At 44.1% G+C, this 72,089-nt stretch overlaps 1 protein-coding gene across 1 annotated transcript; it reads left to right on the forward strand.

The window, feature by feature from the left end:
- The first annotated feature begins 5,765 nt into the window (after nucleotides 1-5,765).
- Nucleotides 5,766-38,657, forward strand: LOC115464508 (vomeronasal type-2 receptor 26-like). The gene is made up of 4 exons (XM_030194874.1): nucleotides 5,766-6,557; nucleotides 23,557-23,784; nucleotides 27,930-28,056; nucleotides 37,753-38,657. The coding sequence occupies exons 1-4, from the start codon at nucleotides 5,787-5,789 to the stop codon at nucleotides 38,655-38,657; spliced, it is 2,031 nt and encodes a 676-aa protein (XP_030050734.1). The 5' UTR covers nucleotides 5,766-5,786.
- The last annotated feature ends 33,432 nt before the right edge of the window (nucleotides 38,658-72,089 follow it).

Raw genomic sequence — 72,089 nt, forward strand, 5'->3', positions numbered from 1 at the left:
TGGGCTTTTAGTCTAGATTTAAAGGTGGCCAAGGATGGGGCAAGACGTGGGCTCATGAAGTTTATTCCAGGCATAGAGTGCAGCGAGACAGAAGGCGCGAAGTCTGGAGTTGGCAGTAGTGGAGAAGCAAACAGATAAGAAGGATTTATCCATGGAGCGGAGTGCACGGGAAGGGGTGTAGGGAAGGACGAGTGTGGAGAGATACTGGGGAGCAGTAGAGTGAGTACATTTATAGGTTAGTAGAAGAAGTTTGAACAGGATGCAAAAACGGATAGGGAGCCAGTGAAGCGACTTGAGGAGAGGGGTAGTATGAGTAAAGCGACCCTGGGTGTGATATTTGAGGCTGGCATAGAGGCTGGAAAAAATATTTAAAAAATGTTTTTCAGGGAGGGATGGGGTTAGTGACCACTGGGGGAGTAAGGGGAGGTCATCCCCGATTCCCTCTAGTGGTCATCTGGCCATTTAGGGCACATGTTTGTGGCTTGGTCATAAGGAAAAAAGGACCAGGTAAAGTCATCCAAGTGTTCATCAGAGACACCCTTCTTTTTCCACTTTTGGTCGAGGATACCCATGTGTTAGGCATACTCCAGTCCCGCCTTTGCTACGCCTCCGACATGCCCCCGTGAACTTTGGTCGTCCATGCGATGGAAAGCAGTTGAGGACACCCAAAATTGGCTTTTGATTATGCTGATTTGGGCGGACCTGTGAGAAGGACACCCATCTTGTGATTTGTGTTAAAAGATGGGCGTCCTTCTCTTTCGAAAATAAGCCTGATAGTGGAGCAAATTGATTCTTCAGAGATATATATTTTTAAGGGATTAAACATCACCATGAGGAGAAGAATTCAACAGATAAGTGACTTTTATGTCATCCAGCACTGAATTTATGATATCAAGAGCTCATGGTGCGATGATGTTGGTATTTTGCTTTAAACTCTGCAGACCTAGCATATTTTCACTGAACATCTTTCCTAATTTATAATTATAATTTGATTGTTATAGTATATAACAGTTTTATTGAGGTAAAACAATCTCTGTGTTATTTTGATGAGATCAGAAGGGGTTTTTTTTAGTCCTAACAGTTGTTAGCACGTGTACATGCCAAACCTGCCACAGGATGCTTCAGTACAACCCACCGTGGGCATTTTTAAGCTGCAGCAAGCATGCTTTAGTCCTTACCGTAGCTTAGTAAAAGGGCCCTTTAACCAGTTAAGTGGCACCTGGATGTCCAATAAAGCATAAGAGTTAACTATAGCAAGAGAGAGTACTATTGAATATCTAGTTTATTTATATTTACCTGTTTAGAAAGATAATTATATCCTGTCAGATGGTTGAATGAAGGGTGCTGAAATACATCCATAGGGAAGCTCCACCATTACCCCCTTTCTTCTGCAAAATAATAGAGAAGTAGAAAAATAACCATCCACCATCAAGTGTGAAATGGGGATGGGTGTACCAGTTACTTACTCTAAGAAAGCCCTGCAGATTTGCAGTCCTTCAAGCTTGATATTTAGGGGTCCTTTTACTAAGGTGTGCTAACAGATTAAGGGGACCTTTTACAAAGGTGCGCTGAAAAATGGCCTACGGTAGTGTAGATGCGTGTTTTGGGCATGCACAGAATTACTTTTCAGCGCACCTACAAAAAATGCCTTTTTTGCTGAAAATGGACGTGCGGCAAAATCAAGATTGCCATGCGTCCATTTTTGGTCTGAGACCTTACTGCCAGCCATAGACCTAGCGGTAAAGAATTTGGGCGATAATGACCTACGTGCATCAGATGCCACTTGGCGTGCGTCCGCTACGTGCACCAGAAAATACAAAATATTTTTTCAGACACGCGCATCGGACGTGCGCCAAAAATGAAATTACCACAAACGCCATGCGGTAGTCGAGCGGTAACTCCAATTTGGCACATGTTGGGCGCAAGTAGGCACCTACGTGGCTTAGTAAAAGGGGCCCTTAGTGTGCGCTAATGATTAGCGAACACTAAATGATAAGATGCCCATGGGAATATAATGGGTTTCATATCATTTAGCGCACACTAAATCCATTAGCACATCTTAGTAAAAGGATCCCTTAGTTTTGGTCTGACCATCATAAGCTTGTGTCCTTCTAGCTTGGCTACACAGGTTTTCACATGTGCTGGGTATTCATGCCGGTAAAGGATGGGTAACATTCTCCCCCACTTTTCACTTTGGTAGAATTATTTCTTTACAGCAGAAAGAAGATGGGAAAAATGAGGACGGAAGGTTTCTCTCTGCCTAATGCTTTAGCATTTTCTAGGCAGGATAAAACATCTGCCCTGAACCAACTTTGCTGATTTGATTTAGCTGACTTTGACCATCCTTAGCTGACTATTCCCATTCAAAAATTGCCATGTCCTCTTGACTCCAGAGTTTTTGCACTTAGATATTAATTTGATTTTAATTTTGAATGCCATTGCAGAGTGTTCTCAAAAAATTACTATAATTACTTGGCATTTATTTCTGCTGTGGAGGAGATCAACAACAATACTGAACTCTTGCCCAACATCACCCTGGGATTCAACCTCGATGAGACTCTCAACCACCCATTTTTAATATCTTTAGATGCAATTGATATATCTTATGGCAATGGCTTCCCTAATTACAGATGTGAAACAACTGGCCTACTGACTGCTATTATTGAAGGCCTTCCATCTGGGATATCATTACAGATGTCCAATGTATTCAGTTTATACCACTTCCCACAGGTACAAGCTTCAATGCTTCACTTTCAACTATCTTTCCATTTTTAGAGGAGAGCTTCTCAACCCAGTCCTCCGAGCAGCCCTAGTCCCATTGGGGTTTCAGGACATCCACAATGAATATGCAAGAGATAGATATGAATACCAAGGAGGAAGTGCATGCAAATCTATCTAATGTGTATTCATTGTTGATATCCTGAAAACCTGATAGTACCAGGTGTGCCCTGAGTTGAGAAGCTCTGTTTTAGAATATGTTACTCCTCTACAAGACAAATATAACTAATTTTCTAAAAAGATATGCAAGTTAACATAATTATGGAATAATTAGATAAGGAAACCATTTTAAATTTACAAAGAGGTAGCCTTTCTCTGTTTTTTTCCAAGGTGTGAACATCTTGCAGAATAGTATACAATTTTTCAAAGCACTTAGACTTACAAAGTTCCATAGCACTTTGAAAATGAGCCCCAATGAGACCTGGTTACAATTAAAGCATGTTGTCATTAGCATGCGGTAATGTGGTAGTATACTTGAGTTAATCTAGTTACATATGACTGAACAATTTCAAAAGTATGACAACATAATCATCTGCTATTTTAGTAATAAGGAATGGAATCACAGGCAAGAAGAAAGGAGGGCTTAGGAATTGCTAAAAGTTAGGGATGATAGAGCTGTTCTAAAAGGGTAGGAGAAAGTAGAAGGAAATATAGGAAAAACTTAGAGAGCAAAAGGACATGAGGGAGAGGAGATAATGATGAAAGCCAAGAGAGTTTAGAAACAGGAGAAACAGATAACTGACAGAAGGACAAGCAAAAGTTAAAAGCATATCCTTGTAGAAGGAGAATAACTAATGGGACACTGTGAAATCAGATTGAAACTTATCTCACAATGATATGTAGATCAAATTGATGGATGGCAGCGTTCTACATTAAAGATGTCTTACAGTCAAATAAGATAAAATTCTGCAAGTAACAAAAAGCATTGTAGAATATTTATAAGTTGAAATTACATGTGTGATATGAGATAGTATAGCTTTGAGGGTATACTACCACCCAACAGATCAGAATAAACAGATTGAAGAAATGCCTTTTTAAATGTATTTTAAATAATTTCACAAGTTATCAAAACAAATCTTGTTACAGCAATATATAGTAGGAATAAATAAAAAAGATTATTACATATAACTCAGGTCGCATCAATCTCTTCATTTATTTTATTTTTATTTATTTATTTGCATTTGTATCCCACATTTTCCCACCTATTTGCGGGCTCAGTGTGGCTTACAATACTTTGAGAATGATGGAAGTACAATTGGTTACAGTACGATTATGGATTACATTATGATGAGTTATAGAAGACAGAGTAAATACAGGATATCAGAAGATAACAGTGGTGAGTTGAGAGGGGGACAAACAATATCGAGGGAACATAAAGGTCTAACATTCTTATTTGTGGGTAGGGTTTTAAGGGTGGTGAGGATACGGGACAAGAGACTTCAGGATAGAGTGTTTTGGTGCGTATCTATTAGTTTGTATGGACTTCATGTGTTTTGATCCTTGCCGTAGATTTTCTCAAAGAGATAGGTTTTCATTTTTTTTTCTTTTTTTTTTTCCAAGATTTTTTTTATTGATTTTAGTACAATGTAAATAGTACATAACATTAACCAAAAGAAATAAAGATGCATTATGGAGATATATAATGGATTATAGTGTGCCAAGGAATTATATAATTATAGTTATAATAGTAATTTAAGATAGGTAGTTATCATTTATGTAGTTTCATTTGTAATGGAATCAAGATAGGAAGCAATTGGAGACCATACAGTATTTGTTTTAATTATTGATCCTGTGAATGTGGCGGAAGCCAATTCTAGCAGTAGTTTGCGGAAGTCGGTCAGTTTATAGATCGTTTTCAGATTGAGTGGTAGTGTATTCCAGATTTGTGTGCTCATGTATGCGAAGGTCGATCCATGCAATGCTTTGTATTTTATTCCTTTGCACTTAGGGAAATGGAGATTGAGGAAGGTTCGGGAAGATCTTTTAGCGTTTCTGGGTGGTAGGTCTATTAAATCAGACATGTATGCAGGGGCTTCACCGTGAATGATTTTATGGACTAAGGTGCATACTTTGAAAGTGATGCGTTCCTTGACTGGTAGCCAGTGTAGTTTCTCCCGTAAGGGTTTTTTTTTACCCTTTTTAGACCACAATTTGAAAAAGGGAGCTAGTCAAAAGACTAGGATGTCATTAGATTGAAGAAATGTTAACAGGAATTTATGGTCACTAACAAATTTGGCTACACAGTAATAATGGGATATTTCAATTATCCCAAAACTGACTGGGTAAATTTCACATCAGGACATGCTAGGAAGGAAAATAGTGCAAATTAAAACCTTTAGGCAAATTTTCCTGTACCCTGAAAATATTGTGAGAAATATTTTGATGCATTATTTTTTCTTGTCAAAATCATTCCTGTTTCAAAATGCTGCAGGAGGAAAACCCCCATGACCAAAGTCTTCTCACTAGGGTTAAGACATATTCCTATTGGTGTCCCTAGCATTAGCGTGGCTTAGTAAACAGGGCCCTTAATTTTTTTTTTTTTACAGATATTTGATATTCTACTTTCTGTAAGTCAAACAACAAGGCAGATTTTATTAAAATAAAATACAAAGTAAAACATTCCCCTCACTAAAACACCTTTCAACCCTGCTCATCCCAAATGGCCCTAAAAAAAACCCATCGCTTAATTCTATACAACTTAAATCACCTTCCACCATATTCTTAAAAATGTTTACAATTTTAGGGCCCTAAGATGTGCTAGCATATTTAGCATGCGCTAATGCTAGAGAAACCCATATAGTCTTATGGGTGTCTCTAGTGTTAGCATGCAATAAATTTTAGCATGCGCTAAAAACATTGGCATGCCTACAGAGAACCTTAGTAAACAGGGCCCCAGTTCTTCACCATCTTCCTAAAATGTGATTTAAAATGTAAAGTCTATCTTAACAAAGATGGAATGAATAAATTATTTGTCTCAACAGGTCAGCTATTCCTCGCAAAATCTTTTAATGAGTGATGCTGTTAAGTTTCCTTATTTCTACCGGACTGTACCCAATGAATTGAACCTCTGTGCTGGGATTGTCAGGTTACTGAAGCATTTTGGCTGGACCTGGGTTGGTATCATTGCACCTGATGATGACAGCAGCCTGAGGGCGGTCCAGATCCTGAAGAGAGGGATTGAACAGAATGGTGGCTGTATTGAATTTATAGAACTCTTCAGTCACACTAAATTTATGACAGAAGAAAAGAAAGATAACATTAATGAGAGTATTTACACATCATCTGCAAATGTGATCATCTTCTACTGTAATGAAGATACAGTAATCTACTTACTACATAAAATAAATATTCTGAGGGTACCTGGGAAAGTCTGGATCACCACAAATGAATTGTTCATTCCCTCAGCCTTTATACAAAACACTAATAGAAAGTCAAATTTTTTGGCATTCACAGTAGTGAACAAGAATATTCCAAGCTTTTTAAAATTTGTCCGTGAAGTGAATCCTCTCCTGCTTCCTCATGATCCCAACATTAAATCATGGTGGGAATCTCTGTGTGACAGCAGGTGTCCTGAGAGTATCAAAAAATCTTGCAGTATTAATGAAACATTGAATTCCTTGCCACACTGTGTCACCAGATATTTTGGGAAAAGCTATAATATATACAATGCTGTTTATGCTCTGGCACATGCATTGCATGACATGGTTATGTCTGACTTTGGAAACAACATCACATGGAGTGGAGCAAGTCAGAGATTTGGGGGTTATTTGCCATGGAAGGTAATTTTATTTCGTGGACAAATGTTATGTTCAGAAGAAAAAGCTTAAAAAGTATTAGAGATGACAAATAAGTATCTCTAGACTCCTTCCCTGTTCTTTTTGCCTTTCTGGGAAAATGTCTTATCTCCTATTTATTTGGATTTTGCTCATAACTTTTTCAGTAGTAGATCAAGGTGAGTTACATGCAGGTACACTGAGTATTTTCCTCTCCCTGGAGGACTCACAATCTGAGTTGATACTTGAGGCAATGGAGGGTTAAGTGACTTGCCCAACATAACAAGGAGCAGCAGTGGGATTTGAACTGGCTACCTCTGGATTGTAAGACCAGTGTTCTAACCACCAGGTCACTCCTCCACAATTGCAGCTCCCTATTTTCAAAACACTATCAGCCCAATATTCAAAAACAAGTAGGGCCCTGTTTGCTAAGCCACATTATAGGCGTATTAGCATTTTTAACACGTGTTAACCATGTACGCACGTTAACAGTGTACACACCTACAATATCCCTATAGGCGCCTACATGGTTAGTGCGCACGCTAATTGCAGGTGCATTAACGCCTATGTTTACTAAGCAGCACTATGGGTGCATTAGTGTTTAATGTGCCTTAAATTTACAGGTACATTAAAAACGCTAACGCAACTTAGTAAACAGGGTCCTTAGGTAGTCAGAGATGGGTAGTAACAAAGTACTTGTTACAGTACTAAAGTACAATTGGCAGTACTTTTACTTGTAATGAGTTACAGTTAAGCTGTACTTTTGTGCTTAGTAACAAAGTGCAAATTTGGAAAGTAGTTTTGTAAAAAAAAGTATTTTCCTTCCCTCTGCTTCTCCCCCTCTACAGGCTTTCCAAGCAACGTCAAACACGGCTTGCAGCTAATTGGGCCTGAACATCTTGTCCCAAAAATAGCTGAGTTGGGAGTAGAAGTTCACGCCCAATCAGATGCAAGCCAAGGTCTGACATCACCTGGAAACCCTAGTCCCTGCCCTCTTCACCTGCCTAGAACAGCTGTTGATTGGCTTACTTTGTTGTTGTCAGACTGTTGCCTCTCCAGCCTGGACATCACCTTCACTGTGTGCAGGGCCCACTCTTTCTCTCCTCCCATCCACCATGGCCCTGCAGCACAGTCTTGCTCCCTCCTTCCCGTTGCACCTCTGCCGGGCTTGTACTAATAAACTACTATGGGAGACGTGTGGGACCCGGCTCTCAGAAGTGTTGTTAGTGCTTCCTGTGCCAAGCCTGCCTCCTCTGATGTAAACTTCCGGGACTGGTGCAGGAAGCACTAGCAGCACTGCAGAGAGCTGGAGCCTGGGTAGTTTATTAGCACGGGCCCAGTGGTGGTGCCTGGTGGGAGGGAGTGAGACTATTTTGCAGGGGCACAGTGGATAGGAGGGAGGGGAGAGAGAGAGGGAGAAATTAGGCAAGACTGGATAGGTGGGGAGCGAGATGGAGATATACTGGATAAAAGGGGGAGAGACAGAGACTATGGACTAGGGGGAGAGAGAAAATTGGGCAAGACTGGATAGGTGGGGAGGGAGGGAGAAACGAGGCAAGGCTGGATGAGAGGGGAGGGAGAGAATAAGAGAGAGAGGGAGGGAGAGAGAGATATGGGGGCAATACTGGATAAAGGGGAAGAAAGACAGAGGCTATGGGTTGGGGAGAGTGAGAGAAATTAGGCAAGACTGGATAGGTGGGGACATAGGAGTCAACTTTTCAAAATGATTGAGGATGCTAAACCCAACAGAAATTACTCCTCTCTGGACACAGTCAAAGGGTTTGCTCAATATTGGGGGGGTACTCAAGCAACCACAGCACCCACAGAATTGGAACAGATCAGTGTTGGAGCTGGTTATAGTGGAAGAGGTGAAGAAGACAGAAGAGAAAAAAATGACACATGGAAAGGAGACCCTTGGAAGAGAGTTAAAAGAAGATAGGAAAGCAGTAACCAGAGACTGGAACCAACAGAGCATCCAGAGAGCAAAGGTAGAAAAAAGAATTTCATTTTTAGGATGAAGTAATGCGGTAACCATATTAGTCCACTTTAAAAGTTAATAAATATAAATAAAAGAAAAAACAAAACAAAAAATAAGGTGACACATTTATATTGGACTATATACATTTTTGACTAACTTTCGGAGTCCAAAACCTACTTCTTCAGGTTGAGACAGTATACTGCTATAATAGTATGTTTGCCCTGACTTAAGGAAGGAGGTTAGTCCAATAAAAATGTATCTCCTTATGTTCTTTTTGTTTTATTTGTTAATATTTAATGTAGCAATTGGAATATGGAAGTTTTTAAAATGTACATCTGCTCTTTATATTTTGCATGGTACAAAGGGACATGCCACTGTTTCTCTTTGTTTGGGTTTGCATGTTTGCGGAGTATGGATTCTTAGGGGGTTCAATTTAATATTTGTCTATATATTTCTATTTTTTTAGTTTGGGTTCGCTACGGCCCTGTTTACTAAGCTGCGCTGTAGGCATGAGGACAGACTTGCTGAAATGAACATGTATACCCTGGAGGAAAGGAGAAACAGGGGAGATATGATACAGACGTTCAAATATTTGAAAGATATTAATCCACAAACGAACATTTTCCGGAGATGGGAAGGCGGTAGAATGAGAGGACATGAAATGAGATTGAAGGGGGGCAGACTCAAGAAAAATATCAGGAAGTACTTTTTCACGGAGAGAGTGGTGGATGCTTGGAATGCCCTCCCGTGGGAGGTGGTGGAGATGAAAACGGTAACGGAATTCAAAAATGCGTGGGATAAACATAAAGGAATCCTGTTCAGAAGGAAGGGATCCTCAGAAGTTTAGCAGAGATTGGGTGGCAGAGCCGGTGGTGGGAGGCAGGGCTGGTGGTTGGGAGGCGGGGCTAGTGCTGGACAGACTTCTATGTTCTGTGCTGTGAGGATGGCAAATACTAATCAAGGTCAGGTAGACACAAAAGGTACCACATATGCATTTATCTTGTTGGGCAGACTGGATGGACCGTGCAGGTCTTTCTCTGCCGTCATCTACTATGTTACTATCACGTTACTATGCTAACTTTTTAGTGAGTGCTAAAAATTAGCACACACTAATTCTAGAAACACCGTCTCTGGCATTAGCGTGTGCTAAAAAGTTAGCGTGCCTACAATGCGGCTTAGTAAACAGGGCCTTTATTCTGTACTTCATGAGGGGCTACCTCTGTTCATGTGTGAAAAAGGCAGGGTATTCTGTTAGCATCATCTGTCTTGTATCTGTACTATTCCAGCTTGTTCTAATTTCCAATAGCTGTATTAATGTTCTTCTGCTCACTGTATGCTCAGGGTGTTGTTTTATAGGAAAAACCTTGCGTGACTCCCTAGAAGTTAGCCTGTAAATATACTAGATTCCGTGGTCCAACTTGTTATGAATACTTTTTAGTTTGTAGTAAAAAAGTAATTTTAAGATCTGTAGTTTGTTACTTTTACTTGAGTATTTTTTTTAGATAAGACTTTCTACTTTTATTTCACTGCTTTTTAAAGCCACTTTTTACTTTACACTTTTTAAAAAAATAACAAACCCATCTCTGTTGGTAGCTTCCTCTATGTGGATGATGATTGAATGGGCCAATTATACATTTTCTACTGAAAACCATTGCATATAACCTCTGTGCTACCCAGATAGCACTGAGGCAGAGTGGAAAATTATCCAGATAGTGTGCCACTGCAGTAAAATGTGGCCTTAGCACACTTTTGAACAGGTCATTTCCATGCACAAAGGACATTTATACTGCAACAGTAAAATGGACACATTTCCTATTTTTTGTATCATTGGCCTTGTGCTAATTTTCCCATTAGTGCATGGCCATTAACAAAAATTAATGTGTAGGCCTTTACCGACACCTAGGGGTCCTTTTACTAAGGCACACCGAAAAATGGCCTGCGTTGGTGTAGGCGCGTGTATTGGATGTGCACAGGTCCATTTCTCAGCGTGCCTGCAAAAAAGGCCATTTTGGGGGGCCAAAAATGGATGTGCGGCAAAATAAAAATTGGTGCGTGTCCATTTTGGGCCTGAGACCTTACCATACACTGTCGATTACTGCCCGGTTAGCGCCACACAGTAGAAAAGAAAAAATATTTTCTGCCACGCGTATCGGACACGTGTAAAAATTAGAATTACCGCCCGAGGCACATGGTAGCCGAGCGGTAGTTCTAATTTGACACGCATTGCGCACATAGATGCCCAGGAGCCTTACTAAAAAGGTACCCTATTTTGTAGGCATTAAGGGCTCATTACCTAATCCCACACTAATCAGCATGCAGAGAATGTGGCTAAGTTCACTGATTAGCACAGACATGTCTGCTCTCCGCCCCTAGACCTGTCCCAAGTGGGAGGAGTGGCCTAGTGGTTAGGGTGGTGGACTTTGGTCCTGGGGAACTGAGGAACTGAGTTTGATTCCCAGCACAGGCAGCTCCTTGTGACTCTGGGCAAGCCACTTAATTCTCCATTGCCTGTCGCATTGAGCCTGCCATGAGTGGGAAAAGCGTGGGGTACAAATGTAACAAAAATAAAAATATTGACAACCTTATTGCTCATTAATGCTTCTTATCAACAGCAGAAAAAGGGGTCCTTTTGCCAAATGGCGCTAGAAGGTGGCCCATGGTGGCTTTCAGCGCATGGGATTACTGTGTTCTGAAGCCACCTTTTACAGCCGCCAGTAAAAAAAGTTTTTTCTTTAAAGGGCCAGTAAATGGCCATGCAGTATTTAAAAAATTGCGGTGTGGCTGTTTACTGCCAAAGCCCTTACCGCCTACTACAAGTGTTTTTACTAGAGCTGGAAATGGCGCGTAGGAGACCCAGAACTACTGCTGGGCTCCTGGGTGAGTCTGGCAGTAGGGCCAAATCAGTACATGCCAAGCCGGCACAACCCCTACCACCCTTTGATAAAAGGGCCCCAAAGTGAGTAATAGGACACACTACTGACCACACTGCCCCTGAAAAGCAAAACCAAAACCTAAGGGATGCATTAATGGAATTAGTGTGCGCTAAAGGGGGAGATTCCATATATGGTGCCTAAAAAATCGGCACGGAAATCAACACTGACTCAGCGTATTCTACTGTTGCAGGAATTACCACTAGTGTTAGCAGAATCTGTGGTACTTCAGGAGTCAAACAGCACACACCAGAATGAGGGAAAAATCTTCTTTATTTGCCAGCAAACAAAGTAGGACATCAGCATTAAGTCTCTTCTTCAGTTCTCTCTGGATCCTGCATCTCTTGTCTGTCCTCTCTCTCCTTCTTCTGTCTGTACCAACGTAAGCTGCCTCTGCTCCCAGTTATATACAGTTCTAACCCCCTCCTAGCCCCCCTTACTTTCCAGATGGTAAAGAATAGATTAATTACCCTGTCTGAACCAATCATCTCTATACATATATTTCCAAAATATCAGTTACATAGGTTCCAGACATTTCCTAACTGACCTATGACCTGGGGCCTCTCACGCTAGACAATGGCTCCTATCTCTTGGCATTTTATTATTATTCACATAATCCCAGTCATAGCTTAAACTGGGTTCATTTAGGGGCTAAGGGGCCAGTCTTGCTTAATGGCATACATATATGATTTGTTATTACTTTCAGGACCATTCCTACATTTACCTATAATTAATCAAGACTTTCCCTGACCTTTTTCACCTATTAGCTTCATACATTGAACTAGCTAGGACTGTGGATAATTCAAACCAGATGATGACCTTTTCAACTGCAGTCTTACTTGAAAAGTCACACTGAGTTGAACAGATATTCTACACAGAAATATTAATTACACAGAATAAAACATATTCTAAAATAAGCAGAAATCAAATTCCTTATAAGACATATTCTAAATATTTATAATGGTATCTATAATATCTAGAATATCTACACTTACACTATCTCCTTCTAAGCATTTTAAAACTAATCCTTTTAAAACTACAGTATGTCTGCAACATGCCTTGTTCATAATTGCACCCATATGTGGTAAAATAATATCTATGAACTAGCCTTAACCATCCATCACTCACAAGGGTCAAAGAAAGTTTCTCTCTCTGACCTTTCTAACCCAAACGTTAAACTTCTAAATAATCTAAACCATATGGCATTCCTCCACTTTACTTTACAGAACTGAAGAGTTAAAACAGAATTAACAATTTCTTTGCCCATGCTGTCTCACTACAAGCGGTACCTAGATTTAAGCTTGGTATATAGAATATGCTTAATTGATATCTCAGCACCTAAAAGTACGTGCCTCCATTTACAGCAGTGAAAACATAGCGTAAATCCCGGCACGCAGATTTAGGCGCACTAGGCCATATTCTATAACTTCGCACGGAAATTTTGGAACACCCATTTCCCTGCCCATAATCACGCCCGTTTTTGCCTGCACACATTAGAAGTTAGGCACACTGCATTACAGAATACGCTTAGTGAGTTGTGCGCGTAAATTTTAATTATTGCCAGTTAGTGCTCATTGGGGTCCTTTTACTAAGCCACTGCAAAACATGGCGTGCAGTAGTGTGGGCACATGTGTTTGCCACGCACCGGGCCAGTTTTTACTGCATCTGAGAAAAAGGGCTTTTTTTCAATGGGCCAGGAAAAGGGCCTGCAGTAAAACTGAAACCAGCGCATGCCTATTTACGGCCTGAGCCCTTAACGCCACCTATTGATCTAGCGGCAATGGCTCACATGCTACACGTGAGGTGACCGGTCAGCATGCATCAACTGCTAATTAACGCCAGAAACACCATGCGGTAAGAAATAAAAAAAATAATTTGTCCCAGCAGTATGGGCACACACCGAATCTGAAATTACTGCCAGGTGGGTATGCTGGCCTGGTAGTATGTGGAGGGTACTTTTTGAGATGACGTCTAAATCTGCTTTTACATGTTTTGTGGAAAATGTCCAAAATTCCATTAGTAAACATGACCATTTTCAAACCAGAAAAATATCCAACTGTTTTTTCAAAAATGACCTTTTGCTAAATATTTTTGTGCTCAATGTGTTTATCGTTTTGAATGATTTTTGAAAAACAAAAACCAAGTCAATAGCACAAAAAAGTCATTGGGATGTATGAGGGGGGGGGGGGGGCAGCATTCCTAGTACACTGGCCACACAGACATCCCAGCAGAGCAGTGGGGCAGCCTAGGGGACAATGCAGTGGATTTCATATAAAACATCCCAGTACACATCTCACCATTACCCCCTTATATTGTATGGTGAGCCCTTCAAAATCCACCAAAAACCTACTGTACCCAACTATACACTATTAATAGCCCTTATGTCTGCAGGTGTCACCTATATAGGAATGGGACTTGATATACTGCCTTTCTGTGGTTTTTGCAACTACATTCAAAGCAGTTTACACAGTATATACAGGTACTTATTTGTACCTGGGGCGATGGAGGGTTAAGCGACTTACCCAGAGTCACAAAGAGCTGCTATGGGAATCAAACCTAGATCACCAGGATCAAAGTCTGCTGCATCAACCACTGGGCTACTCCTACAGTAGGTTTTGGTGGGTTTAGGAGGGCTTACACTTTGTACCACAAGTGTACCAGTTAGAGTGGGCTGTGGGGCTGGGTCCCCTTCTCTACAGTGCACTGCACCAGCCACTAGGCTACTCCAGAGACCTGCTTGCTGCTCTAATAAGACTGGCTGTAATATCTGAAGCTGTCATAGAGGCTATGTACTGTTTCTTTCACATCTTTGGGGGGTAGGAGGGGATCAGTGACCACTGGGGGAGTAAATGGGATCATGCCTTAATCAATCCAGTAGTCATCTGGTCATTTAGGGCACCTTTTTGTGACTTAGTCGTGATTGAAATAGGTCTAGACCAAAACATCTAACTTTTAGCCCTAGACATTTTTACTTTGTTCCAATATGGCAGAAAAACACCCAAGTTTTGGGAACACCCAAATCCTGCCCCCAATACTTCCTCTTGTGATTTGGATGTAGAGCATATGAACTACATAGAAAACCATCATAAAAAGGTCCTTCACCACCAGAGATGCAGTTCTTCAAGATGCTGCCTCTGGCACCGAACAGGCTCTTCCTCTTCTGCTCCCGGGGGGGGGGGGGGGGGGGGGGTTTAACCATTTCTACCCACCTGGAGCTCCATTCACAGGTAATGCTTTTGTTAGCAGAAACTCCCTCTTTGTTCAGCCTTAGGTTATTGGGACTGATCATGATAGTCCCTCTCCTCACGGGTCCTGGTGGAGGTGAAGGCAGCCAAAGACCATGTGCTTACTAAAGCTAAAACTTTTATAATCTTCCAACTCCACCACAACTGTGACACCCATTGTCAGTTATTCTCTCCTACACCTCCCTCTGGGTTGGGCTCTTCCAGGGCCGGTCCTAGGGTCTCTGGCGCCCCCCTGCAGACTATCAGTTGGGGGCTCCCCCATCTCCTTTCTCTCTTCTCCCACCCTGCCCCTGTCCAGCGATTCTCCTTTGCCCCATCCCCCTCCCATTTATAGCCACCTGCCCGCCCTCCTCTCCCCCCCAACATCCCCCTTTTTCTTCTTGCCACCCTGCGTGGTTTAAGTCTTTTTAAAAATTTACCTCAGTCCCAGTGGCCGTGTCATTTCAAAGCCCTGCTTGTCTCTAGCCTTCCCTCCCTTCGTGAGTTCGTTCCCACAGAGTCCCGCCCTCGAGGAAATGACATCAGAAGGCGGGACTCTGCGGGAACAAACTCATGAAGGGAGGGAAGGCTAGAGACGGGCAGGGCTTTGAAATGACGCGGATGCTGAGACGGAGGTAAATAAAAGATTTAAACCCCCAAGGGTGACGTGGTATGCGGCGCAGTGCCGTCCTTGAAGGCAGGCGCCCCCCTGCGGTGCTTACCCCACTTACTGGGTTTGACTGGCCCTTGGCTCTTCACCCTCCTACTCATGCTGTTATCCCCCCTCCACTCCCCCCCCCCACAGCAGGGGCGTAGGCAGACCTGCTATTTTGAGTGGGCCCAGAGTTAACCTGGGTGGGCCCTTCTCACCCTCAATGCTACCCCTGTACATACATACAATATAGTATTTTTTTAATGACCAGTCTGCCCGTTTCTCTCTGAACCCCCTCCCCTGGTTCTACCTCAGAGCCGTTGTCCGTCGCAATTCCTATAGGCATCCTGCGTCAGCCCAGCAGGCTTCTCTCTACCACATTCCCACCAAAAAAACAAGAAGTGACATCATTGAGGGTGGGACATGATAGAGAGAAGCCTGCAGGGCCAGTGCAGGATGCCACCGACAGTAGCTCTGAGGTAGAATGGGAGGGGAGTAGAGAGACGGGCAGATGCCTGGCCACAAGTGAAGAGGGAGAGAGAGTAGTAAGGTGCTGCCACTGAAGAGTTTTGGGGGCCTTATGGGCTGCTGACTGGGTGGGCCTGAGGCGAGAATGGGTGGGCCTGTGCCCACCCAGGCCCACCCTTAGCTACACCACTGCCCCACAGTGAATCTGGAGAGTTCTATACCAGTTCTAGTAAACCCTAGGGGAAATTCTCAAACTCAGTCTACCAGGAGTTTACATCTAAAATAAGGGAATCCAAAATTAAGTGAAGACCAGAAAATCCACAACTAGCGGAAATAGGATAAATTAACTTTGCACTAAATGTGGGTGAAGCAGTAAAAACAGTTTGTATTTCTTCTGAGTGTCTCTAGATATATATAGGCACATGAATACTTTGATTCCCATAAATAATTTCTCTCTAGATCTGAAATACAACTTAAGCAAATAATCTCTATCAACACTTGTCAATAGTGTCACCACCAAAGTAGCTTTCAAGCTACCAAGCTGCCAAAAGTACATAAGTACTTAAGTATTGCCATACTGGGAAAGACCAAAGGTCCATCAAGCCCAGCATCCTGTTTCCAACAGTAGCCAATCCCAGTGGCGTCGCGAGGGCAGCTGACACCCGGGGTGGGTCGCCGCTGCGCACCCCCCCGGGTGCAGCACGACGTACCCCCCCTCCGTAGCGCAACACCCCCCCACCCGCGAGAACATACACCTGGAAGGCGGTGAGGGGCGGGTGGGAGGGCCAATCCGCCGAGAGCACGCCGCTGGGGGGGGGGGGGGTGTCGGCGCCTCGCTGGTTCCTTGCTCGCTCTGCCCCGGAACAGGAAGTAACCTGTTCTGGGGCAGAGAGAGCAAGGAACCAGCGAGGCACCGACACCCCCCAGCGGCGTGCACCCGGGGCGGACCGCCCCCCCTTCCTACGCCACTGGCCAATCCAGGTCACAAATACCTGGCAAGATCCCAAAAAAGTACAAAACATTCTATACCGCTTATCCTAGAAATAGTGGATTTTCCCCAGGTCCATTTAATAATGGTCTATGGACTTCTCCTTTAGGAAGCCGTCCAAACCTTTTTAAAACTCTGCTAAGCTAACTGCCTTTACCACATTCTCTGACAACAAATTCCAGAGTTTAATTACACGTTGAGTGTAGAAAAAGTTTCTCAGATTCATTTTAAATTTACTACATTGTAGCTTTATTGCATGTCCCCTAGTCCTAGTATTTTTGGAAAGCATAAACAGATGCTTCACATCTACCCGTTCCACTCCACTCATTATTTTATAGATCTCTATCATATCTCCTCTCAGCCGCCTTTTCTCCAAGCTGAAGAGCCCTAGCCACTTTAGCCTTTCCTCATAGGGAAGTCGTCCCATCCCCTTTATCATTTTCGTCGCCCTTCTCTGTACCTTTTCTAATTCCACTATATCTTTTTTGAGATGCGGCGACCAGAATTGAACACAATATTCGAGGTGCGATCGCACCATGGAGTGATACAAAAGCATTATAACATCCTCATTGCACCTGAAGACACATTTTCACAACAAAGGAAATCCCAACAGACTGTAATACAGTTTTAAACAAAAGAACACTTATTTTACCCCACAGGATGGACAAAACAACAAGCTGGACAACTACACAGAAAGCTTCAGACATAGGGTAAAATCACAACTTTCCAGCAAACAAAAGAGAATTCTGTACAATCTTATTCCACAAGAAAGAGCGGCCATAAGAACTCTACAAACTAACCCACACATTATCATCAAACCCGCAGACAAAGGAGACTCAGTGGTGATTATGGACACAGAAAAATACATTGAAGAAGGGCACGGACAGCTCTCACACAATACATACTACAGGAAACTAACTGAGGATCCCACACAGGATTATATAAAGCAGCTGAAAGACCTGATCAGAACATTTCCTAAACAAGTACAGTCACATCTGAAGAAACTCATACCAAACCAGCCTTCTGTGGGCACATTCTATATACTACCCAAAATCCACAAACCTGGAAACCCTGGCAGACCAATCATATCGGGTATTGGCACACTCACGGAGGAAATATCTGGACTCATAGAGGGAATTCTGAAACTTCTCGTGCACAAAACAAACAGCTTCATACAAGACACCACAAACTTTCTGAATAAATTGAAAAATATCACGCAATTACCATCAAGCACCCTTCTGGTCACGATGGATGTAGCTGCATGTGAGAAACTCCTAAAAACATCCACACTGGACCATCAATACTCACCAGAAACCATTACAAAACTAATCAAATTTATTTTAACTCACAACTATTTCCGCTTTAACAATGATATCTATCTACAAGTTATGGGCACTGCGATGGGCACCAGGACAGCACGCCAATATGCCAACCTCTTTATGGCTGAGCTGGAAGAGACATTTCAGAATACATACCAGACTAAACCCCTAAAATACTATCGGTACATCGATGACATTTTTATGATTTGGACTGAGGGGGAAGAAACTCTGAAACAATTCCTTCAATACATACCATCCTACAATCAGATTCAAAATTGACTACTCCCCAGAAAAAGTCAATTTTTTGGACACCAGAGTCTCAATCAGTGATGGATATATACAAACATCCATATACAAGAAACCCACAGATAAATGCAGCTACCTCCACAACTCCAGCTTCCACCCTTCACATACAAAAAGATCCATTATTTACAGCCAAGCCATAAGATACCACCGTATCTGCCCTGACCGAGGGGACAGAGACAGACACCTTGAAACCCTGACTGCATCCTTCGAACAGAAAGGCTACAACCCCCAAATAATCTCCAAGAATATTGCCTCCTCCCTCAAAACACCCAGGGAAAATCTGCTACAGTACAAAGAAAAAAAAGCCACAGACAGAATCCCCCTTATAGTGACATACAACCCAGAGCTGGAAAATTTAAGAAAAATCATAAAACATCTGCAGCCCCTACTCCAGGAGGATGAATTACTGAAAGAGATATTCCCATCCCCACCAGTGCTGGCCTTCCGACAGCCACCCAACTTAAAACACAAGCTAATCAGAAGTAATGTCCCAACACAGACTCAAAAAGAAAAGAATGGCACACATCCTTGCAATATATCCAGCTGCAAACTATGCCAAAAAATTTCGCAGGACCCCACGGTCATTCACAAAGGAAATATATTCAACATTAAGGAATCTTTCACATGCTCATCTTCCAATGTGGTATATATCATTTAGTGTAAAAAATGCAACGAAGGCTGCTACATTGGAGAAACCAGTCAGATGCTAAAGAAGAGATTTAATTTACACAGACACTATATGAAAAATGCCAGTTCTAATAAAGATGTCACGCCTGTGAGGCAGCACTTTACAAAACCAGAACACTGTACCAGTGACTTCATGGTAAGAATCTTAAAAGGGAACTTTAAAACAATACAGGAACGTAAGACCTTTGAAGTCAGAATGATTAAATATTTTGACACCCACCAGAAAGGACTTAACAAGGATCTTTAGCCCATTATAAACCATAAAATTGTACTGCTTTGTCACCCTCCTGTCTCCATGCATATCTCCCTCTCCCTCTTCCTGTCTCTCACCTATCCACCCCCATCCTGTTAGACTGTCACTGGAATGCTTTGATGTTTCACTTATATATACAGTCATCTACCAACATTTGCTTATTTCCGATCTGACGAAGAAGGGCAACCTTTGAAAGCTAATCAAGAAATGTATCAAGTTATGTCCAATAACAAAGGTATCATCTTATTTTCTTTTCCATGTTTTATTTTGTTTTATTTCTATTGATAAATATGTTAAAAAGCAGCGGTCCCAGCACCCCAGACCCCTGGGGAGCCCCACTAACTATTCTTCTCCTTTGAGAATACTGACCATTTAACCCTACTCTCTGTTTTCTATCTTTTAACCAGTTTTTAATCCACAATAGAACACTACCTCCTATCCCATGACTCTCCAATTTTCTCTGGAGTCTTTCATGAGGTACTTTATCAAACGCCTTCTGAATATCCAGATACACAATATCAACCGGCACACCTTTATCCACATGTTTGTTCACCCCTTCAAAGAAATGTAGTAGATTGGTGAGGCAAGGTTCCCCTTCACTAAATCCATGTTGACTTTGTCTCATTAATCCATGCTTTTGAATATACTCTGTAATTTTATTCTTTATAATAGTCTCTACCATTTTGCCCGGCACCGACGTCAGACTCACTAGTCTATAATTTCCCGGATCTCCTCTAGAACCTTTTTTAAAAATCGGCGTTACATTGGCCACCCTCCAATCTTCTGGTACCGCGTTCGATTTTAAGGATAAATTACATATTGCTAACAATAGCTCTGTTATGTTGCCCAGTTTGTTTGTTTTCCTAATTTCCTTTAACATTTCAGCATCCGTCTGTTCATCCTGGCCAGGTGGACGGTAGTACACTCCTATCACTATCCTTTTCCCCATTACACATGGAATTTCAATCCACAGTGATTCCAAGAAGTGTTTCATGCAGAATTTTCAATCTATTTGATTCAAGGCTCTCGTTAATATACAATGCTACCCCTCCACCAATTCGATCCACCCTATCACTACGATATAATTTGTACCCCGGTATGACAGTGTCCCACTGGTTATCCTGCTTCCACCAGATCTCAGAGATGCCTATTATATCTAATTTTTCATTTAGTGCAATATATTCTAACTCTCCCATCTTATTTCTTAGGCTCCTGGCATTCGCATATAGACAATTCAAACTATGTTTGTTGTTCCTATTTATATCATGCTTAGTACTTACAGTATTACTTTGCAATCTTTTGTCTGATTTTTATTTAAGGATCTACTACAGTCTCTTTTGCAACCTCAGTATCAGGATACCCTATGTTCCCTGTTTTGGTGATATCTTTGAAAGATACCTTATCCCGAACCATGCGCTTTTGAGCGACTGTCGGCCTTCCCCCCGTTTCTAGTTTAAAAGCTGCTCTATCTCCTTTTTAAATGCCGATGCCAGCAGCCTGGTCCCACCCTGGTTAAGATGGAGCCCATCCTTTCGGAATAGGCTCCCCCTTCCCCAGAATGTTGCCCAGTTCCTAACAAATCTAAAACCCTCCTCCCTGCACCATCATCTCATCCACGCATTGAGACTCCAGCGCTCAGCCTGTCTCTTGGGCCCTGTGCATGGAATGGTAGCATTTAAGAAAATGCTACCCTGGCGGTTCTGGATTTGAGCTTTCTACCTAAGAGCCTAAATTTGACTTCCAGAACCTCTCTCCCACATTTTCCTATGTCATTGGTACCAACATGTACCAAGATAGCCGGCTCCTCCCCAGCAGTATCTAAAATCCTATCTAGGTGGCGCGTGAGGTCCGCCACCTTCACACCAGGCATCCTCACATCCACCAGCCACCCAGCTATCTATATGCCTAATGATCGAATCACCAACTACAACAGCTGTCCTAACCTTTCCCTTCTGGGCAGCACTTGGAGACATATCCTTGGTGCGAGAGGATAACCTGCTAGATTCTATCTTGTTTAATGCTGTGGTACAAAGTTTTTTTAAACTAAGGGGAAAAGACTATGGAGATTAGTTGATAAAATTTGCTTTTTATATGTTTATTTTGCCTATCACTAACCTACAATTTGTCCTTTAAACCCCAATCTTTAAGTTCCCAAAGCACAAAGCAAAATAGTGTTCACTTACCAGAGAAATGTCCTCTTCTCTCTAATTTCCTCAGTTTTCAATGAATCAGTTGTAAGTGTACTATTTTCCATTTGCCCTCCCCACTTCCAGGTCAGCAAATAGTAGACATATAGAGGGGATTTTCGATATAACGTCTAAATCCGACTTTGGACGTTTTGCTGCAAATGTCTAAAAATCAAGAAGTGAAAATGACCATTTTTAAACCAGGAAAATGTCTCTTTTTTCTTTGAAAATGGCCATTTCCTAGATGTTGTTGCACTTAGTACATCTATCTTTTTGGAAAAATTTCCATAAAAAAAACAACCCCCCCCCCCCCCAAACGACCTAGTTAAAAATGCACAAAATCAAACCATTGGGACGTAAGAGGAGCCAACTTTCCTAACAGACTGGCCACACAGACATTCCAGCAGAGCAGTGGAGCTCCCTAGGGAGTACTGCAGTGGAGTTCACATAAAAAGTCCTAGGTACATTTTTCACTATTACCCCCTTATATTTTATTGCGAGCCCGCCAAAACCTACCAAAAATGTACTGTACCCAACTATACACCACTACAATAGCCCTTATGGCTGCAGGTGTCACTATTGGGTACAGTAGGTTTGGGGGTTTTTTGAGGGGGGGGGGGGGACTGACACTTTCTACCACAAGTATAATAGAGTGGATTATGGGCCTGGGTTCCTTTCTCTATGGTGCACTGCACCGACCACTAGGCTACCCCAGGAACCTGCTTGCTGCTCTAATAGGACTGAACATAACTGAAGCTGTCATAAAGGCTGTTATATACCATTTCATTTATATCTTTGTAGGGTGGAAGGGGGGGGGGGGGTCAGTGACCACTGAAGGAGTAAGGGGGTAGTCATCTGGTCATTTAGGCCACTGTTTTGTGGCTTATTCAAATTTGATCGCGTTTTACTTGGTGCAAATCCTGATGTCTAAATTAGGCACAGAACAGGTATATTCTATAATGAAACATACACCCTGCCCATGGCCATGCTCCCTTTTCATCTATGCAACTTAGAAATAAGGAGCACAACATTACAGAATACTCTAGTTGTGTGCGTAAATCTCAATTAATGCCAATTAGTCCTGATAATTGCTTAACATCCAATTCATGGTTCTGATTAGCTATTTAACCACTTAAGGACCCTGTTAACTAAGCCGACTATAGTCTTGTTAGCGTTTTTAGCGTCTTGCTAATGCTAGAGACACCCATAGTAAAATATAACCATCTCTAGCATTTAGTGCGCACTAATTTTTGTACACACTAAAAATGCTAGCACACATTAGTAAGCAGGGCACTAAGTTATACGCATTGTTGTAGAATACGCTTCGGTTTCCGCATGGATTTTAAGGCGTCATATATAGAATCTGGGGGATAATTTTCATCTGCAGGCAAAGTGGAGAGAAAACTGGCACATATGCATCTCAAAATGACACGTTCAGGTGTGATGTTTCTCTTCCAATCTAAATATTTCACCTGAAATTCATCTTCATAGTTCAGCCAGATGCATGTGCTCTATGAAAACTCATGTGGAGGCGTATTTTCAAAGAACTTAGATTTACGTGAGTTGCATAGTAACCTATGGAACTTTGTAGGTCTGAGGACTTCATTTTACAAAGCTGTGCTAACATTTCCCATGTGGCAAATAAGAGGAAGCCCACAGGAATTGAATGGGCTTCCTCTCATTTGCTGTGTAGCACTCGCTAGCGAGGCTACCTAAAAGTGCTTTGAAAATGAGCTCCATATTGTTTGTGCTGAACTAATGGGGAAATTTTCAATCAAATGTTTCTCCATTATGCTTCATTTTGGGATTCTTTTTTCCATTGTCTCTGTTTTCATAGATGCTATCGGGTATATATTTGAACCCTATAAATTACTGATATTATCCTTCTATAATCCTTGTACTCAACTTTCTATATCAGAAAAGGGAAAATTGGTTTGATTTTATATTTGCTTGAAATTATGTGTGCATTTCCCCATTTTGAACCACCACTCAAATGTACTATTTCATTTTTTAGCTCCATCATTATCTGAAGAATGTCCGCTTTAAGAACAGTCTGGGTGAAGAACTTTTTTTTGACAAGAATGGCGACCTTGTAAATGGATATAATGTTTTAAACATAGTCTCTCTACCCAATAGGACGCTGAGTGTTGAATTTGTGGCAAGTTATAACCCTTATGCTCCCCTAGGGCAGGATTTTACCATAAACGAGAAGGCAATCGTGTGGGACAGTTCATTCACACAGGTCAGAATTAAGTGGTAGAACATGTTTATTTATTAATTTATTTAAAATTTGGAATCCACTCCATCCCCAACCTTAGGCACTGTACAGGTTTGCATACATAATATTTATCAAACAAAAGAAACAGGACAACACAATCATGCTAAAAACAAACATAGGGACTCTTTTATCTACCTGCGCTAGTGGTACCCAGTGCAGTAATGCTGACAAAGTCTAAACACTTTGAATGGGCTTCTTTAGCATTGCCATAAAGGAACTGCTAGCGTGGCTTGATAAGAGACCCTCAGTTTTCCATCATTGGTAGTAATAAAAATGCTGCACAACCAATGCTGTGACTGTTCAGGAGGAAAAACTAACGGTTTCGCGTGTGCTGTGTAGCGTACACTAAATCCTAAGAAGCCCATAGGAATTAACATTTAGCACATCTTAGTAAAAAGAGCCCATAGTTAGTTGAATACCTAAGAATAAAGAACTGCAATAATCTAGCTGAGCCAGTATCAGTGCCTGAAGAACTATCCTAAAATCAGATCGGATTAAAATTGGTTTCAATTGTATGCATAATGGTAATCTATAATATAATGACATGGGAAACTAAAAACAAACCAACTGATAACTAAAAACAAACCCCCCTGGTATTCAGCACTATTTAACCAGCCAGGAACAGCTCCTGGCTAGTTAAATAGTTTTAAGCCAGCTAAGTCTACTACTACTACAACTACTACTACTACTTAACATTTCTAGAGTGCTACTAGGGTTATGCAGCGCTGTACAGTTTAACAAAAAAGGACAGTCCCTGCTCAAAAGAGCTTACAATCTAAAGGACGAAATGTCAAGTTGGAGCAGTCTAGATTTCCTGAATAGTGGTTAGGTGCCGAAGGCGACATTGAAGAGGTGGGCTTTGAGCAAGGCTTTGAAGATGGGCAGGGAGGGGGCCTGGCGTATGGGCTCAGGGAGATTATTCCAGGCATGGGGTGAGGCGAGGCAGAAAGGGCGGAGCCTGGAGTTGGCAGTGGTGGAGAAGGGTACTGAAAGGAGGGATTTGTCTTGAGACCGGAGGTTACGGGAAGGAACGTAAGGGGAGATGAGGGTAGAGAGGTAAGGAGGGGCTGCAGATCGAGTGCATTTGTAGGTTAATAAGAGAAGCTTGAACTGTATGCGGTACCTGATCGGAAGCCAGTGAAGTGACTTGAGGAGAGGAGTGATATGAGTATATAGGTCCAGGCGGAAGATAAGGCGTGGAGCCGGATGCCTTATAAGCCACAGGGAACAAGCAGGCATTAGGTCTTGCTTTGTCTTGTTGATTGCTGGAGGAAGAAAAGAATTATGCAGCTTTAACAGAAAAGAATTATGCAGCCTTAACCCTTGTCCCTGAGGAAAGTGATTGAAACCTGCGGAGTCGGGCGGTTTCAGGGGAAGGTGATTGATGAACTTTTCAGCGAGGCACGATAAGTGCACAGTTTTCACCAAGTATATATTTTTATGCAAGTAGCGATTTTATAGCACAAAGGTGACTGGGAAGCATGAAAAAATGACCGAGTGATGCTCCCTAAAATATTCTGTCAGAGTTACCCGATGAAAGAAATGCTATGCCACTCTGTAGCAGCATTATTGACTGCAGTAATAGTGGAAAATATCTGAGGGTACTCTACATACAAAAAAATATTTCTTTATATGATACTGGTGTGAACTGTTATAAGCACTTTTATTGAGTTGGTGGCTATTAGTCCTGGTTTGTATTATTTGCGATTAGATGTTACCAGAGACATTGATATTGTAAAATCGCTTTCTGTTGGGCTATGCATTAGCCATTCTTGGGGTGCCTTGGTGAGGCTTTTGGCATTGGGCTTGGTCTTATGCCGTGAATGGTGATTTTGTCCTGTGTCAGCCCTCATTTTCCTTCTTCAGATGGATCGGGTGCACTCATTGTGTGCGCGCACCCCTCCCCTTTTGTCCCAGTGTCATGGGTTTGCTGTGCTGTCTTCCCATTCTCCAGTGTAACTGGGACCTGATGATGCTTCCAGGGTGGATGGCACTGTGATTGCGAGACTTTGCTGTTGCTGGAGTAGCCGGCTTTTGGGCTGGAGCACGGGCACACTGAGGGCATGAGATGTGGAGGCAGCAGTCAATGCGGCACTTTGGGGATGGTGGGGGGACATTTGCGTCACTTTCGCTGGTCGTACATACTCCTGAACAACATGGGAGTGGTGGCATCGGGTGGAGGCCGATGGTGGTGTGGCTCCAGTGCGGATTGAGGCCCCCCTCTGTTTATGCAGTTTATGGTGGGCAGGAGAGCCCCACAGATTCTAGGGGTGGCAGTATTGTGGTTCACCTTTGGCCTTGGGCACAGTCCGACTTCCCCATCTCTAGAGAAGCATTTTCAGCGCAGAAGTGGCCTGGAGTCTAGTGTGGTGGGTTGAGCATCATGGAAAACTCGGTTCAGCTCCCATTGTACTTTCATCTGATTTTGGGCAAGTCGTTTAGGGGTCCTTCTACCACAAGGGGAGTGGCTGTTGAGAATATGACATCCAGAACTGCCAGATATGAGTGATAATGCAACTTAAGTGAAGTATTACTATAGAACAAGGATTGGCAACATGTGTCTGCTATCATGGAGGTGCAGGACTCTGTGGTATTGTGCCATCTTGTTCTGGCAGGATGGTCCATGGCACATGCATGTTTGACGCATGCATCAACAGCTTCTTGGGAGGGGCTGGGGCCCAATTGTGGGCATCTGTGAGAGCCATTCGTGGCCTGTGGTCGGTCTATGCTGCTGATGTAGCCAGCAGCCACTGGGAATATGGCTGTGGAAAGATACAGCATGCAGCCATGTTGGGTGGGTCTGTTAGCCCGGTTTCATACTGCTAGGTTCAACCAGGCATCTAGCGTGCATTGGCGGCCTTCTCACATGTGTGAGCAGCTACCTCACGTGCTTATTGGAATACCTCTGTGTTTCACTTATATATTCTGATATTTGTCAATATTTGCTTATTTCTGATCTGAAGAGTAAGGGTTACCTTCGAAAGCTAATCAAAAGATTTATTGTTAGTCCAATAAAAAAGGTATCATCTTATTTTCTTTTCTCTGTTTTAATTTATTTCTATGTATTACCTTTAAAAGTAGACTAACACAGCAACTACACCACTTTACTCTAGAATACATCTACAAAGAAGTGCACGTAAATTCCAATTATGCCCAATTAGTATTGATAATTGATCATTATTGGCCAATTATCAAGACTAATTGGATTGTTACTTAATTTAGTAGTGCATGTAAATTGGCTGTGTGTATAAATTTACGTGTGCTACTCAGCGCGCTATATATAGAATCCGGGGGATAGTGGTTAACCGGCTATACTGCATGATTAAGCTTGCTAGTTGCGAATATTCAGCACATCTCTGGCTAAGTTTGGTGGCCAAATCGGACCAACCAAATTGCAGCTGGTATAAACTTTAGCTGGTTTAACCTAAACATTAGCTTGGCTGATACCAGCGAACAATAAACTGGATATTCAATGCCGGTCAGCAGAAACAGCCTGGCATTGAATATATGGGCTCACTCCCAACTGTGGGAATTAGCTGGGCTGCCTTCTGTGGTCTGAATATCAGCCTCTATGTGCACAAAGGTATACCTTCTTCAAGGCAGGTGTAAATTTGTGCATTGGTCTTTATGCACTATTGTGGTTGAATTTGGAAGCCAAATTTATAAAGTATCATAGATGACTATTGTTGCATTTACAATATAAACTTTAAAATAGAAACCCTTTTGGACTTCTCTAATATTGGTCTTATTTATTTATTTGCTGCATTTGTATCCCACATTTTCCCACCTCTTCGCAGGCTCAATGTGGCTTACATTATGCCGCAATGACAATCGCCATTAACGGAACAGAGTATTGTTGTAATTAAGGTACATAAGATATCAAGAAAATTAGCAGGAAAGAAAATAATTAATACATATCAGATATGCAAAATGTAGGGTAAGATATAATGTACATAATAACAGTATGGTTAAAGTAACTAAATTAAGGAAGATATAAAATCAAACCCTAAAAATGCCCCATGTTCAGGGACAGAAGGAAGACATTACTTTTCAAAATTAGAAGATATTGTTATACATACTTAACACAGTTTTTTTCTTACAATATTTAGAAACCTCCACAGTCTAAATGCAGCAAGAGCTGTCCTCCAGGCTTCAGGAAATTAACCAGAAAATTTGAAGTTGTCTGTTGCTATGACTGTATCCAGTGTCCCGAGGGAGAAGTTTCCAACCAAACTGGTAGGTGATGCCATAGAAGTTGCCATAGAAGTCTGTAGTTGTAACTACAGAGCACTCACTTTGGCCACTTCTCTGTGAAATGTAGAAATATTAAGAGGTGTGGATTCTGTAAATCATGACCAACAATTCCTTAGGCTGTGTAATGGGCCATGTGGAGGGGCATTTTTGAAAGGGACGTCCAAGTTTCGATTTGGACGTCCTTGCAAAACGTCCCGATCCAGGAGCGGGAAACCCGTATTTTCAAAACAAGATGGACGTCCATCTTTCGTTTCAAAAATATCGTCATGGATGTCCAAATCCTTAAATTTCACTGTCCCTAGATTTGGACGTCCTTAGACAAGGACGTTTCTGATTTTCGGAGATTTTTGAAACCAAAGACGTCCATGTCAGAAACAACCAAATGCAAGCCATTTGGTCATGGGAGGAGCCAGCATTTCTAGTGCACTGGTCCCCCTGAAATGTCAGGACACCAACCGGGCACCCTAGGGGGCACTGCAGTGGACTTCATAAATTGTTCCTAGGAACATAGCTCCATTACCTTGTGTGCTGAGCCCCCCCAACCCCCCAACTCCCTAACCACAACTGTACACCACTAACATAGCCCTTACGGGTGAAGGGGGCACCTAGATGTGGGTACAGTGGGTTTCTAGTGAGCTTTAGAGGGCTCGCTGTTTCCTCCACAAACATAAGAGGTGGGGGGGATGGGGCTGGATCCGCCTGTCTGAAGTGCACTGCACCCACTAAAACTGCTCCAGGGACTTGCATACTGTGTAATGGACCTGAGTATGACATCTGAGACTGGCACAAAGACTGGCAATCAATGTTTTTTTGAGGGTGGGAGGGGGTTAGTGACCACTGGGGGAGTAAGGGGAGGTCATCCCCGATTCCCTCTAGTGGTCATCTGGTCATTTCGGGCACATTTTTGTGCCTTAGTCGTAAGAAAAACATGACCAGGTGAAAACGTCCAAGTGTTCATCAGGGACGTTCTTGTTTTTTTCGATTATGGATCAAGGAAGTCCAAGTGTTAGGCATGGCCAAGTCCCGCCTTTGCTATGCCTCCAACACGCCCCCTTGAACTTTGGCCTTCCCTGCAATGGAATGCAGTTGGGGACGTCCAAAATCGGCTTTCGATTATACCGATTTGGACATTTCTGTGAGAATGATGTCCATCTTCTGATTTATGTCAAAAGGTGGGCATCCTTCTCTTTTGAAAATGAGCCTGATAGAGTGCAATACAATACAATAAAAGACTTGTATACTGCTACCACCCATCAATCTGTTTTGTGCAGTTCACAATACAAGAAGCTAGTATAATACTAGGAGATTTTGCAACTTTGGGATGAAATTTAAATGTTATGAAGGAAGCAAACTAATAGTCTTGAAATCCTAAAAAGCAGTGGTTCCCAAACCTAGTCCTGGAGCAGTGGCGTAGCCAAGGGTGGGCCCAGGCCCACCCACTTTAGGCTCAGGCCCACCCAGTAGCAGCACACCTATGATGTGGCTGGCAGGGATCCCCAAGCCCCACCAGCCGAAAACTCCCAACAGCTGTCTCTCCTGCATACCTTGTAAATAGCAGATCTTCACCTGCAGCGAGCAGAAACTGACACATACTGCTCACACCAACCCCATGGCCTTCTCTCTGATGTAGTCCCACCTACACAGAAACAGGAAGTTGCATCAGAGGGAAGGCTGTGGGGCTAACATGAGCAGTGTGTATTAGCTGCTGCTCGCTGCCGATGAAAATCTGCTTTTTAGAAGGTATATGAAGGAGGGGGGATGTTTGAGAGACCATATGGCATGCAGGTGGGAGAGGGAGAGACCAAATCACTTGTGGGACAAGGCAGAGTTCTTCTGCCCACTCACCTTGGGCCCAGGCCCACCCAAAATTGGGTGTCTGGCTACGCCTCTGTCCTGGAGACACCCCAGTCAGTCTTGTTTTCATGATATCCACAATGAGTATTCATGAGAGATGTGCATCATATAAACGATTGATAATTTAAAAGAAATGTGAATTTTACTCTAATCAAATAGGGGACAATTAATTAGATGTTCAAAAATTATTTTATCTGGTAGACAATATTTTTAATATCACTAATTTGACATCCAATAATGATATTATATCTCCTTCTGCAACCACACTAGCTTGAGGACAAGGTGGCTACCATTAGTAGACAATTGAATGCTAACATTTCAGAGGTGCCCATGTTAATGGAGTGGTTTTTCTCTCATGACTCCTGCTGAAGTTAAATAGTTGCTAACCTGGTAAGCCTTTTCTTGGTTGAGAGGTGCCCAGCTCTCCCACCGGTTGCCTTCTCAGGTGCCGTGGAGGACTTGCAGCTCATCTGCATATCCTCGGAGCCTTCGCCGGAGTGACTCCCAGGTCCGTTCCGATCCACTCGGGGCCTCTGCTCAAGGTGCCGCGCGCCGTTAGGCACGCGAAAGCTTTCCTTCTAATAAGTTCTGGGAGAAGAGGATATTTCTCTGGTAAGTGAACAAATTTTGCTTGTGCTTTCGGAACTTGAAGATTGGGGTTTAAAGGAGGAACTGTAAGTTAGTGATAGGCTGATATCCTTAATACTTTAGCAAGTTTTAAATTACGGAAAAACTCAAAAAACACTAAGATGGAGTCAGCAGTCCAGCAGCGAGAGGGGTGCTATCCAGTCTTTTGCATTGAGTGTCACATGTATGATTATCTCCCAATTGGTGAGGTGTCATATGTGTGTGCCCGATGCAAAGAGCTCCTAGCTCTCAGAGAACGTGTCCGTTCTCTTGAGGCTAGAGTAGCAGACTTGATGGAGCTGAGGGAGACAGAGAGGTACATAGAGGAGACCTACAGGGATGTTGTAGAGAAGTCCCACCTCCAGTCAGGTAGCCCCTGTGCTACCTTGGAGGATGGAGGTCTCCTAGAAGGAGAGCATCACCCTGGTGAAGTAGGAAGTACTCCTGTAGCCAGGACCTGCCCACCAGGGGATGTATTATCCTTTCGCACCGAGGATATATCTCCAAATGTTGCCCGGGAGGGAAAGGTTAGGACAGCTGTTGTACTTGGTGATTCGATCATTAGGCATATAGATAGCTGGGTGGCTGGTGGACGTGAGGATCGCCTGGTGACTTGCCTGCCTGGTGCGAAGGTGGCGGACCTCACGCGTCACCTAGATAAGATTTTATATAGTGCTGGGGAGGAGACGGCTGTCTTGGTACATGTGGGTACTAATGACATAGGAAAATGTGGGAGAGAGGTTCTGGAAGCATAATTTAGGCTCTTAGGTAGAAAGCTGAAATCCAGATCCTCCAGGGTAGCATTTTCTGAAATGCTACCTGTGCCACGCGCAGGGCCCAAGAGACAGGCAGAGCTCCAGAGTCTCAATGCGTGGATGAGACGATGGTGCAGGGAGGAGGGCTTTAGATTTGTTAGGAACTGGGCAACATTCTGGGGAAGGGGGAGCCTATTCCGAAAGGATGGGCTCCATCTTAACCAGAGTGGGACCAGGCTGCTGGCATTGGCGTTTAAGAAGGAGATAGAGCAGCTTTTAAACTAGAAATGGGGGGAAGGCCGACAGTCGCTCAAAAGAGCATGGTTCGGGATAAGGTATCTTTCAAAGATATCACCATAACAGGGAAGATAGAGTATCCTGATAGTGAGGTTGCAAAAGAGATTGTAGTAGATCGGGTATCTTTAAATAACAATAAAAATCAGACAAAAGATTGCCAATTAATACTGTCAAGTACTAAGCATGATGTACTTAGGAACAACAAACATAGTTTGAAATGTCTATATGCGAATGCCAGGAGCCTAAGAAATAAGATGGGGGAGTTGGAATATATTGCACTAAATGAAAAATTAGATATAACAGGCATCTCTGAGACCTGGTGGAAGGAGGATAACCAGTGGGACACTGTCATACCGGGGTACAAATTATATCGTAGTGATAGGGTGAATCGGATTGGTGGAGGGGTAGCATTGTATATTAACGAGAGCCTTGAATCAAATAGATTGAAAATTCTGCAGGAAACAAAACACTCCTTGGAATCACTGTGGATTGAAATTCCATGTGCAAAGGGGAAAAGGATAGTGATAGGAGTGTACTACCGTCCGCCTGGCCAGGACGAACAGACGGATGCGGAAATGTTAAAGGAAATCAGGGACGCAAACAAACTGGGCAACACAATAATAATGGGGGATTTCAATTACCCGCATATAGACTGGGTTAATGTAACATCTGTACACGCAAGGGACATAAGATTTCTTGATGAAATCAAGGACAGCTTCATGGAACAGCTAGTTCAGGAGCCGACAAGAGAAGGAAAAATACTAGACTTAGTCCTTAGTGGTGCTCATGATCTAGTGCAGGGGGTAACGATACGAGGGCCGCTTGATAACAGTGATCATAATATGATCGGTTTTGATATTGGCATTGAAGGAAGTGAAACTAGGAAATCAAGTACGCTAGTGTTTAACTATAGAAAAGGTGATTACGACAAAATGAGAAAAATGGTGAAAAAAAGACTGAAAGGAGCAGCTCGCAGAGTAAAAAACTTGCATCAGGCGTGGATGCTGTTTAAAAACACCATCCTGGAGGTTCAGGACAAATATATTCCACGTATTAGAAAAAAGGGAAAAAAGACTAAACGTCAGCCGGCGTGGCTAAACAGTAAGATAAAGGAAATCATTAGAGCCAAAAAACAATCCTTCAGAAAGTGGAGAAGAGAACCAACTGAAAGTAACAGGATAGATCATAAGGAATGCCAAGCCAAATGCAAAACGGAGATAAGGAGGGCAAAAAAGGACTTTGAGAAGAAATTAGCGTTGGAAGCAAAAATACATAGTAAAAAATTTTTTTAGATACATTAAAAGCAGGAAACCGGCCAAAGAGTCGGTTGGGCCGCTGGACGAAAATGGTGTTAAAGGGGCGATCAAGGAGGACAAAGCCGTAGCGGAGAAATTAAATGAATTCTTTGCTTCGGTCTTCACCGAGGAGGATTTGGGGGGGACACCGGTGCCGGAAAGAATATTTGAAGCGGGGGAGTTGGAGAAACTAAACAAATTCTCTGTAACCTTGGAGGATGTAATGGGTCAGTTCAGCAAGCTGAAGAGTAGTAAATCACCGGGACCTGATGGTATTCATCCCAGAGTATTAATAGAACTAAAAAATGAACTTGCGGAGCTACTGTTAGAAATATGCAATCTGTCCCTAAAATCGAGTGTAGTACCGGAAGACTGGAGGGTAGCCAATGTTACTCCGATTTTTAAGAAGGGTTCCAGAGGAGATCCGGGAAATTATAGACCGGTGAGTCTGACGTCGGTGCCGGGCAAGATGGTGGAGGCTATTATTAAGAATAAAATTGCAGAGCATATACAAAAACATGGACTGATGAGACAAAGTCAGCACGGATTTAGTGAAGGGAAGTCTTGCCTCACCAATCTAATGCATTTTTTTGAGGGGGTAAGCAAACATGTGGACAATGGGGAGCCGGTTGATATTGTATATCTGGATTTTCAGAAGGCGTTTGACAAAGTGCCGCACGAAAGACTCCTGAAGAAATTGCAGAGTCATGGAATCAGAGGTAGGGTATTATTATGGATTAAGAACTGGTTGAAAGATAGGAAGCAGAGAGTAGGATTGCGTGGCCAGTATTCTCAGTGGAGGAGGGTAGTTAGTGGGGTCCCGCAGGGGTCTGTGCTGGGTCCGTTGCTTTTTAATGTATTTATAAATGACCTAGAGATGGGAATAACTAGTGAGGTAATTAAATTCGCCGATGACACAAAATTATTCAGGGTCGTCAAGTCGCAGGAGGAATGTGAACGATTACAGGAGGACCTTGCGAGACTGGGAGAATGGGCGTGCAAGTGGCAGATGAAGTTCAATGTTGACAAGTGCAAAATGATGCATGTGGGTAAGAGGAACCCGAATTATAGCTACGTCTTGCAAGGTTCCGCGTTAGGAGTTACGGATCAAGAAAGGGATCTGGGTGTCGTCGTCGATGATACGCTGAAACCTTCTGCTCAGTGTGCTGCTGCGGCTAGGAAAGCGAATAGAATGTTGGGTGTTATTAGGAAGGGTATGGAGTCCAGGTGTGCGGATGTTATAATGCCGTTGTATCGCTCCATGGTGCGACCGCACCTGGAGTATTGTGTTCAGTACTGGTCTCCGTATCTCAAAAAAGATATAGTAGAATTGGAAAAGGTACAGCGAAGGGCGACGAAAATGATAGTGGGGATGGGACGACTTTCCTACGAAAAGAGGCTGAGAAGGCTAGGGCTTTTCAGCTTGGAGAAGAGACGGCTGAGGGGAGATATGATAGAAGTGTATAAAATAATGAGTGGAATGGATCGGGTGGATGTGAAGCGACTGTTCACGCTATCCAAAAATACTAGGACTAGAGGGCATGAGTTGAAGCTACAGTGTGGTAAATTTAAAACGAATCGGAGAAAATTTTTCTTCACCCAACGTGTAATTAGACTCTGGAATTCGTTGCCGGAGAACGTGGTACGGGCGGTTAGCTTGACGGAGTTTAAAAAGGGGTTAGATAGATTCCTAAAGGACAAGTCCATAGACCGCTATTAAATGGACTTGGAAAAATTCCGCATTTTTAGGTATAACTTGTCTGGAATGTTTTTACGTTTGGGGAGCGTGCCAGGTGCCCTTGACCTGGATTGGCCACTGTCGGTGACAGGATGCTGGGCTAGATGGACCTTTGGTCTTTCCCAGTATGGCACTACTTATGTACTTATGTACTTATGTACCAGATTTGGTAGTTTAGATCCATGCCCAGGATACTTATTGATGGGTTTCTGACCATATTAACAAATTGGTTTAATCAGTGTCTGTCAGATGGTATGTTCCCAGATAATGACAGCAAAATTGTTCTAACGCCCATTCCGAAGAATTCAAATGGAAATTTTGCCTTACCAAGTAATTACCGTCCAGTGCCTTCTATTCCGTTATTCACCAAGGTCATGGAGGGTTTTGTTTTGAAACAACTGGATGACTATCCAGGTTATTTTCGAAAGAGAAAGATGCCCATGTTTCGACCCAAATCGGGAGATGGGCGTCTTTCTCTCATGGGCGCCCAAATCGGTATAATCGAAAGCCGATTTTGGGTGTCTTCAACTGCAATCTGTCGCGGAAACGACCAAAGTTGACAGGGGCGTGGTTATCGTCCGAGGAGAGATGGGCATCCTCAGCTGATAATCGAAAAAAGAATGGCGTTTTTAGCACGAATTTGGGTCACTTTTTTGGACCCTTTTTTTCACGAACAAGTCCCAAAAAAGTGCCCTAAATGACCAGATGACCACTGGAGGGAATCAGGGATGACCACTACTACTACTATGACTACTATTTAACATTTCTAAAGCGCTACCAGGGTTACGCAGCACTGTACAATCTAACAAAGAAGGACAGTCCCTGCTCAAAGGAGCTTACAATCTAAAGGACCACCCCTGACTCCCCCAGTGGTCACTAACCCCCTCCCACCGAAAAAAAACAACTTAAAAACTTTTTTTTCCAGCCTGTATGCCAGCCTCAAATGTCATACCCAGCTCCATCACAGCAGTATGCAGGTCCCTGGAGCAGTTGTTACTGGGTGCAGTGGACTTCAGGCAGGTGGACCCAGGCCCATCCCCCGCTACCTGTTACACTTGTGGTGGTAAATGGGAGCCCTCCAAACCGCCTCCGAAACCCACTGTACCCACATGTAGGTGCCCCCCTTCATCCCTAAGTGCTATGGTAATGGTGTAGAGTTGTGGGGAGTGGGTTTTGGGGGGATTTGGAGGGCTCAGCATCCAAAGGAAGGGGGCTATGGACTTCAAAGGTCGTTAACATTTTTTTGTTTAATTGTTACAAGTGCCCCCTAGGGTGCCCGGTTGGTGTCCTGGCATGTGAGGGGGACCAGTGCACTATGAAACCTGGCCCCTCCCACGACCCAATGCCTTGGATTTGTTCGTTTTTGAGCTGGGCGCCTTCGGTTTCCATTATCGCTGAAAAACGAAACCGCCCAGCTCAAATCCGCACAAATCCGATGCATTTGGCTGGCACAAACCATATTATCGGAAAAAAGATGGACGCCCATTTTTTTCGAAAATACGGTTTGTCTCGCCCCTTCATGTACCCGTTCTCGGAGATAGATGCCCATGGAGATGGGCATTCGCGTGATTATGCCCCTCCACATATCAGATAAAAACACATTGCATTCTTCTCAGTCGGGGTTTCAAAAGAACCACAGCACAGAGACTGTGCTAGCTTCCATTATCACTTATGATAAAGCTTTACTGAGTCAAGAGCATAAGGCAATAGTGATTCAATTTGATTTATCATGTGCTTTTCACTTGGTTGACCATAAAATTCTATTGACTAGGATGAATGATATTGGAATGAGTGCTAGGGTGATAGATTGGTTTGATGGATTTCTATCTACTCGTAGTTATATAATTCATAAAGATGGAGATTTTTTCTGCTAGTTGGATTCCTGGTTGTGGAGTTTCACAGGGTTGACCCTTGTCTCCATCTTTATTTAATATTTTGCTTCAGCCTTTAGGAGTTCTTTTTGAAAAATTTGAAGTTTCATGTTATATATATGTAGATGATATCACAATGTTATTTCTAATCCTAGGAGATTGATCGACCACTCTACATAGCACCACTTCTTGTATACAAACAATTGAAAACTGGATTGCAAGGAATTGATTGAAATTGAATCCTGAGAAAACTAAATTTTTATGGTTGGGTCCAGCAGACTCGGGCTCATTTTTGAAAGAGAAGGATGTCCATCTTTCAACATAAATTGGAAGATGGACGTCCTTCTCTCAGAAACGTCCAAATCGGTATAATTGAAACCCCATTTTGGACATCTTCAACTGCACTGCTTTACAGGGATGGCCAAATTTCAATGGGGCGTGTCAGAGGCATAGTGAAGGCGGGACTTGGGAGTGCCTAACACTTGGACGTCCTTGACTCATAATCAAAAAAAGAAAGGATGTCCCTGATGAACACCTGGATGTTTTCACCCGGACGTGTGTTTCTTATGACCAAGGCACAAAAAGGTCCCTGAAATGACCAGATGGCCACTGGAGGGAATCGGGGATGACCTCCTCTTACTTCCTGAGTGGTCACTAACCTCCTCCCACCTTCAAAAAACATCATTAAAAATATGTTGTGCCAGCCTCAGATGTCATACTCAGGTCCATCACAGCAGTATGTAAGTCCCTGGAGCAGTTTTAGTGGGTGCAGTGCACTTTGGACAGTTGGACCCAGCCCCATCCCCCCTACCTGTTACGTTTGTGGAGGAAACAGTGAGCCCTCTAAAACCCACCACAAACTCACTGTACCCACATTTCGATTATGTTTTTTTCGGTTATGGGTGAAGGACGTCCAAGTGTTAGACACGCCCCAGTCCCACCTTCACTACGCCTCCAACATGCCCCCTTGAACTTTGGCCATCCTTACGACGGAGTGCAGTTGAAGACGTCCTAAATCAAGTTTTGATTATACCGATTTGGATGTTTCTGTGAAAAGGACGTCCATCTTCCAATTTATGTCGGAAGATGGGCGTCCTTCTCTTTCGAAAATAAGCTCCATAGTGTTTGCATTGATCAGGATAATGCTAAAAACATTATAGTATCTTTAAATATTTTAGCATCACACCTGGTTTTCTAAAATAATCAAGGTAACATACTAAGGACATACCCTTCCTTTGCAGATATGGACAGCTGTACAAGGTGCCCGGAGGATCAATGGCCAAATAAGAAAAGAAATTCCTGCATTCCAAAAGTCAGAAATTACTTGTCCTATGAAGAACCTTTGGGAATAGCTTTGACCCTCATCAGTATGATTGTCTTCATAATCATTGTTGTCATTCTTGGAATCTTTATTTATTACCGAGATACTCCCATAGTGAGAGCCAACAACAGGGACCTCAGTTATATCATTCTCATCTCCCTCATGCTCTCTTGCCTCTGTTCATTGTTATTTATTGGCCAGCCTAATAAGATAACTTGCCTTCTCCGACAGACTGCATTTGGGATCATATTTTCCATTTCTCTCTCCTCCATACTGGCAAAAACAGTGACTGTGGTTATAGCCTTCCAAGCCACCAAGCCTGGAAGCAAGCTCCGGAATTGGATGGGTTCCAGGATATCTAACTCTATAGTCCTTTCTTGTTCCCTTCTTCAAGCTGTTTTTTGCCTTGTCTGGTTGGTAACTTCTCCTCCATCCCCACACCTTAACCTGCAATCAGAAATTGGAACAATACTTATTGAATGTAAGGAAGGATTGATAATTGCTTTTTACTTTGTTCTGGGTTACCTGGGATTTTTATCTGGTATCAGCTTCATTGTAGCTTTCCTAGCAAGAAATCTACCTGACAGTTTCAATGAAGCCAAGTACATCACCTTCAGCATGCTGGTGTTCTGCAGTGTCTGGGTGTCTTTTATCCCAACATACTTGAGCACTAGGGGCAAGTACATGGTGGCAGTGGAGATATTTGCTATCCTGGCCTCCAGCACTGGACTGTTGGGCTGTATCTTTATCCCTAAGTGTTATATTATTCTGATTAGACCTGAAAGAAACAGCAGAAAGTACTTAACAAAAAACTGGAATGATTAATATATGTGAAAGTTACAGTTAATTTAATATTGTAATACTCTAAAATGTTACTGGGTTTTGGTACCAGAAACAAAAAGGATAAAAAATAAAATAAGAATGGGAAAAATATCTTTTACTATCCTGAATCTCTTGCTGGTACTGCTGTGTGGCCTTCTCCTGTCTTGTCACTCTTTTCATATCATTGTGTTATTTTGATATTTATGCTATTGTTGCTTCTGTTTCATCTCTTGCTTCGTACCTCGGAGTATTCATACCAATGTAAGTACATAACATAAGAACATAAGTATTGCCATACTAGGACAGACCGGGGCTCCATCATGCCCAATATCCTGTTTTTATCCGTGGAAAATCCAAGTCACAGGTACCTGGCAAGATCCCAAAACAGTACAACAGATTTTACTCTACTTTTCCTAGAAATAAACAGTGGATTTTCCCAAGTCCACATTAATAATAGCTTATGGACTTTTTCTTTAAAAACATATAGTAACATAGAGGGGTATTTTCGAAAGGTCGTCCAAATCAGAATTTGGACGTCCTCACGAAGTCGTCCAAAATCAGGTAGGTATAATCAAAAAATAGTATGGACGTCCTTAGACATTTGATTATCACAGTGCGAAACGTCCAAATCAGGGATGTCCAAAGTATAGTAAAAAAGCAGATAGTATATATGAGAGAAACATCAAAGCATTACGTTGACAGTCTGACAGAGTGGGAAATAAGAATGATTGAATATTTTGACACCCAACAAACAGGACTTAATAAGGATCTGGGTTTTCTAACTCATTATAAAACATAAAGCTGTATTTCTCTGTTTATTACCCTCCTCTCACCTACCAACACCCATTCTGTTAGAATATCAACGAAATGCTTTGATGTCCCCATGCATACCCCTACCCTCCCACTCTGTCAGACTGTCAAAGTAATGCTTTGATGTTTCTCTCATATATACTATCTGCTACCACATTTGCTTATTTCCGATCTGAGGAAGAAGGGCAACCTTCGAAAGCTAATCAAGAAATGTATTAAGTTATGTCCAATAAAAAAAGTATCATCTTATTTTCTTTTCCATGTTTTATTTTGTTTGATTTCTATTGATAACCTTTAAGAGTGGACTAACACGGCTACCACACCTCTCTTCTTGTTTTCCTAATAATTCCTAACATTCTGTTTGCTTTCTTAGCCACCTCTGCACATTGAGCAGAGGATTTCAACGTATCCAATGATGACACCTAGATCGTTTCCCTGGATGGTGATTCTCAATGTGGAATCTTGCATCATGTAACTATGGTTTGGGTTCCTCTTTCCTACATACATCAGTTTGCACTTGTTCACATTAAATATCAGTTCTTGAGGCCCATCATGCTTTTCTCCTATATCAGCCAAACACCAAATGTTGAATTTGTAAGACTACTAATCTGCATCTTCCTGAACTGGCTTTCAGGGGTGCAAGGATTGGTAGAGTAAATAACTAGAAAACCTATTCCCATACTGTACGCAATGGTGGGTGACTGTCCTCTACCCCTCTATCATTTTGGGGAAGAGAGGGGGTAGTGGTGGAGCTTATGGCATTTCCTACTGATGTCTGTCTTTCAAGCAGAAGGGATGGATGATAAACGGAAAATTTTAGCACCTTTCATTCAATTTTTAACTTTAGCTTGTTACAAGAATTGTAATATATGTAAATGCATAATCACAGAGAGGGTGGTGGATATGTGGAATGCTCTCCCGTGGGAGGTGGTGGAGATGAAAACAGTAATGGAATTCAAACATGCGTGGGATAAACACAAAGGAATCCTGTTTAGAAGGAATGGATCCATGAAATCTTAGCGGAGATTGGGTGGTGCCGCTGGTATTTGGGAAGCAAAACTGGTGCTGGGCAGACTTCTATGGTCTACGCCCTGATTATGACTGAATAGATATGGATGGGCTCGAGTGTAAATTTTAAGGGGCTTCGGTGTTAGCTTCACAACTTTTAGTACAAGAAGAGTGCTGGGCAGACTTATACAGTCTGTGCCCTGAAAATTGCAAGGCAAATCGGGTACATATATAAAGTATTGCATATCAAGTAAAATGAGTTTATCTTGTTAGGCAGACTGGATGGACTGTACAGGTCTTTATCTGCCGTCACTTACTATTTCACTATCCAGCTCATTTTCGAAGGAGAAGGGCGCCCATCTTTTGACACAAATCAGGAGATGGGCGCCCTTCTTGCAAGGCTGCCCAAATCGGCATAATCGAAAGCCGATTTCTTGACACCCTCGACGGCTTTCCGTCATGGGGACGGCCAAAGTTCAAGGGGGCGTGTCAGCAGGGTAGCGAAGGCGGGACTGGGGCAGGACTGGGGCGTAATTAGGAGATGGGCGTCCTCGGACGATAATGGAAAAAAGAAGGGCGCCCCTGACGAGCACTTGGCCGACTTGGTCCATTTTTTTTATGACCAAGCCATGAAAAGATGCCTGAACTGAGCAGATGACCACCGGAGGGAATTGGGGATGACCTCCCCTTACTCCCCCAGTGGTCACTAACCCCCTCCCACCATAAAAAACAGGTTAAAAATACTTTTTTGCCAGCCTCTATGCCAGCCTCAAATGCCATATTCAGGTCCATCACAGCAGTATACAGGTCCCTAGAGCCGTTGTAGTGGGTGCAGTGTACTTCAGGCAGGCGGACCTGGGGGGGAGGGGTTGGGGGGCTCAGCACCCAAGGTAAGGGAGTTATGCACCTGGGAGCAATTTCTGAAGTCCACTGCAGTGCCCCCTAGGGTGCCCAGTTAGTGTCCTGGCATGTGAGGGGGACCAGTGCACTACAAATGCAGGCTCCTCCCACGACCAAATGGCTTGGATTTGGCGGTTTTTGAGATGGCCATCCTCGGTTTCCATTATCGGCAAAAACCAAGGTCAGCCATGTCTAAGGGCGGCCATCTCTAAGGTCGACCCAAATGTTGAGATTTGGCCGTACCCGACCGTATTATCGAAACGAAAGATGAACGCCCATCTTGTTTCGATAATACAGTCGGGGATGCCCCTTTATGGGGCCATCCTTAGAGATGGGCGCCCCCGTTCAATTATGCCCCTCTATGTTACTATGCATATGTACCTGTCCTATCTCCTTAAGCTATGCAATGATAAGTGAACAATAACTCACTCTGAAATGAATTGGTATGTACCAAATTTGGAAAGAATCTCAATGAAAGAATTAATGGTACAGGAACTAAGTGATAAATCATCCAGATCCTTATTAGATAATTATCGAATATCATATGGCAGCTTAAAAATGTAGCATATAGTAGCCAAGCTGTGTGGCTGATGGTGTTGAACATATGATGCTTATTTAGGTTCAATTTAAAACACGGTGGCTTGAAAATAAAAACCAAAGGTGAATTTCAAAGAACCAGCCAGGCTTGCATCACATCCAGGCCTAAATCTGTCTAGCTACTTATTTTTGAATAATTTCAAAAGTATGAATGCATAAACATCTGCTCTTTTAGTCATTAGGAATGGAATCAAAGGGAAAAAAAATACAAGAGGGCTTAGAGACATAAAGTCTGGGGATGAACTGGAAAAACAGAATGGAGAGGGAGGTGATCTGAAAAATGGCAGGAAATATAGGGGTCCTTTTACTAAGGTGCGCTGAAAAATGGCTTGCAGTAGTGTAGGCACAGGTTTTGGGTGCGCGCCGATCCATTTTTTAGCGCGCCTGTAAAAAAAGGCCTTTTTTGCCGAAAATGGAGGTGCGGCAAAATCAAAATTGTGTGCGTCCATTTTGGGTCTCAGACCTTACCACCAGCTATTGACCTAGCGGTAAAGACTCATGTGGTAACTGGGTGGTAATGACCTATGTGCGCCAAATGAAACTTGGTGCGCGTCCGTTATGTGCGCCCAAAAATAAAAAGTATTTTTCAGACGTGCGTATCAGACACGCGCCAAAAATGAAATTACCACAAGAGCCACATGGTAGTCGGGCGGTAACTCCATTTTGGCGTGTTGGGCATGTGTAGATGCTTTTGCGGCTTAGTAAAAGGGCCCCATGGGGAAGACTAACAAGGAGAAAGGCCACATGGGGAAGGAGATCATGGTGAAAGCCAAGAGAATTTAGAAATAAGAAAAATAGTCAAATGACTGAAGAGTTCAAGAAATGGATGAAGGAAAAATATGCAAGCAAGACGCTCCAGAGTTTCAGTGGGTGGATGAAAAATGGTGCAGAGCTTTAAATTTGTTTGGAATTGGGCAACATTTTAGAGGAGGATGAGAGCAGTTTCTGATTAACCACAACCCCTCTCCTCCAAATCTCCTGCCAAGGATAACCCCACAAATATATCTCATGCCTATTCTATTGCAGTTATCCTAAAAATCTGACTGTCCAGGTTGTCCCAAAGAGCCACTTAACCATATCTCCTAAGATGTGTTAGACATCTGATTCAACTCTACTTTGACAGAAGCTGAAGCAAGTTTTGTTTCTCTTGGATTCCCAGGCATGCAATTCCAGTTTCTCTAAGAAAACTAGGAATGCCAGTCTATCTATGCAATGAGACATAACTAGGACTGACTCAGGGGCCAATGTTCAAAACTACCACCAGCATTAACATGCAGTTAATACCTGGTTTGCACACCCGTCATTGTATGCCAAATGCTCGGAGGGTTTGTGTATCGGTGTTAACTAACGCAGTAAAGATGGCTGCAAATTGTATCGAAATGTATTAAAATGGATGGTAATAGTGACGTCACGAGACGAGATGGCTGCCTAGGAAGCTCCTGCATTTCCATGCACTAGCAAGACACTATCTAAAGCCATCCGCAGCCCTATTGTGGATTTTTTTGTAGCAGCTAAGTCAGCACACGTTACTGATCGAAATGAGTAAAGCGACAGGGTCGCAACATCGAGAGGGAGAGCGCCATTCTTCAAGGCAGATGGCGAAAGGCCTGTCACGCCATGCGTCTCCGGAGCAAAGACGTTCGTCTGATTCAGACACGGCATCCTCCCATGCGGATCAGCGCGCCTCGGTCCCCAAAAAGAAAAATGCTCCTAAAGACCTTGCAAAGTGCTTGGAGGCAATCCGCAAGGAAATCAAGGCTTCCCGAGTAGAGATTTTGGAACACGTGGACGCCATCAGCCTTGACTTGCGCGAGCTGGGGGGCCGAGTGGAGGCGCTGGAGGAGAAGGCCGACGAACAGGCAGAGACTAATGACGCAATAGAAACGCAACTATCTAAACTGTCCGACCTAGCAGAGGATTTACAATACAAAATGGATGACCTCGAAAATAGGGGTCGAAGGCATAATTTGAGAATTCGGGGTGTACCAGAATCCGGCGGAGGAGAGGATGTCCCTACTATCGTGCGAGCGTTGTGTGCTACGATCCTGGGCGAAGGCACTGCTTCAGACGCTGTGGAGATAGATCGTGCACATCGAGCATTGGGTAAAACAATGGCTAATCGACCCAGAGACATAATAGTGCGCTTTACATCATACGCATTCAAAGAACGGGTATGGCAGAAGGCCTGTCAATTCCCCACATTGGAATACAATGATGCACGAGTCTCTGTCTTTCAAGATTTATCTGCATACACGCTGGCGCAGAGAAGGGCCATGAAGCCGGTACTGGAGGTTCTGCTCAAAGAAAAGATCGCCTATCGTTGGAACTTTCCTTTTGCAGTAAGCTTTGCATTAAATGGCAAACAACTCAGGTTTCGTAAGGTTCCAGAAGCATGGAAAAGCTTACATGAAGCAGGTCTGACCATCACACCGGTGCCACCTGCAGGGATTGCGCCAGCGACGAAAGCCAGAATTCAGAAGTGGAAGCGAGTTGGACAGAGCACCCAGAAGACAGGGACCAAAACTGGTTAGAGCAACAACTCAGACTATGTTTGATTCTGAGAGGTAAAGGATCAACGATGAATATTGTTGTATATCGGCTGGACAGATGCATAGCTGTAATGTATATTAATTGCAGTTGAGGGGCTGTGAATGAGTGATATAATGTGAATGAGTGTTATATTGAGATCAACATATGAACAGATGTGGATGTGTGGAGTGCATGGGATGGGGGAGGGGTGGTGTTCTCGGGTTGTGGGTTGCTTCTTCTGACAAACCCAATCAGTGCCAGTAGCACTGTTTGGTGAAACGGTAGGGAGGGGGGATAAGTTAGGGGGGGGAAGAGAAATGGGGAATATGTCCATCGGTAAGATACAAAAGAGGGAGGAGGGTGGGATGTGGACAAGGGAAGGGATGCAGGGAAGAGGTAGATGAGGGAGGACCAGGGGTTGCGAAGGGGTAGTTAGACTAGAAAATACAATACAATTTGTTGAAAAGTTGTCCCTGCAAAAAGAAAATGCGTGCTTAAACTCAGCCCAGTAATAATTGCAGAATTGAAAATATTATCATATAATGTTAAGGGATTAAACATGCCCCAAAAGAGACAGAAGCTCTATAAGGAACTACAGCAGTTGAAACCACATATTGTTCTTTTACAAGAGACACACTTACGCCGAAAGTTTGAACGATTTCTCTCCTGCTCGGGATACCCGGGGGTGTACTGTGCTTCATCTGAGGCAGCTAAGAAAAGTGGAGTTGCAGTGCTGATACATAGCAAGGTTGGGGCCAAGGTACTGCAGGTTAAAAAGGACCCAGGAGGGCGTTTTATATTCCTCCATATTCAAATAGACCAGGTTAATTTAACGATTGCATCAGTATATGCCCCAAATAGCGGGCAGGAACAGTTTTACGCGAAAGTGAAGCATGCTTTAACATCATTTGCACAGGGATCTATAATATTGGAGGGAGACTTTAATGCAGTCATGAACCCGAGCATAGACAGAATAGGAGCCACTAAAACAGAAGGGAAAAGAGAAGCCGTAGCGCTGGAGTCATTGGCCCGTTCTCTGGGAACTCTAGATCTGTGGAGATTGACACATTTGATGGATCGAGACTACACATTCCACTCTCGGGTACATAATTCCTATTCTCGCATTGACTATTTGTTTATAGATGCCACATTGGTGGAGCGGGGACCGCAAGCTGGAATAGGTAATGTGACAATCTCAGATCATGCCCCAGTGTGGGTCACCCTTCCAAATATTAGAACAGAAACCAAAGATAAGAGATGGACACTAAACACAGGCCTTTTACAGGAGAAGGAGGTGGAGGAGGGATACAGGAAAATGTTGAAAGAGTATTTGGAGTTCAATCAAAATTCAGGGCCCACAATGGCAGTAGTGTGGGATGCCATGAAGGCTGTCTCTAGAGGCTATTTTCTACAGCTTGCTAGTAAGCGATCCAGGGCACGCAAGATGCAAATAGCGAAGTGTCTGGAAAGAATACATGTACTGGAGGGCCAACATAAGGTAACTAGGTCACCTCAGGTGTGGAATCAATTATGTGGAGAAAGGCTGATATTGGACTCTATATACTCGGAACAGTTAAGTCTGGGTCGGGAAAGATTCAGGGCAGGAACATACGAGTTTGCCAACAAGGCAGGGCGCCTTCTAGCAGTTAAGCTTCGGCAACAAAAAGTAGACCGTATGGTGAAACAAATTCGAGACGGAAAGGGTTTGATACTATACACTTCAGATCAGATACGTAAACGTTTTGGGGACTACTACCAAAGTTTGTATGCTCAAGAGATTGCCCCACCCATAGAGTCAATCGACAATTATTTGGCTAATAGTGAGCTAAGTACTCTGGCTCCTTCCCATAGGGAAAAATTGGAGCAACCAGTAACTCCAATCGAGGTCCAAGAGGCCATCCGTAGTTTGCCCTCCGGTAAGTCGCCAGGTTTGGATGGACTACCAAATGAGTTTTATAAGAAATTTGCACCAGAGTTAGCCCCCATCCTGGCAGACTTGTTTAACAAGGTGGGAGAAGGGGAGGCATTACCCTTGACCATGATGGAGGCCTGGATAGCGGTGCTGCCTAAGCCAAATAAGGACCCGACAGAGTGTGGCTCATATAGGCCTATATCGGTACTGAATGCCGATGTTAAAATACTAGCGAAGGTGTTGGCAAGTAGACTAGCACCTTTGATGCCGACTCTAATACATCCAGACCAAGTAGGTTTTGTGCTGCACCGAAAAGCAATGGACAACATTAGACGCACTCTGGATCTTGTGTTTCTAGCAGGGAGGCATCAGAGGCCTCTATGTCTTCTGAGTTTAGATGCAGAAAAGGCCTTTGATAGGGTCCACTGGCCATTTAAGTACAAGGTGCTGGAGGCTATGGGATTTGGAGCTCAATTTAGGAGATGGATTCAGGCATTCTACGTAGTCCCCAAAGCATGTGTCCGAGTGAACGGGAGTAATTCTGAACTATTTACTCTGCACAGGGGAACTAGACAGGGGTGCCCGTTATCCCCATTATTATTTGCCATGGTAATGGAACCATTTGCATCTAAAATCCGTTTAGAACCAGAAATTTCAGGGGCACGAGTGGCAGATAGAATACATAAAATGGCCCTCTTTGCAGATGATATCCTGTTATATGTTACTCGACCTTTATCTACTTTCCCAAATCTTATACGCCTTATTGATGAATACTCCACACTATCTGGTTTCAAAGTCAACATGACAAAATCGGAGGCCCTGAATATAACACTCCCAGAGGATACAGTGGAATCCCTGGAGGCGTCCTTTTCGTTTAGATGGGCTAAAAAACAAATTAAATACCTGGGGGTGAACATAACACCAAAACTATCTGATCTATATGTGGCCAATTACAAAGGACTAAGTAGTGGCATTAAGAAAGATCTGGAGAGATGGGGGGATCTAGAGGTTTCCTGGTTTGGAAGGGTAGCAATTGTCAAGATGAATGTGCTTCCCCGACTGCTATACTTATTTCAAGCGCTGCCTGTAATGCTGCCCAGGCGACTCTTGTCATCACTTCAAGATTCAATAGTGCGTTTCGTCTGGGCAGGAAAGAGACCGCGACTAGCGCGTAAGCTCCTCTATCAAGATGGTAGACAAGGCGGCTTGGGTGTCCCAAATCTCATATGGTATTATAGGGCAGTGCAGGCGAAGGCGGCAGTAGAGTGGTACCAAGACTATCCGGATAGACAATGGGTGCATATTGAACAACACTCTCATGGGTCATCCCCGTTGGGGGCAGTAATGTGGCTTCCCAAATCATTTAGAGCCTTGGGTGAGGGAGCATGTCCATCCATAGGTGTCGCTCTCCACTATTGGGATAATTTGTTTCCAGGGGGGAGGTGTACACTTACACGCATGACACCAATAGCGTTTAACCCACTGTTCCTGCCCGGGAAAGACACTGGGGTATTTACCAGGTGGTATAAAAAAGGCTTGAGAACCTGGGGCCAGTTGTTTGAGGGGGAAACTTTGCTTCCCTTCGGGGCCTTGAAGAGTGTGGGTTACGTGGGGGAGGATGATGAGTTTGCATATCATCAATTGGCTCACTTTCTTAAAACCGAAGCTGTAAAAGCAGTACTGCAACGGAAAAAATTAGGCCTGGAGGAGGTTTGTGAAAATTACGCCTCTTCAAGGGGCTTGATTAGTCGTTTATATCGTGAATTACGAGTACAATCTCCCAAATACACCCTACATAGGAAAAGTTGGTCAAGAGAGCTGGGAGTGGCCCTGGGGGAGACCGAGTGGGAGAGAATAGAACGGACAGTGCGGAGTGTTTCTACTCATGTACCGCTTAAGGAAAATGCTGTGAAAGTACTTTTTAGATGGTACCTCACGCCAGATCGCCTTAAGCGAATATATCCTAGCTCCTCGGGACTATGCTGGAGGGGGTGTGGTAACAAAGGGACCATGGGGCATATATGGTGGCATTGTGTAAAGGCCCAAGCATTTTGGAAATCAGTTAGAAGTAAAATACAGAAATGGACTGGAAGTTTAATCCCTTGGTCACCTGAGTTTTTTCTCTTCTCAGCAAAACCACCTGGTTTAAAGAAATGCCAGCAGGACCTGGTGTGGCATGCTGTGGGGGTGGCACGGGTGGTTATTGCCTCACAGTGGAAAAATGTAGGGGTTCCATCGATTGTTAAATGGCACAATAAGTTGAGCTATGTGTGTGAGATGGAGAGGCTTCTGGCTGAACGCAAGCACCAAATAGGCAAATGGCACTCAATATGGAAAAATTTCACATAACTGTATTATGCTAGTAACAAGTAAAAGTGATTAGGAAGAGGTTTGTAGGGTACGACAATCAGAGGTTGCACTGGGGGGGGGGAGGGGGGATTCTTTGCACTATAAAATTGTTAAAAAACAAATAAAAAATTTTTGAAGTTACATGTGGTTTAAAAAATAGAAAATATTGACGAGGAGAGATGAAGAGAGGGGAGTTATCATATGCAAATGTATTGTTAAGACCTTATGCTATACTCTCACTGTAATGGAAACATTAATGTATTGTTCAATTGTTCAATAAAGACTTTATGCAAATAAAAAAAAAATGGATGGTAATGAGGTCAATAAGTATTCCTTTCAATGAACAAATGAAAGTACTGCAATGCACAGAAGGAAATGATGGCCCATAACGCTGCAAATGTATTGCCAGGTCAGGGACAGCATAGATGGATCTAAGGAGAGGATTTGCTGTCAGATTTTCACATTGAACTGTGGGTTCTGTCTTCTTTTACAAGTGGAAGGAGGCTCCTGCTTGTTTTAATGCCAGATCGGAAGGAACAAACATGTGCACATGTCAGAGCAAAACCAAAAGTAAAAGTGCACATCCGCCTAAATACGAGCCTTGCAAAAATTCCACATGCTAGTAATGGAGTGGCCTAGTGGTTAGGGTGGTGGACTTTGGTCCTGAGGAACTGAGTTCAATTTTCACTTCAGGCACAGGCAGCTCCTTGTGACTCTGGGCAAGTCACTTAACCCTCCATTGCCCCATGTAAGCCACATTGAGCCTGACATGAGTGGGAAAGCGCAGGGTACAAATGTAACAAAAAATATATATATATTTGTGAGACTCATACTTAGGTGCTGAAGAAAAACCTCCATATGTGCTGCTACTTGTTTTTTTCTGGGCAAGCGCACGAGAGCCATGCTTACTGTAAAACCTTTGTGCATATGTGTCAAGTCCATTCCTCTCTCCACTTCCTGTTTAATAGCGCCACTTAACCACTCATAAATTTAAAATGATTACTTTGAGCATCGCTGAATTAGTGTTTTGTGTTACTTTTCTGTTGTGGGCCCATCTGAGCATGGCTTCAGCACATAGCTTTGAACGTCAGACTCTCAACTTGCCAGGGCTGAGCTGAATTATGTGACAACTGTAAGCCCCCCTCCTTCTCTGAGAACATGTCCCCTCAATTAGTTTAAAAGTTTGTGTGCCTTACCCTTTTAGCCTCATTCAAGGCCAGATGATCAAAACTCTGGCACTGTACAGAATGGCAACAGAAAATAGCACCGGAACAGCGCTGAAAAAAAACGTTCTAATGATCAGCGCTAATTGTATGCAAACCATCTGAGCACTGTTAGCGTTGAGGATTAAGAAGTTAAAGGGGAGGATTGTGCCTGAGGTATGCGCACAAGAGCTGCACAATAAGCAAAGCTCTCCTGCTCATGCACAAAGTGGGGAGAATGGAGTCCTGTATGGCCAGGGGGAAGAGGCAGTGCAGTAGACAATAATTAATCTAATCAGAGAAGCTCAGCATTATTTGATGAAAAAACCTAATTAAGACATCAAAAAAATTTGTCTTGCATTCTCTTAGGCACCCTTTTACTAAGCAGAATAGGTGCCCATGTGTGCCCAATGCACATCCATTTGGAATTACCGCCCGGCTACTGCATGGCCCAGGTGGTAATTTCATTTTTTACATGCGTCCACTACATGTGCCGAAAAATAATTTTATTTTCCCGTGTGCGGGTGTTAATTGGCATTTGAACGCGTGTTGACCATTACCGCCCAGTTAACATGTGAGACCTCACCGCTAACTGAATGGGTGGCGGTAAGGTCTCAGACCCAAAATGGACATGCGCCAATTTTCATTTTGCAGCACGTCCATTTTTAGCTCAAAAAGAGGGCATTTTTACAGGTGCGCTGAGAAATGGATCTGTGCGCATCCAACACACACGCCTACACTAGCGCAGGCCACTTTTCAGCACACCTTAATAAAAGGACCCCTTAATTGAATAATGGGGGGGGGGGGGGTGACCAGATGGAATTTGGGAAGGGAGGGAATCAAATATAATAAGTTTAAAAATTAAGCTGTGTTGTACATTTTAAAACTGGTTCAAGCCTTAAAATGCTTCTCCACCTCTTTAGACACCCTTACACCAGCTCCAAGCTGGCGTAAGGTTTACAGCGATAAGGGTACCCTTGTTCACAGTGTTCTGTTCTCTGTATCAGAGGGAATAGGAAATGACCTTATTTACATCCTTTTGACTGTATTAGAATGCTATTTGCCCTGATCTTTGCCATGCTCATTGTTTCCCATGCTAGGGGCCTCTGAGCACTGTGCACTGGTTAATGGGGGCTCTAGTTTGGCACTAATGACCTCTAGCATCGGGCTATCAATAGGGTCAGTTTTCAACCAGGCCTGTGTATCTTGGTTAATGATGTTGAAAATTGTCTTTTGTCTTTACCTAACTGCAACTTGAACATTCTTTTAATATAAGTCACCACACAGGCTCTGTATGTGAGAGTGTGTCATGTGTGTGTAATGCTGCAGGTGGAAACTAGTAGACAAGCAACAAAGACAGCGATTGACCCCGGGCCAAGTGACTGTCCTAACTCGGCCTGGAGCTGCAGAGAACAAGTCACAACGGGAAAAGAAAAGGGAAAACAAAACAAAACATCAGGTGTGCTGAGGCAGAAAAAAAAGATATTAATTAGTTCTCACTCTCTGGACCTTGCTCTGCTTTAATTACACAGCATACTGATTATACCCTTTGTCAGTTATTATTGATTTGCAGTCAAAATAATCCTTCTGACAATATGCAGGCTGGAGTTTCATGCTGACTATCAAGCAACTTTATTTTTGGCTTTTCCGGGTCACCCTGAATTCCACTGTGTTTTCCTGCTTCAGATTTGTTTTTAATGAATTAAACAAACAGATCTTGCTTTTCCTCTTCTGCATATTTCTCCGGAATTGTCCTATACCTCTGGTTATTGCCCCAGTTTGTTCCTTGCCTGCCCCCTCCCTCTTCAGAATTTCCTTCATGTTAATTGCCTCAGTAATTCCACCTGGTTACTTTGAGGCAGGTTTTGACAGTAAATTCACATAATCTTGCCAGAAAATGTTTGTCTGATGTTAACTGGTTCTACCACAGTGGCTAAATAAAACTTTAGAACCATTCAAAAATTGCCTTTGGAATATTAAGCAAAACAATGACTTCCTTGTCCGTCTAATATCTGCCAGCTCTCTTTTAGTGCGGCTACAGAGACACACATTCTTTCCCCAGTGCAAGCAGCTGGAAAATTGTGAATGTTTACAGCCAGCAGTGATCATATTATTTGAAACACCAGTATTTCAAAAAACACCCGGCCAATATTCAGCCTGCAGGAGGCAGGCTGGCTAAATCCCGCAATTGGCGCTGAACCCGGGTATTCAATGCCGGACTCTTTCCGGTGACTGGCAGGGCATATTCATTTTTTTTGGCTGGTTTAAACTTAACCGGTCAGGTTAATATCCAGTACTGGCCAGTTAAGCTTATAGTAGCCAAAGACAGGACTGTTATTTAGGCAATCCACTTTGGCCATTAACAATAGCCGACGAAGCGCTGAATATTCATGGCTAGCCGGTTATATTGCGTGATATATTGCGTGATATAGCTGGTTAGCCAGTATCCCCAGATTCTATATAGCACAACTTAAGTTGTACACGCATGAAGTGGAGGAGTGGCCTAGTGGTTAGGGTGGTGGACTTTGGTCCTGGGGAACTGAGGAACTGTGTTCGATTCCCACTTCAGGCACAGGCAGCTTCTTGTGACTCTGGGCAAGTCACTTAACCCTCCATTGCCCCATGTAAGCCGCATTGAGCCTGCCATGAGTGGGAAAGCGTGGGATACAAATGTAACAAAAAAAAAATCCAGTCGTATTCCAGATTTGCATATGCAACTTAATTAGTTAACAAGTCAATCAGTGCTGATAATTGCCACTTTACAAGTAATTATTGACACTAATTGGCATTAATTAGAATTTACACACACAATTGATTAAGGGGCTGTTTTACTAAGGTGTGCTGAAAAATGGGCTGCGCTAGTGTAGGTGCTTGTTTTGGGCATACACACCTACACTAGCACCAGCACACCTGTAAAAAAGGCCTTTTTTAATTTTTGCCAAAAATGGATGTGTGGCAAAATAAAAACTAGTGCGCGTCAATTTTGGATCTGAGACCTTACCGCCAGCCATTGACTTAGCGGTAAGGTCTCACATGTTAACCATGCGGTAATCGTCTACGCGCATAGAATGATGATTACCGTCCGGTTTCTGCTGTGTGCCAGAAAATAAAAATTATTTTCTGGCACACGTAGCGGACGCACGTCAAAATGAAATTACCGCAAGGGCCAAGCGGTAGCCGGGTGGTAATTCCAAATTGACGTGCATTGGGTGCACATAGGCGCCTATGTGGCTTAGTAAAAGGGCCCCTTAGTGTATTCTGTAATGTGATGCTTGTAAATTCTAAGGCACATAGTTGAAAAGGGAGCATGGTCATGGGTGTGGAATAGGTGTGTCATGCGCATGTCTAAAATCTATGTGCATTGTTATAAAATATACACAATATGTGCCTAATTTAGGCGTCGGGAGTTAAACCAAATTTTACTTAGCATAACTGCCTGTGACTAAATGTAATTGCACAGAGAGGTGCTCAGCGTACTCTATAATCCATGTGGAAATTTAGGCTTATTCTAAAAAGAACGCCTAAATGAACTTTATAGAAGATGCCTAGACATATTTTTTTCAGCGGTGATTTTTCATGCGCCATATATAGAATCTAGTCCTATGCGTTAAGCACTAATATGCAGTGCAGATAAACTGGTTAAGTGCTATTTAATTGGCCAGGAGCCTTTCCTGGCCAGTTAAATTGTGCTGAATATCGACTGGATATGTTTAGTGCTGCTATACAACTATGAACTGACTTTGAATATGAGTGAAATGCATTCACCACTGGTGGCTATACGTACATAGTAACAGAGAGGGGCATAATCGAACGGGGGCGCCCATCTCTAAGGGCGCCACGGCGAAGGGTTCCTTAGAGATGGCCGACCTAAATGTTGAGATCGCCAACCTTAGAGATGGGCAGCGAGATGGCCGGCCTCGGTTTTCGCCGATAATGGAAACCGAGAACGGACATCTCGAAAACGACCGAATCCAAGCCATTTGGTCGTGGGAGGAGCCAGCATTTGTAGTGCACTGATCCCCCCTTACATGCCAGGACACCAAGCGGGCACCCTAGGGGGCACTGCAGTGGACTTCAGAAATTGCTCCCAGGTGCATAGCTCCCTTACCTTGGGTGCTGAGCCCCCCAACCCCCCCCCCCAAAACCCACTACCCACAACTGTACAACACTACCATAGCCCTTAAAGGGTAAAGGGGGGCACAGTGGGTTTGTGGTGGGTTTTGGAGGGCTTCCAGTTTACCACCACAAGTGTAACAGGTAGGGGGGGGATGGGCCTTGGTCCGCCTGCCTGCCTGAAGTGCACTGCAGTACCCACTAAAAACTGCTCCAGGGACCTGCATACTGCTGTCATGGAGCTGGGTAAGACATTTGAGGCTGGCATAGAGGCTGGAAAAAATGTTATTTAATTTGGGTTTTTTTTTGGGTGGGAGGGGGTTGGTGACCACTGGGGGAGTAAGGGTAGGCGATCCCGATTCCTTCCGGTGGTCATCTGGTCAGTTCGGGCACCTTTTCGAGGCTTGGAATTGAAAAAATATTGGACCAAGTGAAGACGGCTAAATGCTCGTCAGGGACGCTCTTCTTTTTTCCATTATCGGCCGAGGACGCCCATCTCTTAACCACACCCCAGTCCCGCCTTCGGTACACTGCCGACATGTCCCCGGGAACTTTGGTCATCCCCACGACGGAAAGCAGTTGAGGAAGGGCCAAGTCGGCTTTCGATTATGTCGATTTGGCCGATCTTGCGAGAAGGGCGCCCATCTCCCGATTTGTGTCGGAAGATGGGCGCTCTTCTCTTTCGAAAATAAGCAGGATAGTAACATAGTAGATGATGGCAGATAAAGACCTGAACGGTCCAACCAGTCTACCCAACAGTCACACTCATTATCAAGTCATCATTAAACCAACAATGAATGTGATTTAAAATACTTGATCATTGTCTCTCTTTGACATTTCTGGGACATAGACCGTAGACGTCTGCCCAACATGGTCCTTAGGTTCCAATTACTGAAGTTGTCATCAAAGCCCACTCCAGCCTATCCAAATCTGTCTGCCTGGCACTGTTTTCACATTCCATAACATAGGCAGGCTGCAGTCCCTCTCGCTCCCGCCCTCGCTTTTCCCCTTGCGCACTCACAGACCAAACATGAGACAGGTTTTGGGAATAAATGGCCACAGCTTTTATTGAAAAGACATTAAACAATCCCTATGAAGCACCCGAGCCTTGGGTTTGCCGTTGCGGATGCTTACGCTCTCCGCCATAGCTTATTCAGCTAGAGAGCAAGCATCCCAGCCCATGCTGCGACCAGCCTTACTCTGCCCCCAGCGTGGCCCAGCCTCCATCTGCCTGGGGCAGCCCCCCATAGACCAAAGCCCCACCTGCCATGCCTGAACCAGCGATGTGATTGGTCTGCGAGCAGTGCGAGCCAGCCCTTTGCCTGAATCGGGCGATCTTCCTTTCGGCTATTGTTCCAACACATCCCAGAGTTCCCAGGCTCGGGTGCCTCCGTCAGCTGTGACAAAATGCATAATGTAGTGTCATGCCCTGGTACATAGTTGGACACTGAAAGAAAACATATGACAGAATCAGTAACTATTGGTATTACAGTGCAGCAAAACGAAAGAATAGTACATAAAATAGCTAAACAAGGCACAATAACAAGTTGAAATGCCATGGTTCAATAGTCAAGCAGCAAAAGAGAAACCATAATCAGTGAGCTTAACGGGAAGGATCACAAGGTAAGGGCAGCATTGGCTGCTGGTGGGAGGAAACATCAGTACGGGCAAAACATCATGCTTCTGAAACATGACCCCCATTATTATACATGTCTAGCTCCCCCGGTGCGGCGCGGGAAAGGGAAGGGGGGAGGGAAACTCCCGCGTCGCTTGCTGTCAACAAGAGGCTCCCTAGCCCTCGTTGGCAGCTTTTATGCGTTCCCCTGTAGCCCTGCTCCTTCTGGCTTCCCAACCAACAGCAAGCGGGTCTCCAGCCGCGTCATCTCGATCGCCGATGTGGAAGCCGTAAAGGAAGGGCTGCTCAGACTCAGGAGCTGCCAGGCAGCAGCCACCATGTTATGTGCGGCTGCTCGGCATGCCCCTCGCTGGCCTACCTAATTACTGAAGTTTCCATCAAAGCCCTCTAACCCATCCTAAACTCGATTGCCATATACGGGACCCAGACCACATAAGCTTGCCCAGCACCGGCCATGGTTCTTCTCAGCCACTGTCACCACCTAAGCACCACTCGACATGCAAACACACATGCAACCATTTAAGTTTTTTTTTTAATATACCATTCATTTTCTAATTAGAGATCTGTGTTTATTCCACACCTTTTTGAATTCTGTCACTGTTTTTTTTCTCCACCACCTCCCTCATGCACTCATGATCAAAAGCAAACGCTGGCACTAGAGGCTGTTAGCGCCATACTAGCACCGGTGTTTGCTACCGCCCCATGATTAGAGCCCTCGAGCGCGTGAAACAACGTGCTCTAGGGCTCTTTGTGCAAGTAGCATGCAAATGCATGCTAAACAGGGCTAAGTACATTCATCCCCAATGATCAGCGGCCAGCGCGCCAAAATTTGGGTCGCTGGCCGCGGCAAACCCTATGCCAGCTCCGAGCTGGAGTTAGGGTTTGACGATCATTGGGGAGGAATGGTGAGCCCAGTCCAGCATGCAGTTGCATGCTGGCAGGTCCCCGTTCTCCCCCAAAGCAAACACCAACAGGGTGCTGGAGGTCCGGTGGACCTACGGTCCCCCCGACAATCCCACCCCCCCAGGTTCAGGGAGGGCTGGAGATCTGGTGGGTCACCAGCCCCCCCAACCCCCCCCCCAACCCCCCCCCCCGAAAAAATAGTCCCTGGTGGTCTAGTGGCCGCCGGCCAAACCCCCTCCCACCCTCCCTCCTTGAACACTGTTCGCCGACGTCTAGCTCTATCCCCAGAAAGGTAATTACTTGCTCCGGGCCTAGTGTCTTATCTGCTGCTAATGGGATGCTGAACTTCCCTGCTACTTGCATGAAAACCTGCATTATGGCAGCGCATTCTTGCGCATCTCTGCCGCAAAACAGGAAATCATCCAAGTAATGTATCACTGATCCCGCCGTGGCTATCTGCTCTACCACCCAGTGGATAAAGGAGCTGAACTGTTCAAAGTACACGCACGATATTGCGCAACCCATCGGGATGCATTTATTGAAATAGAAGTGATCTTTGAAAGTAAATCCCAGCAAATGAAAAGACTGCGGGTGCACCGGCAGTAATCGAAAAGCAGACTCTATATCAGCTTTTGCGAGATGCGCTCGCATTCCATGCTGGCGCACTATTTGAATGGCCTTATCTACCGACGCGTATTGTACTGTACAGCTATCCGGGTCGAGAAAGTCATTGACTGAGGCGCCTAAAGGATAAGAGAGGTTATGGATAAGACGGAACTTTCCCGGTTCTTTTTTCGGTATTATCCCTATCGGAGATACCATCATGGGCGAGAATGGTGGGTCCTTAAAGGGGCCCGCTATTCTACCTAGCGACAGCTCTTTGCGTATCTTAACCTCTGCTATCTGGCAATGCGTGTTAATCGAGGCTGCGTTCCTCGGACATTTAATGACCATGGGTATGGGACCTTTGTAAGCAATGATATAACCTGAGTGGAAACCTGAGGTTATGGCTTCCGCTCCGGCCCTATCCGGGTAGTGCGATAACCACCACCTCATGGCCTCAAGCTTGATGGGTGTTGGTGCTATTTGCTTCGGACCCGTGTCCTGACTGGAAATTCTATTGCCTCCTATTCCTTGCGCTCTTGCAGTGTGCTGCGGCGTGGCCTCCCCCACAACTTGCACAGGCATGCCTGAACTTACAGGGATGCCACGTACATGTCCCACTGTTAAACTGCCTACATGTTCTTTTTCCAACCTGCCAGCCCTGTTGTCGCTGCCCTGATGGAAACGCCTGAAAGGACTGCCCCTGCCGATGCCCTACAGCATCCTGCATATTGGAACCCCTGTCATGCACGAATGGCCTATTGACTGACTTCTCATCCAATCCAACCACAAGTCTAGCACCCTGTGGTTCCATGAGATAGTAGGGTTGTCAGCCATACTTTTACGAAATTTGATGTCGTAGTTGAGCCATGCCCATCCCCCATAACGCTTATGCGCTCTGCTAATGGAATCCATGTATCATACTAAATACGGTCCCATTTCTGGCTCCTTTTCCATTATAACCGTCATAAATATATTAAAAGCCGATAACCAATTGTTAATGGATTTGTAAATTTTTGGTTTTCTATCCCGCTCCCATGGCGGAATAAGGTTGTCTTTCACCTGGCTATTTTCCTCCTCAATATCCCTTAGCAATAGAGAAAAGATGCCTATGAACTCATTCTTCCATATTTTCTCTTTCATTGCTTTGGGAACGCAAGTGGAGAGGGTAAAAACCCCACACAGAGCGTCACCTCTCGGACTGAATACATTTTCTACCCCTGTGGGCGTAGACGCTGGCCGCACCTCAGACTCTGTAGCGCTCGGCGTGCCACTCGCCACTGCTTGATCAGTCTGCCACGCCGCAGATTCTGGGGCGCCGGGCATGCTACCCCCCACTGTTTGTCCACTCTGCACTGAAGCCGCAGGAACGACTAGTGCTGCCTCATAATCATGTAGTGCATTTCTAATAACATGTAAGAAGGCAGAGTGCTGACTCAGTGCCGTGTGCAATGTGGTGCTGTCATGTGACTTACCCCCGGAGGGTGTCAATGGCGCATTCTGGATCGCCAAAGCCTGCAACCATGGCTGCTCCAGCAGTTGCTGAGACATTCTTAAGTCCTGCAGCTGCGACATCGGTGCTGCATCAGCTTCCGCCTCATTCGGCACCTGAGCTCCTATGGACCGCAACTGCTGTGTAACCGTGGACACACCATGTTGCTCAATCTGCTTCCTGAGCTTGATCATCAAATTGTCCAGATCTGTTGGCGATTGTTCTTGCGATGTCTCTGTTTGCTGTGCATTTCCTGTGCGACCGCGCCGCTGTTGCGCCGCTCCGCTCGCCTCTCCTGTCCTCCCTGCCCGCTGAGTGGCAGCATTATTCTTCTTTGTCGATGCTGCCATCTTGGACCCCTTCCTTGCAGCCCTTGCTTCTTTGTGCGCTGTGACAGCATATCTGTACTGAAAAGACTAAATAAAAGTAAACAACACATTTTTTTTTTGGGCATAAATCCTGCTGCTATGTATCCCCAACTGCTTTCCTTTGCATGCCCACTGTCTCCATTTGTAATGCAGTGCTGGCCTCTAGTGGTAATCTTGCCACATCCCTTGAATATAAATTTTTAAAAACTTGCAGTGGCCCGCGTGTAGCTGTGCGCCCCTGCACTAACGGCTATAAATGGCCACTCCCTAATTTTTTTTTAAACACTGCCATGCTTGCTCCCATGTTTGTTGCCCGCTACTCCCACAGCCATCTCGAGCCCCTTCTCTGTCCTACAATGGTAGCTGTACTTCACCCATGAACCTGCGCCGCACCCGCGCCACATCTCTGATCCCCCTCCCTCCAAATTATTTAGAGCCGCCGCAGCTTGCCGCGCAGGTGGCGTCTGTAGCACGACGTGGTCGATAGCGTCCTGCGCTTGGCACCAAGGACCTCTTCCACCCTAACTCACCGATTTGCTCGGCTGAAGCACTCACAGCCCTTTGCGTATCCAGAGCTGTTAATTGGGTGTTACGATCGCCTGCACATTGGGGGAGGCGGATGGCCAAAAAAATATCTTGCCCTAACCCCATCCATTACTTGGCGTACTCACGAGGTCGCGACTCAACGTTTGTCTCGCAAACTCCCTTGTCCCACGCTGCTAGCTGCCCTTTGACCAGGAAATTGCGCCACACATGTCAGGCCCCCCTCCCCTTAAAATCTGGGGAGTGGCCGCGGCCTGTAGCGCAAGGCGGCGACCGTAATACAACGCGATCAATCGCATCCCTTGCATGGCGCCAATCATCATCATCTCCCTGATTTGCCTGGCCGAAGCTCACTCCCATGCCTTCTCTCGCCTCGGGGGACGCATGGCGCTACAGCCATATGCGCGGATTAGTGACTATGCCATGGACTCATTATGCGTTAAATCAAAAGCGCAGCCGGGGAGGCGGATGGGATTCAAAACTAAGCCGTGCCCTAGCACCTTCCTCCTGTGTCGCGCGTGCGCCCCATCTGACCCCGCCATCGGAACTCTTCCGTGCTAACGTTCATCCCGAGCCGTAGTACCCTTTTTTTTTTAATTGCCGCAGCTTGCGCATGCAGCTTCACATGAGACAACTAACGGCTAGACACCACAAAAACGCTGCTACGTATCCCCTGCTGCTGCTTTGCTCAGCGCAATCTGCTGTACCCCCGAATCCCATGGGTCTTAGACGTGCCACTGCATACACTAGCCTCTGCTCTTCCCCATAACTATATATGTATATGTAACAGCTACCCAAACCTTTTTAAACTTGCTAAGCTAATGGATTTTACAACATTCTCTAGCAATGAATTCCAGAGTTTAATTACACGTTGAGTGAAGAAACATTTTCTCAGATTCGTTTTAAATTTACATAAGTATTGCCATACTGGGAAAGACCAAAGGTCCATAGAGCCCAGCATCCTGTTTCCAACAGTGGCCAATCCAGGTCACAAATACCCGGCAAGAACCCAAATATGTACAAAACATTTTATACTGCTTATTCCAGAAATAGTGGATTTTCCCCAAGTCCATTTAATAACGGTCTATGGACTTTTCCTGTAGGAAACCATCCAAACCTTTTTTAAACTCCGCTAAGCTAACCACCTTTACCACATTCTCTGGCAATGAATTCCAGAGCTTAATTACACGTTGAATGAAGAAAGATTTTCTTTGATTCGTTTTAAATTTACAACATTGTAGCTTTATCGCATGCCCCCCTAGTCCTAGTATTTTTGGAAAGCGTGAACAGACGCTTCACATCTACCCGTTCAGCTCCACTCATTATTTTATAGACCTCTATCATATCTCCCTTCAGCCATCTTTTCTCCAGTCTGAAGAGCCCAAGCCATTTCAGTTTTTCATCATAGGGAAGTCATCCCATCCCCTTTATAATTTGTGTTGCCCTTCTCTTCTCTGTACCTTTTCTAATTCCTCCATATCTTTTTTGAGATGCGGTGACCAGAATTGCACACAGTGTTCAAGGTGCGGTTGTACCATGGAGCAATACAAAGGCATTATATCATCCTTGTTTTTATTTGCCATTCTTTTCCTAATAATACCTAACATTCTATTTGCTTTGTTTGCTGCCGCAGCACACTGAGCAGAGGGTTTCAACGCATCATCAACGATGACTCCTAGATCCTTTTCCTGGTCAGTGAATCCTAACATGGCAGTGACAAGAAAGTGCATACTTTTACACAGTGTAGATGTGGATATGTTTGAGAGACTAAGGGCCCTTTTTACTAAAGTGCACTAAAATTGGGGCTCAACACATTGTAATGCAAGTTTTTACCTCATACTAAGTCCAGATTTAACACAGCAATTCTTGGGGGTGTTCTCTTGATTTTTGACTGCAGGTCATGTGTTAATGTATCCATTAATGTGTGGTATCTGCAGAACGTTAACATAGGACCACTTAGCGCCTCCTGTGCTCCTGTGTTAACTCAGCATTAGCCAGTTGGTGGGCTCTAAGTATAACACACTAGCTGGTCAACTGCCATGCCCAATCACTGCCTTTACCAAGCCTTCCCAGACAAAAATTCAGAAAAATACAATAATATGCAGTTTAATACGTTGGAACAGGCAAACTATTACACAACCCCTTAGCAAGTTTGCTAACCACACATTAAGAGGTAGATTCAAGAAAGGGCACCAAACGTTAGGTGAAAAAATTGAGCGTTAAGCAAATATTCTAGAATGGCAAAGTTGGGCACTGAAGCCATTATAAAATATTAGCGTAAGTTGATATTTGCATGCCTAACTTTAGGAGCAAGAATTTAGGCCATATCAAAGGCTGGTGTAAGTTCTCACACCTAAATACTTTTAGTTGTGCGCATAACTGACGGTACTCTATAAACTTTGTATGTAAGTGCCTGACATGCCTCTGGCACACCAATGGCCCCTCTCATATTAACACCCCCTTTGCAGTTACGCGCTATTGAACTAAGGAACCTTTTCCTAAGGTGTGCTGAAAAATGGGCTGGCTAGTGTTGGCGCGTGTTTGGGTTGCACGCAGATCCATTTTTCAATGCACCTGTAGAAAGGTCTTTTTAAAATTTTTGCCAAAAATGGACTTGCAGCAAAATAAAAATTAGCACGTGTCCATTTTAGGTCTGAGACCTTACTGCCACCCATTGACTTAGCGGTAAGGTCTCGTGCATTAACTGTGTGGTAATTGTCTATGCGCGTAGAATGATAATTATTGCCCAGTTTCTGCCACGTGCCAGAAAATAAAAATTATTTTCCGGCACACGTAGCAGACACGTGTCAAAAACAAATTACCGCACGGACCACGCAGTAGCCGGGTGGTATCTCCGAATTGACGCATGTTGGGCGCATGTAGGCGCCTACATGGTTTAGTAAAAGGGCCCCATAGGCACTAGCTTGCCAACATTCAGCCTCTGGTGATCAGGTTGTTTTTAAACGCTGACTGCTGCAGGCAGATTTAGCTCTGCTGGAGCTTATGCGGGTCCAGCTGAATATCAGCCAGGATCAACATAAGGTGCTCTTTGCTCCTCCAAATCCTCCTCCTTCCCTGTGCCCCAATCTCCTTCTTTCCCACCCCACACATATCTTAAGGCAGCCTGAGGCCCCCTGCCCCCTCCGTCCGAATTTTAAAAGTCATCTTGACTTACCTCGTCGGGGTTACGGCGGCCTGCAGCAGCGGTAAAATGCGTGCAGGTTCGGCCCTTTTCTCTCTCTGAGCTCTGGTCCCGTCCTAATTTCCTGTTTCCGCAAGGGCGGGACCAGAGCTGAGAGAGAGAGAAGGGCCAAGCCTACACGCTTTGTACCACTGTTGCCGGCCGCTGTAACCCTGACGAGGTAAGTTAAGATGACTTTTAAAATTCAGAGGGAGGGGGCCTGGAACTGGGAGGAAGGGAGGGAGGAAGGGAGGAACAATGACCCTGGAACTCGGGGCGAGAGGGTGGGGTCCTCCAGGTCCAGTGGCGAGGCGAGTCGGGACGGGAGGGGGAGAGGATGGGTGGTCCAACGGCGACTCGGGATGGAGTCGGTCGGGGAGGAGAGGGAGGGCGGGGGTCCGAACTCGGAGAGGAGAGGGAGGTCGGCGGGACTGCTTGCCTGCAGCTATGGGGAGTGTCCATTGGGGAGGAGGGTGGGTGAGGGGACGGGGTCCAGCGGTGACTCGGGAGGGGCGAGGGAGACAGCAGCGGGTCCAGCGGCGACTCAGGAGTGAGAGGGGACGTTGCGTTGCTTTGCCTGGCAACTATGCTGCGTCCCCTTTCCTCTCAGTGTTCCGCCCTCGACATCATTACGTTTTGATTCTTTGAATCCATTGGTGTGCTTCGTGCTGCTATCGTGTGGTTGGTCAGTGCTGCTTGTGATGAACCAGGAAGCACGCTAACGTCAGGACAGGAGATGGATACAGCGTTGCAGGCAGCACAAACCCTACAAACCATTCACTGCCACGGAGTCAGCTTCAGAACGTTGGAGGTGCTTTTTATTATAGTTGATATGAGATACAAAGCCCTGCTGCTGTTGTAGTGTTATGTTAATTTGTGTTATATATTGTACTGAATAATTTTGTAATATTGCTTTTGTTATTTATTGTTGTATTGTATTATTTTATTATGTTTTTATATTTGTACCCCACTTAGACTGTCTTAGATACAGCAGGTTAGAAAAAAATTGTATTATTATTATTAATTTGCACATGCAATTTTGCGCACTAGTCAAAAAACTGTGCGCCCAAATTTATAGAATTAGGGGTAAATACTTAACGCAAGAAGCGTAGCCAGGTTTTGATGTCGAGGGGAGCAGACCTTTTGTAATATAGGCACCAGTGTGAGGTTGATGGTCTGAGCTGCATAGGTGCCTTTTCATCCAAAATCCATTTGGGGGAGTGGCCGCTTCCCACGCGCCTCACTTAGCTATGCCTCTGCTTAACATTGTATTTTTGTGCATGTCTCTTTAGACAGAATCATTATGACCCCAAAGTCTATTATATCCTTAATCTCATACAGTTTTCTTGCTTGTTCTCTTTCTCTCTTTGTCTTTCTTTTCCAATAACATCTGTCCTACCCTCTCTATATAATTATTTCAACATAACTTTCAGAAAAGCTGAGCAAAAAAACATATCTTCAGAAAAGGTGCAGGCAGGAAAGGGTAAATGAGGCAGCATGACATCATCAATGGGCTAACATTGTGACATCAGCAGAGTATCAGCAGCTTCAGCACCAAGAGTCAGGCTGTTTTTCATTGCTGACCAGAGTCTCTGGAAAGCGCCATGGGCAATTGCTGCTGCCTACGCAATGCTAAAATTGCCCCATTTGAGGGTACTAAGGGAGGTGGAGACGTCACTGCAGCTGTTCCTGATTCTCCTGCCGCAGGGGTGGCGGAGGGATGCGGCAGCTCTAGGAGGCAGGAACACCATCTTAGCTGCAGTGATCAGGATAGGACGGCAGCAGGCGTGGGCATTCTAGACAGGTGGACCTCCCTCCAGAGCCGGAAAGCAGCATTTTTGACGCTTCCGGCCCGAAGACCAGTGTTGCCTGCCGTTCCACCGCGGCCGCACTCTTGTCCTCCCTGTCTAGAAACCATCTTTGAGGAACAGGAAATGATGAAGAGCCCGGAGGTGATGGAAACCAGCATTTGAAGGAGACACCTTCGAGCTTCTTCTCAGGGTCTTCTTCTGTGCCCTGTCCCCAAGCACTGCCATTGCTAGGGGGCATTTTTTATAAGGCAATGCCACTTCCATCTCCTCCTGGCTCTCCCCATCCTTTTCTCTTTCTGAGGCTCACGCCAGAGGCAGCCTGATTATCGGCTACACCTCCAATCCCCAGCCATTCCATTGCTGGGGATAGCTGCCGGGGTGTCTCCACCTAAAAAAAAGTGAAAGCTACATAACTGCTATTTATTCTATTTGGAGCGATCTTAAACTGGGTTGGGCAGTACTTATAACCTTGTTCTCTTTCTTTAAACCACAGAGAGAATATAAAACCATTTTTCCTACCTTTGTTGTCTGGTGATTTTATTTTTCTAATCATGTTGCTCCCAGTCTCTGATTCTGCTTCACTCGTTCTGTGCTCTTAACTCTGTTTCCAGGGCCTCCTGTCCAATTACTATTTCTTTTCTTGCACAATCCAGTGATCTGCATGATGACAGATGATTTAATGCAGATGCCACTCCATTTTTTCTCCCAAAGCTGGAGAAGTTGCCTCCAATGTGCAGTTTTTAATGGCTCAAGACAAATATAATGGGTTTCTGAAGAGGAATACATTATGGTTCTGCATAGAGGTTTCTAAGTGGTAGAGTGGATTGTGACATAAGTTGGTCCTCGGCTTAAGAGAGATCATTTTCAGCATAAGAGATAAAGTGGTAGTACGTATTGTGTGGTTTTCATTAATAGCAATGAGGTTAAACAGTCAAATGGCAAGAGTTCTGTTTTGTCTATATCGTGTAAAGTCTAATTATTTTGTAACTAAGATGGATCGTTATGGTAGGCCTTCTTGAACAGTTCAGTTTTCAGTAGTCTACGGAAGGTTATGAGGTCATGAATTGTTTTTATGGTCTTTGGTAATGCGTTCCATAGTTGTGTGCATATATAGGAGAAGCTTGATGTATATGTAGTTTTATATTTTAGTCCTTTACAGCTGGGGTAGTGGAGATTGAGGAATGTGCATGCTGATCTTTTTGCATTCCTAGTAGGCAAGTCTATGAGGTCTGACATGTAGGTCGGAGCCTCCCCGTGAACAATTTTATGGACCAGGGAGCAAACTTTGAATGCAATTTGTTCTTTTAGTGGGAGCCAGTGTAGTTTTTCTCTTAGGGGTTTGGCGCTTTCGTATTTCGTTTTCCCAAATATGAGTCTGGCTGCTGTGTTTTGAGCAGTTTGAAGCTTCTTAATGACTTGTTCTTTGCATCAGGCATACATGGCATTGCAGTAATCTAGATGGCTTAGCACCATCAATTGTACCAGGCTATGGAATATTTCCCTTGGGAAGAAAGGTTTGATCCTTTTAAGTTTCCACATTGAGTAGAACATTTTCTTTGCAGTGTTTTTCGCGTGGTCTTCGAGTGTGAGATTTCGGTCAATTGTGACTCCCAGAATTTTCAGACTATCTGAGACCGGAAGGTTGTAGTCTGGGGTGTTTATGTTGGAATGCATCAACCCATGAATTCATTATTTGGAGGCTGTGTTTGATTTCATTTGTGATTTCGGTTAGATCGTGTTTGAACGGGATGTATATAGTGACATTGTCTGCATAGATGTATGGGTTGAGTCCTTGGTTGGATAGCGATTTCATAGAGCCAGTAGAGGGAGCTCCAAGGGAATATCTGGATTATACCCTGAAGGGACAGCTAAAGGGCGCTCATGTCATAGGATCAGCTTTTCCCTATGGAGGCCACCAGGTGGAGCTATTGAAGTGGGGGAGGGAAAGGTAGAGAAGGAGAGTTCTAGACTGAGACCTGACTGGAACCAAGGGGGCAGGGTCTAAAGAGGTGGGGAGGATTATTGATCACCTCATAAATTCCTTTCTCCCAGTGGAGAGAGCAAGGAGGGGAAGCCAGATGCCTAATGTTTGCTGCTTGATGGGGTATGCCTGGTGCCTGGGAGAGAAGGTCTGGAGAAGCCTCTCAAAACCAGAAAGGTACTAAATGCCCTGATGTTATAAGGCTGTTGGAGCTGATAATTGGCTAAGTGTCTTGATGCTATGCAACTAATAATCCTGGCAGGTTGCTGAAGAGTTCAAGCAGGGTCTGTGATGAAATGCTCTGATGTTACAAAGCTGTTGCAACTAATAATTGGCTAAGTAGTAGGAGCAGTGGCCTAAGAGACTAAGCACACATTAAGGACCTCTTGGAGAGGTGTTCTGGACTGTGTTAAAGGGCCAAGTGCACAATGAAGGTTAGGAATTGTGTGACTAAAGCTTAAGCTTAAAATTCTTAATTATAAGAAGCATTGGAGTTGCTGTGTGTTTGTCAATGAAACCTGTTAGTAGGAGAACAGAGGGTGATGATCATTTACAAAGAGGGTTGGAACCTGAGAGTGTTGAATGAGTGCTGGACCATGGAGTAAAGCTTTCCACCCACATGGTACTTGGAAGGAAGCTAAGCAGGGTCAGCCCCAGCCAGGCCCTGGAAGGGTGACCCAGTTACAGTATTCTCCTCCAAACAACCTTCCTGTAACCCCAGCTGGTCTTGGACTGGTCCTCAACCCAAACCCTCCATTCTCTAAAAACTCTTACATCCACAATGAAATCAACTTACTGCTCTTGTGATCTGGCTCAAACTCCCTGAAATTGGTCTATTTCTGACTCTGTTGTCTATTATCAATATTAGTCTATCCACTGGTCAATTTATATCCTATATAATAAAACGCACCTCCAACATTCTGAAGCTGACTGCATGGCTGAGGCATTCCTGCTCTCTGTATCCATCTCCTGAATTGACATCACGTACTTCCGGGTACGTCACAAGAAGTGACCAACCACACAAGGTTTCTCGGCTTCAGAATGTTGGAGGTGCATTCTATTAAATAGGATTGGTCAGTTCCTTGAAGCACAGCCAGAGCTCAGTGTCCTGCACAGTAACGCTCAGACACCAGAGAGATGGGGGGGGGGGGGGGGGGCTGACATCAGAGAGAGGGAGGGAGGGAGGGGGGGGCCTGACACCAGAGGGGGGGAGGTATCTCTGTCACACACACACTCTCTCTCTCTCTCACAGTCAATGTCTTTCTCTCTCTCACTCTCACTCTCACACAGTGTCTCTCACACACTCTATGTCTCACACTGTATCACACTCTCTATGTGTCACACAGTCACACACTCTCTTGGTCTCATACACTCAGTCTCACAGAGAGTCTGTGTCTCACACACACTCTCTCTCTCGCACACACTGTATCTGTGTGAAACACACACTCTCTCACAGTGTCTCACATACGCACTTGCACTCACTCTCGTTCTCACACATACACACTCTCTCTCACACAGACATACTCACACCTAGACTCACTCTCTCTCTCACACACACAGTCACTCTCACATACACTCTCTCTTTAACATACACACTCCGAGGAAAACCTTGCTAGCGCCCGTTTCATTTGTGTCAGAAACGAGCCTTTTTTACTAGTATATATATAGAAGATGACTATAGTCCATCCCATTTTGGAAAAAGCCAAATCTAGATCCTTCGGTTCCAGGTCACTACCGTCCAGTCTCCAACCTCTCCCACATGTCTAAAGCCCTTTGAAAGAGTCATTTTTAAACAGCTTTCTAATTTTTCTGAGAAAATACTTACACTGCACCCTCACCAATCTAAATTCAGAGCGCATTTCAGCATGGAAGCAGTTCTGGCTGCACGACTAAGTGAACTTTACTCTCACTTTGACCAACACAAAATCATCCTAGCTGTCTCCCCTTATCACTTGGCTGCCTTCAACTTTGCTCCCAAATGCTGAAACTCTAGGCTGATGCCTAATATGTCTTGTGGCAGAACAAGCTTTGTGGGACCCTTTTACTAAAGTGTGGTAAGTTTTAGGCCTCACTGTGCTTCAACAGGAAAAATTAACCCATGGTAAGTGTATGTGTGGTAAGTGTTGGGGGCGTGTCTTCTATGTCCTTTGCAGTTGCCACACTAAAATGTTCTTTACCATGCATTAGACTGTTTGCATTTTGCTTGATGCGCTTAACGCTTCCTGTTGAGGAGGCAGTAAATGCACCCGTACCATGTGCTAACTGTAGTGAGCAGTCCACAGCCATAATCCATCCAGTTTCCACCCCCTAATGCAGTTAACATGTAAATTAGCGCATGCAATTAGCACATTGCAAATAACTCTCCTCATACCCTCTGATTGGCGCTGGACCCTTATTTACTTCTAACCCTCCTAGACAACAAAGAAAAAGCCTATAGCAATCTGCATCAATTGGACCATCAACTGGACCATCCAAGGATATCAGAACCAGAAACTCTAAAATTCATACCTTCAATCCCTGAGTCAAAACTTTATTTTAACTGTATAATCAGGGCCAGATGCACTAACTCCACGGAAAAAGCCTTTCCCTTACCGATCCCTTAGCGATTTGGAAAAAAATGGGCATGCATGAAGGAAATCGCATGCAAATGAGCTGCTCGCTGTTTGCTCATTTGCACATGATTTCCTTCCTAGGGAGGGGAAGCCAGTCGGCCAGCTGATCATGTGCAGAGCAGCCAAGAGTTATGTGTGGCTGCTCTGCACATGCCAAAGACGGCTCCATACACGCAGACAAGCTGCATGTATAATAGCCATCTACAACCTCCAATAAATTGCCATCTTTGGCATTGTGCAGCAGACGTAGAGAGCGGGACCTTGGAAAGAGAGAGAGAACTAAATGATCCGATGGAGACCCAGGTCTCTCTCTCTCAGCCAATCACAGCGCGTTTAGCTGACACCAGTGACAGCTAAACGTGCTGTAATTGGCAGGCACTTCTACTTTTTTTTTAATGCAAGATGCATAACACTAAAAAGAAGTGCCTGCCAATCACAGCGCGTTTAGCTGTCACTGCTGTTAACTAAATGCGCTGTGATTGGCTGAGAGAGACCTGGGTCTCCCTCGATCTTTGCAGTTCTCCTAAACGTACTGTGATTGTCTGAGAGAGACCTGGATCTCCCTCGATCTTTGCAGTTCTCTCTTTCCAGGGTCCCGCTGTCTCTCATCTGCTGCACAATGCCAAAGATGGCTTCATACACACAGACAGGTTGCGTGTATAATAGCTGTCTGCAGCCTCCAATAAATTGCCACAGCAGCCCAGCCAGGCATTAACGAGAGGCGCAGACCTCCCGTTAGGTTTTCCATGGTAAACGTTGTATATTATGGGTACAGTTATGAAATATGAACTATGGTTAAGACCTGTAAGAGCTAAGGCTTAACAGAACATATAGGCTGATAGGCCTACGTATTTGAGTGTCTCTTAGCTGACCTTTACTGAATCAGAGCTCATGGTCTGCTAGCACCTAAGTAAACACTATAATAAACTTAGTTGTGCACCCTAGAGCAGAGTCAAAGGGCAAAGGCCATAAATTGTGAGGCCCAGGAACTTATGATCTGATAAGACATTCCTATGATGAACAGAAGCTTGTGTGATTTAGTGACGTGGAGATAGATGGAATGATCTCTCAGGAAAATTAAGTGCTGAGGTAATGTGAAACACAAGTGTATAAAAATTGTTGTCTTAGTTCTGTACTTTGGAGTGATAGATATAGAGAGCATGGGTATACAGCAGTTCTATCCTCCCATGAGAAACTAGCATTTGTATTTGTACCTTTATCTGGCTAAGAAATTAAAGAATTGCCTTTCTCATATGCTGGTCCTCAAAGTCTTTTATCTCTCTCCAAAGTGGGGGTGGTTGGTGAGTACTAATTTGGGAGGTGATACAAGCAGCCTTTCATTTTAAAAACAAGGTAGGGACTGCTTTTGTGCATGGGGTCAGAAAACAGCTGTGCATCTGCCTTGCATGCACATTATAATACTAATTAGCTCATTATAATACCTTTTTGATCATTTGCATTCCGTTTCTGTTAACTGCTACCGTGACAGGAATATGGCTTGGAGAACCCTTTTGTACATGTCTCGTTTTACTACTTGCTCGCTAGACTGGCTAGAACTGGTTTAAAAACCACATTGCTGGCTATGAATCTTTAGATTCCTTAAAACTAAAGGCAAATATCATCAATCCCCTCTAGAAAGCAATTCACATAGAAGTGCTAAGTACAGTCGTTTGTTTTCTTATGTTCCTAGAAGCCTTTGATCTCACAGGCCTGGTCTGAATTTACAACTTTAAAAAGGTCTGTTTCTTTCTGAATATTTAAAGCCTTAACCCTGCATTTGCCAACTAGTAAGATTGTGAACGCCACAGAGTGTACAGTTGTGCCATCCAGTGAAATTTTGCCTAACTAGTTTCTGACACAAAAAATGTGCATTGGGCTCAATCATCATCCAAGTATCCCAGTGGTGTGTGGAGAGGAAACCACAACCCCTATAAACCAAAAAGAAGGCAAACGTGCAAGAGGTCAAACACCTACATAACAGTAATTAAAAGATCACCTCATTGCCACACCAAAGCTACCCCCAGACCACCCCTGAGAACTATAGGACTGGTAAATGCCAGATCAGCTGCAAAGAAATCCTTGGTGATCCATGATGCCATAAATGAACAGCATTTTGACATCCTAGGAATAAGTGAAACCTGGCTAGATGAAAGTGGGGGTTTATCACTGGCTGAAATATGCTCAACAGGTTTCAACATCCAACATCAACCAAGACCAGGAAGACAGGGTGGAGGGGTAGCAGTCCTGATTCAGGATACAATCAAACTTCGCAGAATATCCATTCCCCAGCTATATGAATCTGAATCTCTTTTAATATAACTTGAAGAGGAGAAACCAATCTGGCTGCTCATGGTTTACAAAGCACCTCGTAACAACACATCATCTGTGCAAGAACTCCTAGACCTGATTACTCAAGTGACCCTGAATTACCCTAGGCTGGTGATCATGGGAGACTTCAATCTACACATCAAAACCCCAGATACCACCACAGCTGTCTTGGACACAATGACAGAACTATGATTTACACAGGTGATCAATTCTCCAACCCACGAAAAGGGTCACATACTAGACCTGGTATTCTACAAAGGGGTGGATATCCCAGAATTCGTGGATAATAGTATTGAAATAACACCCCTATCATGGTAAGACCATTTTCTAATTAAATTCTCCCTAAGTGACCACCTAAAACAAATGGCACCTCCCAGAATTTGTAAGATCAGAGACAAAAAAAAAAGCTGACTGCTGAGAAATTCCTAGAGGCCTATCCACATGTGGATGAAAAGACAACAGTGTCAGAACAAGTTGACATCTGGAATACACACTTACCCAAGACCTTAGAGAAAACAGCACCACTAAAAAAGGTCTTATGCCAGACTCACAAACGC

The sequence above is a fragment of the Microcaecilia unicolor genome, chromosome 3 (assembly GCF_901765095.1).
Source record: "Microcaecilia unicolor chromosome 3, aMicUni1.1, whole genome shotgun sequence".
Lineage (NCBI taxonomy): Eukaryota > Metazoa > Chordata > Amphibia > Gymnophiona > Siphonopidae > Microcaecilia > Microcaecilia unicolor.

Coding starts and splice junctions, on each gene's coding strand:
- LOC115464508 (XM_030194874.1), top strand. CDS start 5,787: ATGAGTGATGCTGTTAAGTTTCCTTATTTCTACCGGACTGTACCCAAT. Junction 23,785..27,929: donor GGGACAGTTCATTCACACAG/GTCAGAATTAAG, acceptor TACAATATTTAG/AAACCTCCACAGTCTAAATG. Junction 28,057..37,752: donor AGAAGTTTCCAACCAAACTG/GTAGGTGATGCC, acceptor CTTCCTTTGCAG/ATATGGACAGCTGTACAAGG.